The sequence below is a fragment of the Meriones unguiculatus genome, chromosome X (genome assembly GCF_030254825.1).
Source record: "Meriones unguiculatus strain TT.TT164.6M chromosome X, Bangor_MerUng_6.1, whole genome shotgun sequence".
In the NCBI taxonomy this organism is placed as follows: domain Eukaryota; kingdom Metazoa; phylum Chordata; class Mammalia; order Rodentia; family Muridae; genus Meriones; species Meriones unguiculatus.
This window is the reverse complement of record NC_083369.1, coordinates 42,641,750-42,713,838: the sequence shown is the minus strand read 5'-3', so window position 1 is coordinate 42,713,838 and position 72,089 is coordinate 42,641,750.

Genomic DNA, 72,089 nt, shown 5'->3' with positions numbered 1-72,089 from the left:
AACACTTTTCAGTTTTCCTGTATTCCAAATTGAGCGAGCGACACACACGTGATTCAGTTTACAAAGTAGTGCTTTGCTTTTCTGTTCTTTCGTTGGAAACTTGTTCCTGTGCAGTTCAGTGCGATATATCCCTTTTCAGTTTTCCTGTTATACTAATTGAACGGGCGACACGTATGTGAATTAGTTTACAAAGTTGGGCTTTGCGTTTCTGTTATTTCGATGGAAACTTATTTCTGTGCCAATCAGTGCGAGATTACACTTTTCAGTTTTCCTGTAATAATAATTGAACAGGCGACACGTATGTGAATTAGTTTACAAAGTTGTGCTTTGCGTTTCTGTTCTTTCGATGGAAACTAGTTTCTGTGCCGTACAGTGCGAGATAACACTTTTCAGTTTTCCTGTATTCCAAATTGAGCGAGCGACACACACGTGATTCAGTTTACTAAGTAGTGCTTTGCTTTTCTGTTCTTTCTTTGGAAACTTGTTCCTCTGCAGTTCATTGCGATATATCACTTTTCAGTTTTCTTGTTATAATAATTGAACGGGCGACACGTATGTAAATTAGTTTACAAAGTTGGGCTTTGCGTTTCTGTTATTTCGATGGAAGCTTATTTCTGTGCCATACAGTGCGAGATTACACTTTTCAGTTTTCCTGTTATAATAATCGAACGGGCGACACGTATGTGAATTAGTTTACAAAGTTGTGCTTTGCGTTTCTGTTCTTTCGATGGAAACTTGTTTCTGTGCCGTACAGTGCGAGATAACACTTTTCAGGTTTCCTGTATTCCAAATTGAGCGAGCGACACACACGTGATTCAGTTTACAAAGTAGTGCTTTGCTTTTCTGTTCTTTGGTTGGAAACTTGTTCCTGTGCAGTTCAGTGCGATATATCACTTTTCAGTTTTCCTGTTATAATAATTGAACGGGCGACACGTATGTGAATTAGTTTACAAAGTTGTGCTTTGCGTTTCTGTTCTTTCGATGGAAACTTGTTTCTGTGCCGTACAGTGCGAGATAACACTTTTCAGTTTTCCTGTATTCCAAATTGAGCGAGCGACACACACGTGATTCAGTTTACAAAGTAGTGCTTTGCTTTTCTGTTCTTTCGTTGGAAACTTATTCCTGTGCAGTTCAGTGCAATATATCAGTTTTCAGTTTTCCTGTTATACTAATTGAACGGGCAACACGTATGTGAATTATTTTACAAAGTTGGGCTTTGCGTTTCTGTTATTTCGATGGAAACTTGTTTCTGTGCCATACAGTGCGAGATTACACTTTTCAGTTTTCCTGTTATAATAATTGAACGGGCGACACGTATGTGAATTAGTTTACAAAGTTGTGCTTTGCGTTTCTGTTCTTTCGATGGAAACTTGTTTCTGTGCGGTACAGTGCGAGATAACACTTTTCAGTTTTCCTGTATTCCAAATTGAGCGAGCGACACACACGTGATTCAGTTTACAAAGTAGTGCTTTGCTTTTCTGTTCTTGCTTTGGAAACTTATTCTTGTACAGTTCAGTGCCATATATCACTTTTCAGTTTTCCTGTTATAATAATTGAACGGGCGACACGTATGTGAATTAGTTTACAAAGTTGTGCTTTGCGTTTCTGTTTTTTCGATGGAAACTTGTTTCTGTGCCGTACAGTGCGAGATAACACTTTTCAGTGTTCCTGTATTCCTAATTGAGCGAGCGACACACACGTGATTCAGTTTACAAAGTAGTGCTTTGCTTTTCTGTTCTACCTTTGGAAACTTATTCTTCTGCAGTTCAGTGCCATTTATCACTTTTCAGTTTTCCTGTTATAATAATTGAACGGGCGACACATATGTGAATTAGTTTACAATGTTGTGCTTTGCGTTTCTGTTCTTTCGATGGAAACTTGTTTCTGTGCCGTACAGTGCGAGATAACACTTTTCAGGTTTCCTGTATTCCAAATTGAGCGAGCGACACACACGTGATTCAGTTTACAAAGTAGTGCTTTGCATTTCTGTTCTTTCGTTGGAAACTTGTTCCTGTGCAGTTCAGTGCGATATATCACTTTTCAGTTTTCCTGTTATAATAATTGAACGGGCGACACGTATGTGAATTAGTTTTCAAAGTTGTGCTTTGCGTTTCTGTTCTTTCGATGGAAACTTATTTCTGTGCCGTACAGTGCGAGATAACACTTTTCAGTTTTCCTGTATTCCAAATTGAGCGAGCGACACACACGTGATTCAGTTTACAAAGTAGTGCTTTGCTTTTCTGTTCTTTCGTTGGAAACTTATTCCTGTGCAGTTCAGTGCGATATATCAGTTTTCAGTTTTCCTGTTATACTAATTGAACGGGCAACACGTATGTGAATTTTTTTACAAAGTTGGGCTTTGCGTTTCTGTTATTTCGATGGAAACTTGTTTCTGTGCCATACAGTGTGAGATTACACTTTTCAGTTTTCCTGTTATAATAATTGAACGGGCGACACGTATGTGAATTAGTTTACAAAGTTGGGGTTTGCGTTTCTGTTCTTTCGATGGAAACTTGTTTCTGTGCCGTACAGTGCGAGATAACACTTTTCAGTTTTCCTGTATTCCTAATTGAGCGAGTGACACAGACGTGATTCAGTTTACAAAGTAGTGCTTTGCTTTTCTGTTCTTGCTTTGGAAACTTATTCTTGTGCAGTTCAGTGCCATATATCACTTTTCAGTTTTCCTGTTATAATAATTGAACGGGCGACACGTATGTGAATTAGTTTACAAAGTTGTGCTTTGCGTTTCTGTTTTTTCGATGGAAACTTGTTTATGTGCCGTACAGTGCGAGATAACACTTTTCAGTGTTCCTGTATTCCTAATTGAGCGAGCGACACACACGTGATTCAGTTTACAAAGTAGTGCTTTGCTTTTCTGTTCTTTCGTTGGAAACTTGTTCCTGTGCAGTTCAGTGCGATATATCCCTTTTCAGTTTTCCTGTTATACTAATTGAACGGGCAACACGTATGTGAATTAGTTTACAAAGTTGGGCTTTGCGTTTCTGTTATTTCGATGGAAACTTATTTCTGTGCCAATCAGTGCGAGATTACACTTTTCAGTTTTCCTGTAATAATAATTGAACAGGCGACACGTATGTGAATTAGTTTACAAAGTTGTGCTTTGCGTTTCTGTTCTTTCGATGGAAACTAGTTTCTGTGCCGTACAGTGCGAGATAACACTTTTCAGTTTTCCTGTATTCCAAATTGAGCGAGCGACACACACGTGATTCAGTTTACTAAGTAGTGCTTTGCTTTTCTGTTCTTTCGTTGGAAACTTGTTCCTCTGCAGTTCATTGCGATATATCACTTTTCAGTTTTCTTGTTATAATAATTGAACGGGCGACACGTATGTAAATTAGTTTACAAAGTTGGGCTTTGCGCTTCTGTTATTTCGATGGAAGCTTATTTCTGTGCCATACAGTGCGAGATTACACTTTTCAGTTTTCCTGTTATAATAATTGAACGGGCGACACGTATGTGAATTAGTTTACAAAGTTGTGCTTTGCGTTTCTGTTCTTTCGATGGAAACTTGTTTCTGTGCCGTACAGTGCGAGATAACACTTTTCAGGTTTCCTGTATTCCAAATTGAGCGAGCGACACACACGTGATTCAGTTTACAAAGTAGTGCTTTGCTTTTCTGTTCTTTGGTTGGAAACTTGTTCCTGTGCAGTTCAGTGCGATATATCACTTTTCAGTTTTCCTGTTATAATAATTGAACGGGCGACACGTATGTGAATTAGTTTACAAAGTTGTGCTTTGCGTTTCTGTTCTTTCGTTGGAAACTTATTCCTGTGCAGTTCAGTGCGATATATCAGTTTTCAGTTTTCCTGTTATACTAATTGAACGGGCAACACGTATGTGAATTATTTTACAAAGTTGGGCTTTGCGTTTCTGTTATTTCGATGGAAACTTGTTTCTGTGCCATACAGTGCGAGATTACACTTTTCAGTTTTCCTGTTATAATAATTGAACGGGCGACACGTATGTGAATTAGTTTACAAAGTTGTGCTTTGCGTTTCTGTTCTTTCGATGGAAACTTGTTTCTGTGCGGTACAGTGCGAGATAACACTTTTCAGTTTTCCTGTATTCCAAATTGAGCGAGCGACACACACGTGATTCAGTTTACAAAGTAGTGCTTTGCTTTTCTGTTCTTGCTTTGGAAACTTATTCTTGTGCAGTTCAGTGCCATATATCACTTTTCAGTTTTCCTGTTATAATAATTGAACGGGCGACACGTATGTGAATTAGTTTACAAAGTTGTGCTTTGCGTTTCTGTTTTTTCGATGGAAACTTGTTTCTGTGCCGTACAGTGCGAGATAACACTTTTCAGTGTTCCTGTATTCCTAATTGAGCGAGCGACACACACGTGATTCAGTTTACAAAGTAGTGCTTTGCTTTTCTGTTCTACCTTTGGAAACTTATTCTTCTGCAGTTCAGTGCCATTTATCACTTTTCAGTTTTCCTGTTATAATAATTGAACGGGCGACACATATGTGAATTAGTTTACAATGTTGTGCTTTGCGTTTCTGTTCTTTCGATGGAAACTTGTTTCTGTGCCGTACAGTCCGAGATAACACTTTTCAGTTTTCCTGTATTCCAAATTGAGCGAGCGACACACACGTGATTCAGTTTACAAAGTAGTGCTTTGCTTTTCTGTTCTTTCGTTGGAAACTTGTTCCTGTGCAGTTCAGTGCGATATATCCCTTTTCAGTTTTCCTGTTATAATAATTGAACGGGCGATACGTATGTGAATTATTTTACAAAGTTGGGCTTTGCGTTTCTGTAATTTCGATGGAAACTTGTTTCTGTGCCATACAGTGCGAGATTACACTTTTCAGTTTTCCTGTTATAATAATTGAACGGGCGACACGTATGTGAATTAGTTTACAAAGTTGTGCTTTGCGTTTCTGTTCTTTCGATGGAAACTTGTTTCTGTGCGGTACAGTGCGAGATAACACTTTTCAGTTTTCCTGTATTCCAAATTGAGCGAGCGACACACACGTGATTCAGTTTACAAAGTAGTGCTTTGCTTTTCTGTTCTTTCGTTGGATACTTGTTCCTGTGCAGTTCAGTGCGATATATCCCTTTTCAGTTTTCCTGTTATAATAATTGAACGGGCGACACGTATGTGAATTAGTTTACAAAGTTGGGCTTTGCGTTTCTGTTATTTCGATGGAAACTTATTTCTGTGCCAATCAGTGCGAGATTACACTTTTCAGTTTTCCTGTAATAATAATTGAACAGGCGACACGTATGTGAATTAGTTTACAAAGTTGTGCTTTGCGTTTCTGTTCTTTCGATGGAAACTTGTTTCTGTGCGGTACAGTGCGAGATAACACTTTTCAGTTTTCCTGTATTCCAAAATGAGCGAGCGACACACACGTGATTCAGTTTACAAAGTAGTGCTTTGCTTTTCTGTTCTTTCGTTGGAAACTTGTTCCTGTGCAGTTCAGTGCCATATATCACTTTTCAGTTTTCCTGCTATAATAATTGAACGGGCGACACGTATGTGAATTAGTTTACAAAGTTGTGCTTTGCGTTTCTGTTCTTTCGATGGAAACTTGTTTCTGTGCCGTACAGTGCGAGATAACACTTTTCAGTTCTCCTGTATTCCAAATTGAGCGAGCGACACACACGTGATTCAGTTTACAAAGTAGTGCTTTGCTTTTCTGTTCTTTGGTTGGAAACTTGTTCCTGTGCAGTTCAGTGCGATATATCCCTTTTCAGTTTTCCTGTTATAATAATTGAACGGGCGACACGGATGTGAATTAGTTTACAAAGTTGGGCTTTGCGTTTCTATTATTTAGATGGAAACTTATTTCTGTGCCATACAGTGCGAGATTACACTTTTCAGTTTTCCTGTATTCCAAATTGAGCGAGCGACACACACGTGATTCAGTTTACAAAGTAGTGCTTTGCTTTTCTGTTCTTTCGTTGGAAACTTATTCCTGTGCAGTTCAGTGCGATATATCAGTTTTCAGTTTTCCTGTTATAATAATTGAACGGGCGACACGTATGTGAATTATTTTACAAAGTTGGGCTTTGCGTTTCTGTTATTTCGATGGATACTTGTTTCTGTGCCATACAGTGCGAGATTACACTTTTCAGTTTTCCTGTTATAATAATTGAACGGGCGACACGTATGTGAATTAGTTTACAAAGTTGTGCTTTGCGTTTCTGTTCTTTCGATGGAAACTTGTTTCTGTGCGGTACAGTGCGAGATAACACTTTTCAGTTTTCCTGTATTTCAAATTGAGCGAACGACACACACGTGATTCAGTTTAAAAAGTCGTGCTTTGCTTTTCTGTTCTTTCGTTGGAAACTTGTTCCTGTGCAGTTCAGTGTGATATATCACTTTTCAGTTTTCCTGTTATAATAATTGAACGGGCGACATGTATGTGAATTAGTTTACAAAGTTGTGCTTTGCGTTTCTGTTCTTTCGATGGAAACTTGTTTCTGTGCCGTACAGTGCGAAATAACACTTTTCAGTTTTCCTGTATTCCTAATTGAGCGAGTGACACAGACGTGATTCAGTTTACAAAGTAGTGCTTTGCTTTTCTGTTCTTGCTTTGGAAACTTATTCTTGTGCAGTTCAGTGCCATATATCACTTTTCAGTTTTCCTGTTATACTAATTGAACGGGCAACACGTATGTGAATTAGTTTACAAAGTTGGGCTTTGCGTTTCTGTTCTTTCGATGGAAACTTGTTTCTGTGCCGTACAGTGCGAGATAACACTTTTCAGTGTTCCTGTATTCCTAATTGAGCGAGCGACACACACGTGATTCAGTTTACAAAGTAGTTCTTTGCTTTTCTGTTCTTCCTTTGGAAACTTATTCTTGTGCAGTTCAGTGCCATATATCACTTTTCAGTTTTCCTGTTATAATAATTGAACGGGCGACACGTATGTGAATTAGTTTACAAAGTTGTGCTTTGCGTTTCTGTTTTTTCGATGGAAACTTGTTTCTGTGCCGTACAGTGCGAGATAACACTTTTCAGTTTTCCTATTATAATAATTAAACGGACGACACGGATGTGAATTAGTTTACAAAGTTGGGCTTTGCGTTTCTATTATTTAGATGGAAACTTATTTCTGTGCCATACAGTGCGAGATTACACTTTTCAGTTTTCCTGTTATAATAATTGAACGGGCGACACGTATGTGAATTAGTTTACAAAGTTGTGCTTTGCGTTTCTGTTCTTTCGATGGAAACTTGTTTCTGTGCCATACAGTGCGAGATAACACTTTTCAGTTTTCCTGTATTCCAAATTGAGCGAGCGACACACACGTGATTCAGTTTACAAAGTAGTGCTTTGCTTTTCTGTTCTTTCGTTGGAAACTTGTTCCTGTGCAGTTCAGTGGGATATATCACTATTCAGTTTTCTTGTTATAATAATTGAACGGGCGACACGTATGTGAATTAGTTTACAAAGTTGGGCTTTGCGTTTCTGTTATTTCGATGGAAGCTTATTTCTGTGCCATACAGTGCGAGATTATACTTTTCAGTTTTCCTATTATAATAATTAAACGGACGACACGTATGTGAATTAGTTTACAAAGTTGTGGTTTGCTTTTCTGTTCTTTCGATGGAAACTTGTTTCTGTGCCGTACAGTGCGAGATAACACTTTTCAGGTTTCCTGTATTCCAAATTGAGCGAGCGACACACACGTGATTCAGTTTACAAAGTAGTGCTTTGCTTTTCTGTTCTTTCATTGGAAACTTGTTCCTGTGCAGTTCAGGGCGATATATCACTTTTCAGTTTTCCTGTTATAATAATTGAACGGGCGACACGTATGTGAATTAGTTTACAAAGTTGTGCTTTGCGTTTCTGTTCTTTCGATGGAAACTTGTTTCTGTGCCGTACAGTGCGAGATAACACTTTTCAGGTTTCCTGTATTCCAAATTGAGCGAGCGACACACACGTGATTCAGTTTACAAATTAGTGCTTTGCTTTTCTGTTCTTTCATTGGAAACTTGTTCCTGTGCAGTTCAGGGCGATATATCAGTTTTCAGTTTTCCTGTTATAATAATTGAACGGGCGACACGTATGTGAATTAGTTTACAAAGTTGGGCTTTGCGTTTCTGTTATTTCGATGGAAACTTATTTCTGTGCCAATCAGTGCGAGATTACACTTTTCAGTTTTCCTGTAATAATAATTGAACAGGCGACACGTATGTGAATTAGTTTACAAAGTTGTGCTTTGCGTTTCTGTTCTTTCGATGGAAACTTGTTTCTGTGCGGTACAGTGCGAGATAACACTTTTCAGTTTTCCTGTATTCCAAATTGAGCGAGCGACACACACGTGATTCAGTTTACAAAGTAGTGCTTTGCTTTTCTGTTCTTCCTTTGGAAACTTATTCTTCTGCAGTTCAGTGCCATTTATCACTTTTCAGTTTTCCTGTTATAATAATTGAACGGGCGACACATATGTGAATTAGTTTACAATGTTGTGCTTTGCGTTTCTGTTCTTTCGATGGAAACTTGTTTCTGTGCCGTACAGTCCGAGATAACACTTTTCAGTTTTCCTGTATTCCAAATTGAGCGAGCGACACACACGTGATTCAGTTTACAAAGTAGTGCTTTGCTTTTCTGTTCTTTCGTTGGAAACTTGTTCCTGTGCAGTTCAGTGCGATATATCCCTTTTCAGTTTTCCTGTTATAATAATTGAAGGGGCGACACGTATGTGAATTAGTTTACAAAGTTGGGCTTTGCGTTTCTATTATTTCGATGGAAACTTATTTCTGTGCCATACAGTGCGAGATTACACTTTTCAGTTTTCCTGTTATAATAATTGAACGGGCGACACGTATGTGAATTAGTTTACAAAGTTGTGCTTTGCGTCTCTGTTCTTTCGATGGAAACTTGTTTCTGTGCCATACAGTGCGAGATAACACTTTTCAGTTTTCCTGTATTCCAAATTGAGCGAGCGACACACACGTGATTCAGTTTACAAAGTAGTGCTTTGCTTTTCTGTTCTTTCGTTGGAAACTTATTCCTGTGCAGTTCAGTGCCGTATATCACTTTTCAGTTTTCCTGTTATAATAATTGAACGGGCGACACGTATGTGAATTAGTTTACAAAGTTGTGCTTTGCGTTTCTGTTCTTTCGATGGAAACTTGTTTCTGTGCCATACAGTGCGAGATAACACTTTTCAGTTTTCCTGTTATAATAATTGAACGGACGACACGTATGTGAATTAGTTTACAAAGTTGTGCTTTGCTTTTCTGTTCTTTCGATGGAAACTTGTTTTTGTGCCGTACAGTGCGAGATAACACTTTTCAGGTTTCCTGTATTCCAAATTGAGCGAGCGACACACACGTGATTCAGTTTACAAAGTAGTGCTTTGCTTTTCTGTTTTTCCTTTGGAAACTTATTCTTCTGCAGTTCAGTGCCATTTATCACTTTCCAGTTTTCCTGTTATAATAATTGAACGGGCGACACATATGTGAATTAGTTTACAATGTTGTGCTTTGCGTTTCTGTTCTTTCGATGGAAACTTGTTTCTGTGCCGTACAGTGCGAGATAACACTTTTCAGTTTTCCTGTATTCCAAATTGAGCGAGCGACACACACGTGATTCAGTTTACAAAGTAGTGCTTTGCTTTTCTGTTCTTTCGTTGGAAACTTGTTCCTGTGCAGTTCAGTGTGATATATCACTTTTCAGTTTTCCTGTTATAATAATTGAACGGGCGACACGTATGTGAATTAGTTTACAAAGTTGGGGTTTGCGTTTCTGTTCTTTCGATGGAAACTTGTTTCTGTGCCGTACAGTGCGAGATAACACTTTTCAGTTTTCCTGTATTCCTAATTGAGCGAGTGACACAGACGTGATTCAGTTTACAAAGTAGTGCTTTGCTTTTCTGTTCTTGCTTTGGAAACTTATTCTTGTGCAGTTCAGTGCCATATATCACTTTTCAGTTTTCCTGTTATAATAATTGAACGGGCGACACGTATGTGAATTAGTTTACAAAGTTGTGCTTTGCGTTTCTGTTCTTTCGATGGAAACTTGTTTATGTGCCGTACAGTGCGAGATAACACTTTTCAGTGTTCCTGTATTCCTAATTGAGCGAGCGACACACACGTGATTCAGTTTACAAAGTAGTGCTTTGCTTTTCTGTTCTACCTTTGGAAACTTATTCTTCTGCAGTTCAGTGCCATTTATCACTTTTCAGTTTTCCTGTTATAATAATTGAACGGGCGACACATATATGAATTAGTTTACAATGTTGTGCTTTGCGTTTCTGTTCTTTCGATGGAAACTTGTTTCTGTGCCGTACAGTCCGAGATAACACTTTTCAGTTTTCCTGTATTCCAAATTGAGCGAGCGACACACACGTGATTCAGTTTACAAAGTAGTGCTTTGCTTTTCTGTTCTTTCGTTGGAAACTTGTTCCTGTGCAGTTCAGTGCGATATATCCCTTTTCAGTTTTCCTGTTATAATAATTGAACGGGCGACACGTATGTGAATTAGTTTACAAAGTTGGGCTTTGCGTTTCTGTTATTTCGATGGAAACTTATTTCTGTGCCATACAGTGCGAGATTACACTTTTCAGTTTTCCTGTAATAATAATTGAACAGGCGACACGTATGTGAATTAGTTTACAAAGTTGTGCTTTGCGTTTCTGTTCTTTCGATGGAAACTTGTTTCTGTGCGGTACAGTGCGAGATAACACTTTTCAGTTTTCCTGTATTCCAAATTGAGCGAGCGACACACACGTGATTCAGTTTACAAAGTAGTGCTTTGCTTTTCTGTTCTTTCATTGGAAACTTGTTCCTGTGCAGTTCAGGGCGATATATCACTTTTCAGTTTTCCTGTTATAATAATTGAACGGGCGACACGTATGTGAATTAGTTTTCAAAGTTGTGCTTTGCGTTTCTGTTCTTTCGATGGAAACTTGTTTCTGTGCCGTACAGTGCGAGATAACACTTTTCAGTTTTCCTGTATTCCAAATTGAGCGAGCGACACACACGTGATTCAGTTTACAAAGTAGTGCTTTGCTTTTCTGTTCTTTCGTTGGAAACTTGTTCCTGTGCAGTTCAGTGCGATATATCCCTTTTCAGTTTTCCTGTTATACTAATTGAACGGGCGACACGTATGTGAATTAGTTTACAAAGTTGGGCTTTGCGTTTCTGTTATTTCGATGGAAACTTATTTCTGTGCCAATCAGTGCGAGATTACACTTTTCAGTTTTCCTGTAATAATAATTGAACAGGCGACACGTATGTGAATTAGTTTACAAAGTTGTGCTTTGCGTTTCTGTTCTTTCGATGGAAACTAGTTTCTGTGCCGTACAGTGCGAGATAACACTTTTCAGTTTTCCTGTATTCCAAATTGAGCGAGCGACACACACGTGATTCAGTTTACTAAGTAGTGCTTTGCTTTTCTGTTCTTTCTTTGGAAACTTGTTCCTCTGCAGTTCATTGCGATATATCACTTTTCAGTTTTCTTGTTATAATAATTGAACGGGCGACACGTATGTAAATTAGTTTACAAAGTTGGGCTTTGCGTTTCTGTTATTTCGATGGAAGCTTATTTCTGTGCCATACAGTGCGAGATTACACTTTTCAGTTTTCCTGTTATAATAATCGAACGGGCGACACGTATGTGAATTAGTTTACAAAGTTGTGCTTTGCGTTTCTGTTCTTTCGATGGAAACTTGTTTCTGTGCCGTACAGTGCGAGATAACACTTTTCAGGTTTCCTGTATTCCAAATTGAGCGAGCGACACACACGTGATTCAGTTTACAAAGTAGTGCTTTGCTTTTCTGTTCTTTGGTTGGAAACTTGTTCCTGTGCAGTTCAGTGCGATATATCACTTTTCAGTTTTCCTGTTATAATAATTGAACGGGCGACACGTATGTGAATTAGTTTACAAAGTTGTGCTTTGCGTTTCTGTTCTTTCGATGGAAACTTGTTTCTGTGCCGTACAGTGCGAGATAACACTTTTCAGTTTTCCTGTATTCCAAATTGAGCGAGCGACACACACGTGATTCAGTTTACAAAGTAGTGCTTTGCTTTTCTGTTCTTTCGTTGGAAACTTATTCCTGTGCAGTTCAGTGCAATATATCAGTTTTCAGTTTTCCTGTTATACTAATTGAACGGGCAACACGTATGTGAATTATTTTACAAAGTTGGGCTTTGCGTTTCTGTTATTTCGATGGAAACTTGTTTCTGTGCCATACAGTGCGAGATTACACTTTTCAGTTTTCCTGTTATAATAATTGAACGGGCGACACGTATGTGAATTAGTTTACAAAGTTGTGCTTTGCGTTTCTGTTCTTTCGATGGAAACTTGTTTCTGTGCGGTACAGTGCGAGATAACACTTTTCAGTTTTCCTGTATTCCAAATTGAGCGAGCGACACACACGTGATTCAGTTTACAAAGTAGTGCTTTGCTTTTCTGTTCTTGCTTTGGAAACTTATTCTTGTACAGTTCAGTGCCATATATCACTTTTCAGTTTTCCTGTTATAATAATTGAACGGGCGACACGTATGTGAATTAGTTTACAAAGTTGTGCTTTGCGTTTCTGTTTTTTCGATGGAAACTTGTTTCTGTGCCGTACAGTGCGAGATAACACTTTTCAGTGTTCCTGTATTCCTAATTGAGCGAGCGACACACACGTGATTCAGTTTACAAAGTAGTGCTTTGCTTTTCTGTTCTACCTTTGGAAACTTATTCTTCTGCAGTTCAGTGCCATTTATCACTTTTCAGTTTTCCTGTTATAATAATTGAACGGGCGACACATATGTGAATTAGTTTACAATGTTGTGCTTTGCGTTTCTGTTCTTTCGATGGAAACTTGTTTCTGTGCCGTACAGTGCGAGATAACACTTTTCAGGTTTCCTGTATTCCAAATTGAGCGAGCGACACACACGTGATTCAGTTTACAAAGTAGTGCTTTGCATTTCTGTTCTTTCGTTGGAAACTTGTTCCTGTGCAGTTCAGTGCGATATATCACTTTTCAGTTTTCCTGTTATAATAATTGAACGGGCGACACGTATGTGAATTAGTTTTCAAAGTTGTGCTTTGCGTTTCTGTTCTTTCGATGGAAACTTATTTCTGTGCCGTACAGTGCGAGATAACACTTTTCAGTTTTCCTGTATTCCAAATTGAGCGAGCGACACACACGTGATTCAGTTTACAAAGTAGTGCTTTGCTTTTCTGTTCTTTCGTTGGAAACTTATTCCTGTGCAGTTCAGTGCGATATATCAGTTTTCAGTTTTCCTGTTATACTAATTGAACGGGCAACACGTATGTGAATTTTTTTACAAAGTTGGGCTTTGCGTTTCTGTTATTTCGATGGAAACTTGTTTCTGTGCCATACAGTGTGAGATTACACTTTTCAGTTTTCCTGTTATAATAATTGAACGGGCGACACGTATGTGAATTAGTTTACAAAGTTGGGGTTTGCGTTTCTGTTCTTTCGATGGAAACTTGTTTCTGTGCCGTACAGTGCGAGATAACACTTTTCAGTTTTCCTGTATTCCTAATTGAGCGAGTGACACAGACGTGATTCAGTTTACAAAGTAGTGCTTTGCTTTTCTGTTCTTGCTTTGGAAACTTATTCTTGTGCAGTTCAGTGCCATATATCACTTTTCAGTTTTCCTGTTATAATAATTGAACGGGCGACACGTATGTGAATTAGTTTACAAAGTTGTGCTTTGCGTTTCTGTTTTTTCGATGGAAACTTGTTTATGTGCCGTACAGTGCGAGATAACACTTTTCAGTGTTCCTGTATTCCTAATTGAGCGAGCGACACACACGTGATTCAGTTTACAAAGTAGTGCTTTGCTTTTCTGTTCTTTCGTTGGAAACTTGTTCCTGTGCAGTTCAGTGCGATATATCCCTTTTCAGTTTTCCTGTTATACTAATTGAACGGGCAACACGTATGTGAATTAGTTTACAAAGTTGGGCTTTGCGTTTCTGTTATTTCGATGGAAACTTATTTCTGTGCCAATCAGTGCGAGATTACACTTTTCAGTTTTCCTGTAATAATAATTGAACAGGCGACACGTATGTGAATTAGTTTACAAAGTTGTGCTTTGCGTTTCTGTTCTTTCGATGGAAACTAGTTTCTGTGCCGTACAGTGCGAGATAACACTTTTCAGTTTTCCTGTATTCCAAATTGAGCGAGCGACACACACGTGATTCAGTTTACTAAGTAGTGCTTTGCTTTTCTGTTCTTTCGTTGGAAACTTGTTCCTCTGCAGTTCATTGCGATATATCACTTTTCAGTTTTCTTGTTATAATAATTGAACGGGCGACACGTATGTAAATTAGTTTACAAAGTTGGGCTTTGCGCTTCTGTTATTTCGATGGAAGCTTATTTCTGTGCCATACAGTGCGAGATTACACTTTTCAGTTTTCCTGTTATAATAATTGAACGGGCGACACGTATGTGAATTAGTTTACAAAGTTGTGCTTTGCGTTTCTGTTCTTTCGATGGAAACTTGTTTCTGTGCCGTACAGTGCGAGATAACACTTTTCAGGTTTCCTGTATTCCAAATTGAGCGAGCGACACACACGTGATTCAGTTTACAAAGTAGTGCTTTGCTTTTCTGTTCTTTGGTTGGAAACTTGTTCCTGTGCAGTTCAGTGCGATATATCACTTTTCAGTTTTCCTGTTATAATAATTGAACGGGCGACACGTATGTGAATTAGTTTACAAAGTTGTGCTTTGCGTTTCTGTTCTTTCGTTGGAAACTTATTCCTGTGCAGTTCAGTGCGATATATCAGTTTTCAGTTTTCCTGTTATACTAATTGAACGGGCAACACGTATGTGAATTATTTTACAAAGTTGGGCTTTGCGTTTCTGTTATTTCGATGGAAACTTGTTTCTGTGCCATACAGTGCGAGATTACACTTTTCAGTTTTCCTGTTATAATAATTGAACGGGCGACACGTATGTGAATTAGTTTACAAAGTTGTGCTTTGCGTTTCTGTTCTTTCGATGGAAACTTGTTTCTGTGCGGTACAGTGCGAGATAACACTTTTCAGTTTTCCTGTATTCCAAATTGAGCGAGCGACACACACGTGATTCAGTTTACAAAGTAGTGCTTTGCTTTTCTGTTCTTGCTTTGGAAACTTATTCTTGTGCAGTTCAGTGCCATATATCACTTTTCAGTTTTCCTGTTATAATAATTGAACGGGCGACACGTATGTGAATTAGTTTACAAAGTTGTGCTTTGCGTTTCTGTTTTTTCGATGGAAACTTGTTTCTGTGCCGTACAGTGCGAGATAACACTTTTCAGTGTTCCTGTATTCCTAATTGAGCGAGCGACACACACGTGATTCAGTTTACAAAGTAGTGCTTTGCTTTTCTGTTCTACCTTTGGAAACTTATTCTTCTGCAGTTCAGTGCCATTTATCACTTTTCAGTTTTCCTGTTATAATAATTGAACGGGCGACACATATGTGAATTAGTTTACAATGTTGTGCTTTGCGTTTCTGTTCTTTCGATGGAAACTTGTTTCTGTGCCGTACAGTCCGAGATAACACTTTTCAGTTTTCCTGTATTCCAAATTGAGCGAGCGACACACACGTGATTCAGTTTACAAAGTAGTGCTTTGCTTTTCTGTTCTTTCGTTGGAAACTTGTTCCTGTGCAGTTCAGTGCGATATATCCCTTTTCAGTTTTCCTGTTATAATAATTGAACGGGCGATACGTATGTGAATTATTTTACAAAGTTGGGCTTTGCGTTTCTGTAATTTCGATGGAAACTTGTTTCTGTGCCATACAGTGCGAGATTACACTTTTCAGTTTTCCTGTTATAATAATTGAACGGGCGACACGTATGTGAATTAGTTTACAAAGTTGTGCTTTGCGTTTCTGTTCTTTCGATGGAAACTTGTTTCTGTGCGGTACAGTGCGAGATAACACTTTTCAGTTTTCCTGTATTCCAAATTGAGCGAGCGACACACACGTGATTCAGTTTACAAAGTAGTGCTTTGCTTTTCTGTTCTTTCGTTGGATACTTGTTCCTGTGCAGTTCAGTGCGATATATCCCTTTTCAGTTTTCCTGTTATAATAATTGAACGGGCGACACGTATGTGAATTAGTTTACAAAGTTGGGCTTTGCGTTTCTGTTATTTCGATGGAAACTTATTTCTGTGCCAATCAGTGCGAGATTACACTTTTCAGTTTTCCTGTAATAATAATTGAACAGGCGACACGTATGTGAATTAGTTTACAAAGTTGTGCTTTGCGTTTCTGTTCTTTCGATGGAAACTTGTTTCTGTGCGGTACAGTGCGAGATAACACTTTTCAGTTTTCCTGTATTCCAAAATGAGCGAGCGACACACACGTGATTCAGTTTACAAAGTAGTGCTTTGCTTTTCTGTTCTTTCGTTGGAAACTTGTTCCTGTGCAGTTCAGTGCCATATATCACTTTTCAGTTTTCCTGCTATAATAATTGAACGGGCGACACGTATGTGAATTAGTTTACAAAGTTGTGCTTTGCGTTTCTGTTCTTTCGATGGAAACTTGTTTCTGTGCCGTACAGTGCGAGATAACACTTTTCAGTTCTCCTGTATTCCAAATTGAGCGAGCGACACACACGTGATTCAGTTTACAAAGTAGTGCTTTGCTTTTCTGTTCTTTGGTTGGAAACTTGTTCCTGTGCAGTTCAGTGCGATATATCCCTTTTCAGTTTTCCTGTTATAATAATTGAACGGGCGACACGGATGTGAATTAGTTTACAAAGTTGGGCTTTGCGTTTCTATTATTTAGATGGAAACTTATTTCTGTGCCATACAGTGCGAGATTACACTTTTCAGTTTTCCTGTATTCCAAATTGAGCGAGCGACACACACGTGATTCAGTTTACAAAGTAGTGCTTTGCTTTTCTGTTCTTTCGTTGGAAACTTATTCCTGTGCAGTTCAGTGCGATATATCAGTTTTCAGTTTTCCTGTTATAATAATTGAACGGGCGACACGTATGTGAATTATTTTACAAAGTTGGGCTTTGCGTTTCTGTTATTTCGATGGATACTTGTTTCTGTGCCATACAGTGCGAGATTACACTTTTCAGTTTTCCTGTTATAATAATTGAACGGGCGACACGTATGTGAATTAGTTTACAAAGTTGTGCTTTGCGTTTCTGTTCTTTCGATGGAAACTTGTTTCTGTGCGGTACAGTGCGAGATAACACTTTTCAGTTTTCCTGTATTTCAAATTGAGCGAACGACACACACGTGATTCAGTTTAAAAAGTCGTGCTTTGCTTTTCTGTTCTTTCGTTGGAAACTTGTTCCTGTGCAGTTCAGTGTGATATATCACTTTTCAGTTTTCCTGTTATAATAATTGAACGGGCGACATGTATGTGAATTAGTTTACAAAGTTGTGCTTTGCGTTTCTGTTCTTTCGATGGAAACTTGTTTCTGTGCCGTACAGTGCGAAATAACACTTTTCAGTTTTCCTGTATTCCTAATTGAGCGAGTGACACAGACGTGATTCAGTTTACAAAGTAGTGCTTTGCTTTTCTGTTCTTGCTTTGGAAACTTATTCTTGTGCAGTTCAGTGCCATATATCACTTTTCAGTTTTCCTGTTATACTAATTGAACGGGCAACACGTATGTGAATTAGTTTACAAAGTTGGGCTTTGCGTTTCTGTTCTTTCGATGGAAACTTGTTTCTGTGCCGTACAGTGCGAGATAACACTTTTCAGTGTTCCTGTATTCCTAATTGAGCGAGCGACACACACGTGATTCAGTTTACAAAGTAGTTCTTTGCTTTTCTGTTCTTCCTTTGGAAACTTATTCTTGTGCAGTTCAGTGCCATATATCACTTTTCAGTTTTCCTGTTATAATAATTGAACGGGCGACACGTATGTGAATTAGTTTACAAAGTTGTGCTTTGCGTTTCTGTTTTTTCGATGGAAACTTGTTTCTGTGCCGTACAGTGCGAGATAACACTTTTCAGTTTTCCTATTATAATAATTAAACGGACGACACGGATGTGAATTAGTTTACAAAGTTGGGCTTTGCGTTTCTATTATTTAGATGGAAACTTATTTCTGTGCCATACAGTGCGAGATTACACTTTTCAGTTTTCCTGTTATAATAATTGAACGGGCGACACGTATGTGAATTAGTTTACAAAGTTGTGCTTTGCGTTTCTGTTCTTTCGATGGAAACTTGTTTCTGTGCCATACAGTGCGAGATAACACTTTTCAGTTTTCCTGTATTCCAAATTGAGCGAGCGACACACACGTGATTCAGTTTACAAAGTAGTGCTTTGCTTTTCTGTTCTTTCGTTGGAAACTTGTTCCTGTGCAGTTCAGTGGGATATATCACTATTCAGTTTTCTTGTTATAATAATTGAACGGGCGACACGTATGTGAATTAGTTTACAAAGTTGGGCTTTGCGTTTCTGTTATTTCGATGGAAGCTTATTTCTGTGCCATACAGTGCGAGATTATACTTTTCAGTTTTCCTATTATAATAATTAAACGGACGACACGTATGTGAATTAGTTTACAAAGTTGTGGTTTGCTTTTCTGTTCTTTCGATGGAAACTTGTTTCTGTGCCGTACAGTGCGAGATAACACTTTTCAGGTTTCCTGTATTCCAAATTGAGCGAGCGACACACACGTGATTCAGTTTACAAAGTAGTGCTTTGCTTTTCTGTTCTTTCATTGGAAACTTGTTCCTGTGCAGTTCAGGGCGATATATCACTTTTCAGTTTTCCTGTTATAATAATTGAACGGGCGACACGTATGTGAATTAGTTTACAAAGTTGTGCTTTGCGTTTCTGTTCTTTCGATGGAAACTTGTTTCTGTGCCGTACAGTGCGAGATAACACTTTTCAGGTTTCCTGTATTCCAAATTGAGCGAGCGACACACACGTGATTCAGTTTACAAATTAGTGCTTTGCTTTTCTGTTCTTTCATTGGAAACTTGTTCCTGTGCAGTTCAGGGCGATATATCAGTTTTCAGTTTTCCTGTTATAATAATTGAACGGGCGACACGTATGTGAATTAGTTTACAAAGTTGGGCTTTGCGTTTCTGTTATTTCGATGGAAACTTATTTCTGTGCCAATCAGTGCGAGATTACACTTTTCAGTTTTCCTGTAATAATAATTGAACAGGCGACACGTATGTGAATTAGTTTACAAAGTTGTGCTTTGCGTTTCTGTTCTTTCGATGGAAACTTGTTTCTGTGCGGTACAGTGCGAGATAACACTTTTCAGTTTTCCTGTATTCCAAATTGAGCGAGCGACACACACGTGATTCAGTTTACAAAGTAGTGCTTTGCTTTTCTGTTCTTCCTTTGGAAACTTATTCTTCTGCAGTTCAGTGCCATTTATCACTTTTCAGTTTTCCTGTTATAATAATTGAACGGGCGACACATATGTGAATTAGTTTACAATGTTGTGCTTTGCGTTTCTGTTCTTTCGATGGAAACTTGTTTCTGTGCCGTACAGTCCGAGATAACACTTTTCAGTTTTCCTGTATTCCAAATTGAGCGAGCGACACACACGTGATTCAGTTTACAAAGTAGTGCTTTGCTTTTCTGTTCTTTCGTTGGAAACTTGTTCCTGTGCAGTTCAGTGCGATATATCCCTTTTCAGTTTTCCTGTTATAATAATTGAAGGGGCGACACGTATGTGAATTAGTTTACAAAGTTGGGCTTTGCGTTTCTATTATTTCGATGGAAACTTATTTCTGTGCCATACAGTGCGAGATTACACTTTTCAGTTTTCCTGTTATAATAATTGAACGGGCGACACGTATGTGAATTAGTTTACAAAGTTGTGCTTTGCGTCTCTGTTCTTTCGATGGAAACTTGTTTCTGTGCCATACAGTGCGAGATAACACTTTTCAGTTTTCCTGTATTCCAAATTGAGCGAGCGACACACACGTGATTCAGTTTACAAAGTAGTGCTTTGCTTTTCTGTTCTTTCGTTGGAAACTTATTCCTGTGCAGTTCAGTGCCGTATATCACTTTTCAGTTTTCCTGTTATAATAATTGAACGGGCGACACGTATGTGAATTAGTTTACAAAGTTGTGCTTTGCGTTTCTGTTCTTTCGATGGAAACTTGTTTCTGTGCCGTACAGTGCGAGATAACACTTTTCAGTTTTCCTGTATTCCAAATTGAGCGAGCGACACACACGTGATTCAGTTTACACAGTAGTGCTTTGCTTTTCTGTTCTTTCGTTGGAAACTTGTTCCTCTGCAGTTCAGTGGGATATATCACTTTTCAGTTTTCTTGTTATAATAATTGAACGGGCGACACGTATGTGAATTAGTTTACAAAGTTGGGCTTTGCCTTTCTGTTATTTCGATGGAAGCTTATTTCTGTGCCATACAGTGCGAGATTACACTTTTCAGTTTTCCTGTTATGATAATTGAACGGGCGACACGTATGTGAATTAGTTTACAAAGTTGTGCTTTGCGTTTCTGTTCTTTCGTTGGAAACTTATTCCTGTGCAGTTCAGTGCCGTATATCACTTTTCAGTTTTCCTGTTATAATAATTGAATGGGCGACACGTATGTGAATTAGTTTACAAACTTGTGCTTTGCGTTTCTGTTCTTTCGATGGAAACTTGTTTCTGTGCCGTACAGTGCGAGATAACACTTTTCAGTTTTCCTGTATTCCAAATTGAGCGAGCGACACACACGTGATTCAGTTTACAAAGTAGTGCTTTGCTTTTCTGTTCTTTCGTTGGAAACTTGTTCCTGTGCAGTTCAGTGGGATATATCACTTTTCAGTTTTCTTGTTATAATAATTGAACGGGCGACACGTATGTGAATTAGTTTACAAAGTTGGGCTTTGCGTTTGTGTTATTTCGATGGAAGCTTATTTCTGTGCCATACAGTGCGAGATTACACTTTTCACTTTTCCTGTTATAATAATTGAACGGGCGACACGTATGTGAATTAGTTTACAAAGTTGTGCTTTGCGTTTCTGTTCTTTCGATGGAAACTTGTTTCTGTGCCGTACAGTGCGAGATAACACTTTTCAGTTTTCCTGTATTCCAAATTGAGCGAGCGACACACACGTGATTCCGTTTACAAAGTAGTGCTTTGCTTTTCTGTTCTGTCGTTGGAAACTTGTTCCTGTGCAGTTCAGAGCGAGATTACACTTTTCAGTTTTCCTGTTATAATAATTGAACGGGCGACACATATGTGAATTAGTTTACAGAGTGCTGCTTTGCGTTTCTGTTCTTTCGATGGAAACTTGTTTCTGTGCCGTACAGTGCGAGATAACACTTTTCAGTTTTCCTGTATTCCAAATTGAGCGAGCGACACACACGTGATTCAGTTTACAAAGTAGTGCTTTGCTTTTCTGTTCTTTCGTTGGAAACTTGTTCCTGTGCAGTTCAGTGCGATATATCACTTTTCAGTTTTCCTGTTATAATAATTGAACGGGCGACACGTATGTGAATTAGTTTACAAAGTTGTGCTTTTTGTTTCTGTTCTTTCGATGGAAACTTGTTTCTGTGCCGTACAGTGCAAGATAACACTTTTCAGTTTTCCTGTATTCCAAATTGAGCGAGCGACACACACGTGATTCCGTTTACAAAGTAGTGCTTTGCTTTTCTGTTCTTTCGTTGGAAACTTGTTCCTGTGCAGTTCAGGGCGATATATCACTTTTCAGTTTTCCTGTTATAATAATTGAACGGGCGACACGTATGTGAATTAGTTTACAAAGTTGTGCTTTGCGTTTCTGTTCTTTTGATGGAAACTTGTTTCTGTGCCGTACAGTGTGAGATAACACTTTTCAGTTTTCCTGTATTCCAAATTGAGCGAGCAACACACAGGTGATTCAGTTTACAAAGTAGTGCTTTGCTTTTCTGTTCTTTCGTTGGAAACTTATTCCTGTGCAGTTCAGTGCGAGATTACACTTTTCAGTTTTCCTGTTATAGTAATTGAACGGGCGACACATGTGTGAATTAGTTTTCAAAGTTGTGCTTTGCGTTTCTGTTCTTTCGATGGAAACTTGTTTCTGTGCCGTACAGTGCGAGATAACACTTTTCAGTTTTCCTGTATTCCAAATTGAGCGAGCGACACACACGTGATTCAGTATACAAAGTAGTGCTTTGCTTTTCTGTTCTGTCGTTGGAAACTTGTTCCTGTGCAGTTCAGTGCGAGATTACACTTTTCAGTTTTCCTGTTATAATAATTGAACGGGCGACACGTATGTGAATTAGTTTACAAACTTGTGCTTTGTGTTTCTGTTCTTTCGATGGAAACTTGTTTCTGTGCCATACAGTGCGAGATAACACTTTTCAGTTTTCCTGTATTCCAAATTGAGCGAGCGACACACACGTGATTCAGTTTACAAAGTAGTGCTTTGCTTTTCTGTTCTTTCATTGGAAACTTGTTCCTGTGCAGTTCAGGGCGATATATCACTTTTCAGTTTTCTTGTTATAATAATTGAACGGGCGACACGTATGTGAATTAGTTTACAAAGTTGTGCTTTGCGTTTCTGTTCTTTTGATGGAAACTTGTTTCTGTGCCGTACAGTGCGAGATAACACTTTTCAGTTTTCCTGTATTCCAAATTGAGCGAGCAACACACAGGTGATTCAGTTTACAAAGTAGTGCTTTGCTTTTCTGTTCTTTCGTTGGAAACTTGTTCCTGTGCAGTTCAGTGCGAGATTACACTTTTCAGTTTTCCTGTTATAGTAATTGAACGGGCGACACATGTGTGAATTAGTTTACAAAGTTGTGCTTTGCGTTTCTGTTCTTTCGATGGAAACTTGTTTCTGTGCCGTACAGTGCGAGATAACACTTTTCAGTTTTCCTGTATTCCAAATTGAGCGAGCGACACACACGTGATTCAGTTTACAAAGTAGTGCTTTGCTTTTCTGTTCTGTCGTTGGAAAGTTGTTCCTGTGCAGTTCAGTGTGAGATTACACTTTTCAGTTTTCCTGTTATAATAATTGAACGGGCAACACGTATGTGAATGAGTTTACAAAGTTGGGCTTTGCGTTTCTGTTATTTCGATGGAAACTTAATTCTGTGCTATACAGTGCGAGATTACACTTTTCAGTTTTCCTGTTATAATAATTGAACGGGCGACACGTATGTGAATTAGTTCACAAACTTGTGCTTTGCGTTTCTGTTCTTTCGATGGAAACTTGTTTCTGTGCCGTACAGTGCGAGATAACACTTTTCAGGTTTCCTGTATTCCAAATTGAGCGAGCGACACACAGGTGATTCAGTTTACAAAGTAGTGCTTTGCTTTTCTGTTCTTTCGTTGGAAACTTGTTCCTGTGCAGTTCAGTGGGATATATCACTTTTCAGTTTTCTTGTTATAATAATTGAACGGGCAACACGTATGTGAATTAGTTTACAAAGTTGGGCTTTGCGTTTCTGTTATTTCGATGGAAGCTTATTTCTGTGCCATACAGTGCGAGATTACACTTTTCACTTTTCCTGTTATAATAATTGAACGGGCGCCACGTATGTGAATTAGTTTACAAAGTTGTGCTTTGCGTTTCTGTTCTTTCGATGGAAACTTGTTTCTGTGCCGTACAGTGCGAGATAACACTTTTCAGGTTTCCTGTATTTCAAATTGAGCGAGCGACACACACGTGATTTAGTTTACAAAGTAGTGCTTTGCTTTTCTGTTCTTTCATTGGAAACTTGTTCCTGTGCAGTTCAGGGCGATATATCACTTTTCAGTTTTCCTGTTATAATAATTGAACGGGCGACACGTATGTGAATTAGTTTACAAAGTTGTGCTTTGCGTTTCTGTTCTTTTGATGGAAACTTGTTTCTGTGCCGTACAGTGCGAGATAACACTTTTCAGTTTTCCTGTATTCCAAATTGAGCAAGCAACACACAGGTGATTCAGTTTACAAAGTAGTGCTTTGCTTTTCTGTTCTTTCGTTGGAAACTTGTTCCTGTGCAGTTCAGTGCGAGATTACACTTTTCAGTTTTCCTGTTATAGTAATTGAACGGGCGACACATGTGTGAATTAGTTTACAAAGTTGTGCTTTGTGTTTCTGTTCTTTCGATGGAAACTTGTTTCTGTGCCGTACAGTGCGAGATAACACTTTTCAGTTTTCCTGTATTCCAAATTGAGCGAGCGACACACACGTGATTCAGTTTACAAAGTAGTGCTTTGCTTTTCTGTTCTGTCGTTGGAAACTTGTTCCTGTGCAGTTCAGTGCGAGATTACACTTTTCAGTTTTCCTGTTATAATAATTGAATGGGCGACACATATGTGAATTAGTTTACTAAGTTGTGCTTTGCGTTTACGTTCTTTCAATGGAAACTTGTTTCTGTGCCGTACAGTGCGAGATTACACTTTTCAGTTTTCCTCTTATAATAATTGAACGGGCGACACCTATGTGAATTAGTTTACAAAGTTGTGCTTTGCGTTTCTGTTATTTCGATGGAAACTTATTTCTGTGCCATACAGTGCGAGATTACACTTTTCAGTTTTCCTGTTATAATAATTGAACGGGCGACACGTATGTGAATTAGTTTACAAAGTTGTGCTTTGCGTTTCTGTTCTTTTGATGGAAACTTGTTTCTGTGCCGTAAAGTGCGAGATAACACTTTTCAGTTTTCCTGTATTCCTAATTGAGCGAGCGAAATACACGTGATTCAGTTTACAAAGTAGTGCTTTGCTTTTCTGTTCTTCCTTTGGAAACTTATTCTTCTGCAGTTCAGTGCCATTTATCACTTTTCAGTTTTCCTGTTATAATAATTGAACGGGCGACACATATGTGAATTAGTTTACAATGTTGTGCTTTGCGTTTCTGTTCTTTCGATGGAAACTTGTTTCTGTGCCGTACAGTGCGAGATAACACTTTTCAGGTTTCCTGTATTCCAAATTGAGCGAGCAACACACACGTGATTCAGTTTACAAAGTAGTGCTTTCCTTTTCTGTTCTTTCATTGGAAACTTGTTCCTGTGCAGTTCAGGGCGATATATCACTTTTCAGTTTTCCTGTTATAATAATTGAACGGGCGACACGTATGTGAATTAGTTTACAAAGTTGTGCTTTGCGTTTCTGTTCTTTCGATGGAAACTTGTTTCTGGGCAGTACAGTGCGAGATAACACTTTTCAGTTTTCCTGTATTCCAAATTGAGCGAGCGACACACACGTGATTCACTTTACAAAGTAGTGCTTTGCTTTTCTGTTCTGTCGTTGGAAACTTGTTCCTCTGCAGTTCAGAGCGAGATTACTCTTTTCAGTTTTCCTGTTATAATAATTGAACGGGCGACACATATGTGAATTAGTTTACTAAGTGGTGCTTTGCGTTTCTGTTCTTTCGATGGAAACTTGTTTCTGTGCTGTACAGTGCGAGATAACACTTTTCAGTTTTCCTGTATTCCCAATTGAGCGAGCGACACACATGTGATTCAGTTTACAAAGTAGTGCTTTGCTTTTCTGTTCTTTCGTTGGAAACTTGTTCCTGTGCAGTTCAGTGCGATATATCACTTTTCAGTTTTCCTGTTATAATAATTGAACGGGCGACATGTATGTGAATTAGTTTACAAAGTTGGGCTTTGCGTTTCTGTTATTTTGATGGAAGCTTATTTCTGTGCCATACAGTGCGAGATTACACTTTTCAGTTTTCCTCTTATAATAATTGAACGGGCGACACATATGTGAATTAGTTTACAAAGTTGTGCTTTGCGTTTCTGTTCTTTCGATGGAAACTTGTTTCTCTGCCGTACAGTGCGAGATAACACTTTTCAGTTTTCCTGTATTCCAAATTGAGCGAGCGACACACACGTGATTCAGTTTACAATGTAGTGCTTTGCTTTTCTGTTCTTTCGTTGGAAACTTGTTCCTGTGCAGTTCAGTGTGAGATTACACTTTTCAGTTTTCCTGTTATAATAATTGAACGGGCGACACATATGTGAATTAGTTTACAAAGTGCTGCTTTGCGTTTCTGTTCTTTCGATGGAAACTTGTTTCTGTGCCTTACAGTGCGAGATAACACTTTTCAGTTTTCCTGTATTCCAAATTGAGCGAGCGACACACACGTGATTCAGTTTACAAAGTAGTGCTTTGCTTTTCTGTTCTGTCGTCGGAAACTTGTTCCTGTGCAGTTCAGTGTGAGATTACACTTTTCAGTTTTCCTGTTATAATAATTGAACGGGCAACACGTATGTGAATGAGTTTACAAAGTTGGGCTTTGCGTTTCTGTTATTTCGATGGAAACTTAATTCTGTGCTATACAGTGCGAGATTACACTTTTCAGTTTTCCTGTTATAATAATTGAACGGGCGACACGTATGTGAATTAGTTCACAAACTTGTGCTTTGCGTTTCTGTTCTTTCGATGGAAACTTGTTTCTGTGCCGTACAGTGCGAGATAACACTTTTCAGGTTTCCTGTATTCCAAATTGAGCGAGCGACACACAGGTGATTCAGTTTACAAAGTAGTGGTTTGCTTTTCTGTTCTTTCGTTGGAAACTTGTTCCTGTGCAGTTCAGTGGGATATATCACTTTTCAGTTTTCTTGTTATAATAATTGAACGGGCGACACGTATGTGAATTAGTTTACAAAGTTGGGCTTTGCGTTTCTGTTATTTCGATGGAAGCTTATTTCTGTGCCATACAGTGCGAGATTACACTTTTCACTTTTCCTGTTATAATAATTGAACGGGTGACACGTATGTGAATTAGTTTACAAAGTTGTGCTTTGCGTTTCTGTTCTTTCGATGGAAACTTGTTTCTGTGCCGTAAAGTGCGAGATAACACTTTTCAGTTTTCCTGTATTCCTAATTGAGCGAGCGAAATACACGTGATTCAGTTTACAAAGTAGTGCTTTGCTTTTCTGTTCTTCCTTTGGAAACTTATTCTTCTGCAGTTCAGTGCCATTTATCACTTTTCAGTTTTCCTGTTATAATAATTGAACGGGCGACACATATGTGAATTAGTTTACAATGTTGTGCTTTGCGTTTCTGTTCTTTCGATGGAAACTTGTTTCTGTGCCGTACAGTGCGAGATAACACTTTTCAGGTTTCCTGTATTCCAAATTGAGCGAGCAACACACACGTGATTCAGTTTACAAGGTAGTGCTTTCCTTTTCTGTTCTTTCATTGGAAACTTGTTCCTGTGCAGTTCAGGGCGATATATCACTTTTCAGTTTTCCTGTTATAATAATTGAACGGGCGACACGTATGTGAATTAGTTTACAAAGTTGTGCTTTGCGTTTCTGTTCTTTCGATGGAAACTTGTTTCTGGGCCGTTCAGTGCGAGATAACACTTTTCAGTTTTCCTGTATTCCAAATTGAGCGAGCGACACACACGTGATTCACTTTACAAAGTAGTGCTTTGCTTTTCTGTTCTGTCGTTGGAAACTTGTTCCTCTGCAGTTCAGTGCGAGATTACTCTTTTCAGTTTTCCTGTTATAATAATTGAACGGGCGACACATATGTGAATTAGTTTACTAAGTTGTGCTTTGCGTTTCTGTTCTTTCGATGGAAACTTGTTTCTGTGCTGTACAGTGCGAGATAACACTTTTCAGTTTTCCTGTATTCCAAATTGAGCGAGCTACACACACGTGATTCAGTTTACAAAGTAGTGCTTTGCTTTTCTGTTCTTTCGTTGGAAACTTGTTCCTGTGCAGTTCAGGGCGATATATCACTTTTCAGTTTTCCTGTTATAATAATTGAACGGGCGACATGTATGTGAATTAGTTTACAAAGTTGGGCTTTGCGTTTCTGTTATTTTGATGGAAGCTTATTTCTGTGCCATACAGTGCGAGATTACACTTTTCAGTTTTCCTCTTATAATAATTGAACGGGCGACACATATGTGAATTAGTTTACAAAGTTGTGCTTTGCGTTTCTGTTCTTTCGATGGAAACTTGTTTCTCTGCCGTACAGTGCGAGATAACACTTTTCAGTTTTCCTGTATTCCAAATTGAGCGAGCGACACACACGTGATTCAGTTTACAATGTAGTGCTTTGCTTTTCTGTTCTTTCGTTGGAAACTTGTTCCTGTGCAGTTCAGTGTGAGATTACACTTTTCAGTTTTCCTGTTATAATAATTGAACGGGCGACACATATGTGAATTAGTTTACAAAGTGCTGCTTTGCGTTTCTGTTCTTTCGATGGAAACTTGTTTCTGTGCCGTACAGTGCGAGATAACACTTTTCAGTTTTCCTGTATTCCAAATTGAGCGAGCGACACACACGTGATTCAGTTTACAAAGTAGTGCTTTGCTTTTCTGTTCTGTCGTCGGAAACTTGTTCCTGTGCAGTTCAGTGTGAGATTACACTTTTCAGTTTTCCTGTTATAATAATTGAACGGGCAACACGTATGTGAATGAGTTTACAAAGTTGGGCTTTGCGTTTCTGTTATTTCGATGGAAACTTAATTCTGTGCTATACAGTGCGAGATTACACTTTTCAGTTTTCCTGTTATAATAATTGAACGGGCGACACGTATGTGAATTAGTTCACAAACTTGTGCTTTGCGTTTCTGTTCTTTCGATGGAAACTTGTTTCTGTGCCGTACAGTGCGAGATAACACTTTTCAGGTTTCCTGTATTCCAAATTGAGCGAGCGACACACAGGTGATTCAGTTTACAAAGTAGTGGTTTGCTTTTCTGTTCTTTCGTTGGAAACTTGTTCCTGTGCAGTTCAGTGGGATATATCACTTTTCAGTTTTCTTGTTATAATAATTGAACGGGCGACACGTATGTGAATTAGTTTACAAAGTTGGGCTTTGCGTTTCTGTTATTTCGATGGAAGCTTATTTCTGTGCCATACAGTGCGAGATTACACTTTTCACTTTTCCTGTTATAATAATTGAACGGGCGACACGTATGTGAATTAGTTTACAAAGTTGTGCTTTGCGTTTCTGTTCTTTCGATGGAAACTTGTTTCTGTGCCGTAAAGTGCGAGATAACACTTTTCAGTTTTCCTGTATTCCTAATTGAGCGAGCGAAATACACGTGATTCAGTTTACAAAGTAGTGCTTTGCTTTTCTGTTCTTCCTTTGGAAACTTATTCTTCTGCAGTTCAGTGCCATTTATCACTTTTCAGTTTTCCTGTTATAATAATTGAACGGGTGACACATATGTGAATTAGTTTACAATGTTGTGCTTTGCGTTTCTGTTCTTTCGATGGAAACTTGTTTCTGTGCCGTACAGTGCGAGATAACACTTTTCAGGTTTCCTGTATTCCAAATTGAGCGAGCAACACACACGTGATTCAGTTTACAAGGTAGTGCTTTCCTTTTCTGTTCTTTCATTGGAAACTTGTTCCTGTGCAGTTCAGGGCGATATATCACTTTTCAGTTTTCCTGTTATAATAATTGAACGGGCGACACGTATGTGAATTAGTTTACAAAGTTGTGCTTTGCGTTTCTGTTCTTTCGATGGAAACTTGTTTCTGGGCCGTTCAGTGCGAGATAACACTTTTCAGTTTTCCTGTATTCCAAATTGAGCGAGCGACACACACGTGATTCACTTTACAAAGTAGTGCTTTGCTTTTCTGTTCTGTCGTTGGAAACTTGTTCCTCTGCAGTTCAGTGCGAGATTACTCTTTTCAGTTTTCCTGTTATAATAATTGAACGGGCGACACATATGTGAATTAGTTTACTAAGTTGTGCTTTGCGTTTCTGTTCTTTCGATGGAAACTTGTTTCTGTGCTGTACAGTGCGAGATAACACTTTTCAGTTTTCCTGTATTCCAAATTGAGCGAGCTACACACACGTGATTCAGTTTACAAAGTAGTGCTTTGCTTTTCTGTTCTTTCGTTGGAAACTTGTTCCTGTGCAGTTCAGGGCGATATATCACTTTTCAGTTTTCCTGTTATAATAATTGAACGGGCGACATGTATGTGAATTAGTTTACAAAGTTGGGCTTTGCGTTTCTGTTATTTTGATGGAAGCTTATTTCTGTGCCATACAGTGCGAGATTACACTTTTCAGTTTTCCTCTTATAATAATTGAACGGGCGACACATATGTGAATTAGTTTACAAAGTTGTGCTTTGCGTTTCTGTTCTTTCGATGGAAACTTGTTTCTCTGCCGTACAGTGCGAGATAACACTTTTCAGTTTTCCTGTATTCCAAATTGAGCGAGCGACACACACGTGATTCAGTTTACAATGTAGTGCTTTGCTTTTCTGTTCTTTCGTTGGAAACTTGTTCCTGTGCAGTTCAGTGTGAGATTACACTTTTCAGTTTTCCTGTTATAATAATTGAACGGGCGACACATATGTGAATTAGTTTACAAAGTGCTGCTTTGCGTTTTTGTTCTTTCGATGGAAACTTGTTTCTGTGCCGTACAGTGCGAGATAACACTTTTCAGTTTTCCTATATTCCAAATTGAGCGAGCGACACACACGTGATTCAGTTTACAAAGTAGTGCTTTGCTTTTCTGTTCTGTCGTTGGAAACTTGTTCCTGTGCAGTTCAGTGTGAGATTACACTTTTCAGTTTTCCTGTTATAATAATTGAACGGGCAACACGTATGTGAATGAGTTTACAAAGTTGGGCTTTGCGTTTCTGTTATTTCGATGGAAACTTAATTCTGTGCTATACAGTGCGAGATTACACTTTTCAGTTTTCCTGTTATAATAATTGAACGGGCGACACGTATGTGAATTAGTTCACAAACTTGTGCTTTGCGTTTCTGTTCTTTCGATGGAAACTTGTTTCTGTGCCGTACAGTGCGAGATAACACTTTTCAGGTTTCCTGTATTCCAAATTGAGCGAGCGACACACAGGTGATTCAGTTTACAAAGTAGTGGTTTGCTTTTCTGTTCTTTCGTTGGAAACTTGTTCCTGTGCAGTTCAGTGGGATATATCACTTTTCAGTTTTCATGTTATAATAATTGAACGGGCGACACGTATGTGAATTAGTTTACAAAGTTGGGCTTTGCGTTTCTGTTATTTCGATGGAAGCTTATTTCTGTGCCATACAGTGCGAGATTACACTTTTCACTTTTCCTGTTATAATAATTGAACGGGCGACACGTATGTGAATTAGTTTACACTGTTGTGCTTTGCGTTTCTGTTCTTTCGATGGAAACTTGTTTCTGTGCCGTACAGTGCGAGATAACACTTTTCAGGTTTCCTGTATTCCAAATTGAGCGAGCGACACACACGTGATTCAGTTTACAAAGTAGTGCTTTGCTTTTCTGTTCTTTCATTGGAAACTTGTTCCTGTGCAGTTCAGGGCGATATATCACTTTTCAGTTTTCCTGTTATAATAATTGAACGGGCGACACGTATGTGAATTAGTTTACAAAGTTGTGCTTTGCGTTTCTGTTCTTTTGATGGAAACTTGTTTCTGTGCCGTACAGTGCGAGATAACACTTTTCAGTTTTCCTGTATTCCAAATTGAGCGAGCAACACACAGGTGATTCAGTTTACAAAGTAGTGCTTTGCTTTTCTGTTCTTTCGTTGGAAACTTGTTCCTGTGCAGTTCAGTGCGAGATTACACTTTTCAGTTTTCCTGTTATAGTAATTGAACGGGCGACACATGTGTGAATTAGTTTACAAAGTTGTGCTTTGCGTTTCTGTTCTTTTGATGGAAACTTGTTTCTGTGCCGTAAAGTGCGAGATAACACTTTTCAGTTTTCCTGTATTCCTAATTGAGCGAGCGAAATACAAGTGATTCAGTTTACAAAGTAGTGCTTTGCTTTTCTGTTCTTCCTTTGGAAACTTATTCTTCTGCAGTTCAGTGCCATTTATCACTTTTCAGTTTTCCTGTTATAATAATTGAACGGGCGACACATATGTGAATTAGTTTACAATGTTGTGCTTTGCGTTTCTGTTCTTTCGATGGAAACTTGTTTCTGTGCCGTACAGTGCGAGATAACACTTTTCAGGTTTCCTGTATTCCAAATTGAGCGAGCAACACACACGTCATTCAGTTTACAAAGTAGTGCTTTGCTTTTCTGTTCTTTCATTGGAAACTTGTTCCTGTGCAGTTCAGGGCGATATATCACTTTTCAGTTTTCCTGTTATAATAATTGAACGGGCGACACGTATGTGAATTAGTTTACAAAGTTGTGCTTTGCATTTCTGTTCTTTCGATGGAAACTTGTTTCTGGGCCGTACAGTGCGAGATAACACTTTTCAGTTTTCCTGTATTCCAAATTGAGCGAGCGACACACACGTGATTCACTTTACAAAGTAGTGCTTTGCTTTTCTGTTCTGTCGTTGGAAACTTGTTCCTCTGCAGTTCAGTGCGAGATTACTCTTTTCAGTTTTCCTGTTATAATAATTGAACGGGCGACACATATGTGAATTAGTTTACAAAGTGCTGCTTTGCGTTTCTGTTCTTTCGATGGAAACTTGTTTCTGTGCTGTACAGTGCGAGATAACACTTTTCAGTTTTCCTGTATTCCAAATTGAGCGAGCTACACACACGTGATTCAGTTTACAAAGTAGTGCTTTGCTTTTCTGTTCTTTCGTTGGAAACTTGTTCCTGTGCAGTTCAGTGCGATATATCACTTTTCAGTTTTCCTGTTATAATAATTGAACGGGCGACATGTATGTGAATTAGTTTACAAAGTTGGGCTTTGCGTTTCTGTTATTTCGATGGAAGCTTATTTCTGTGCCATACAGTGCGAGATTACACTTTTCAGTTTTCCTCTTATAATAATTGAACGGGCGACACATATGTGAATTAGTTTACAAAGTTGTGCTTTGCGTTTCTGTTCTTTCGATGGAAACTTGTTTCTCTGCCGTACAGTGCGAGATAACACTTTTCAGTTTTCCTGTATTCCAAATTGAGCGAGCGACACACACGTGATTCAGTTTACAAAGTTGTGCTTTGCGTTTCTGTTCTTTCGTTGGAAACTTGTTCCTGTGCAGTTCAGTGCGATATATCACTTTTCAGTTTTCCTGTTATAATAATTGAACGGGCGACACGTATGTGAATTAGTTTACAAAGTTGTGCTTTGCGTTTCTGTTCTTTCGATGGAAACTTGTTTCTGTGCCGTACAGTGTGAGATAACACTTTTCAGTTTTCCTGTATTCCAAATTGAGCGAGCGACACACACGTGATTCAGTTTACAAAGTAGTGCTTTGCTTTTCTGTTCTTTCGTTGGAAACTTGTTCCTGTGCAGTTCAGTGCGAGATTACACTTTTCAGTTTTCCTGTTATAATAATTGAACGGGCGACACATATGTGAATTAGTTTACAAAGTGCTGCTTTGCGTTTCTGTTCTTTCGATGGAAACTTGTTTCTGTGCCGTACAGTGCGAGATAACACTTTTCAGTTTTCCTGTATTCCAAATTGAGCGAGCGACACACACGTGATTCAGTTTACAATGTAGTGCTTTGCTTTTCTGTTCTTTCGTTGGAAACTTGTTCCTGTGCAGTTCAGTGCGATATATCACTTCTCAGTTTTCCTGTTATAATAATTGAACGGGCGACAGGTATGTGAATTAGTTTACAAAGTTGTGCTTTTCGTTTCTGTTCTTTCGATGGAAACTTGTTTCTGTGCCGTACAGTGCAAGATAACACTTTTCAGTTTTCCTGTATTCCAAATTGAGCAAGCGAAACACACGTGATTCAGTTTACAAAGTAGTGCTTTGCTTTTCTGTTCTTTTGCTTGAAACTTGTTCCTGTGCAGTTCAGGGCGATATATCACTTTTCAGTTTTCCTGTTATAATAATTGAACGGGCGACACGTATGTGAATTAGTTTACAGAGTGCTGCTTTTCGTTTCTGTTCATTCGATGGAAACTTGTTTCTGTGCCGTACAGTGCGAGATAACACTTTTCAGTTTTCCTGTATTCCAAATTGAGCGAGCGACACACACGTGATTCAGTTTACAATGTAGTGCTTTGCTTTTCTGTTCTTTCGATGGAAACTTGTTTCTGTGCCGTACAGTGCGAGATAACACTTTTCAGGTTTCCTGAATTCCAAATTGAGCGAGCGAAACACACGTGATTCAGTTTACAAAGTAGTGCTTTGCTTTTCTGTTCTTTCGTTTGAAACTTGTTCCTGTGCAGTTCAGGGCGATATATCACTTTTCAGTTTTCCTGTTATAATAATTGAACGGGCGACACGTATGTGAATTAGTTTACAGAGTGCTGCTTTTCGTTTCTGTTCTTTCGATGGAAACTTGTTTCTCTGCCGTACAGTGCGAGATAACACTTTTCAGTTTTCCTGTATTCCAAATTGAGCGAGCGACACACACGTGATTCAGTTTACAATGTAGTGCTTTGCTTTTCTGTTCTTTCGTTGGAAACTTGTTCCTGTGCAGTTCAGTGTGAGATTACACTTTTCAGTTTTCCTGTTATAATAATTGAACGGGCGACACATATGTGAATTAGTTTACAAAGTGCTGCTTTGCGTTTCTGTTCTTTCGATGGAAACTTGTTTCTGTGCCGTACAGTGCGAGATAACACTTTTCAGTTTTCCTGTATTCCAAATTGAGCGAGCGACACACACGTGATTCAGTTTACAAAGTAGTGCTTTGCTTTTCTGTTCTGTCGTTGGAAACTTGTTCCTGTGCAGTTCAGTGTGAGATTACACTTTTCAATTTTCCTGTTATAATAATTGAACGGGCAACACGTATGTGAATGAGTTTACAAAGTTGGGCTTTGCGTTTCTGTTATTTCGATGGAAACTTAATTCTGTGCTATACAGTGCGAGATTACACTTTTCAGTTTTCCTGTTATAATAATTGAACGGGCGACACATATGTGAATTAGTTCACAAACTTGTGCTTTGCGTTTCTGTCCTTTCGATGGAAACTTGTTTCTGTGCCGTACAGTGCGAGATAACACTTTTCAGGTTTCCTGTATTCCAAATTGAGCGAGCGACACACAGGTGATTCAGTTTACAAAGTAGTGGTTTGCTTTTCTGTTCTTTCGTTGGAAACTTGTTCCTGTGCAGTTCAGTGGGATATATCACTTTTCAGTTTTCTTGTTATAATAATTGAACGGGCGACACGTATGTGAATTAGTTTACAAAGTTGGGCTTTGCGTTTCTGTTATTTCGATGGAAGCTTATTTCTGTGCCATACAGTGCGAGATTACACTTTTCACTTTTCCTGTTATAATAATTGAACGGGCGACACGTATGTGAATTAGTTTACAAAGTTGTGCTTTGCGTTTCTGTTCTTTCGATGGAAACTTGTTTCTGTGCCGTACAGTGCGAGATAACACTTTTCAGGTTTCCTGTATTCCAAATTGAGCGAGCGACACACACGTGATTCAGTTTACAAAGTAGTGCTTTGCTTTTCTGTTCTTTCATTGGAAACTTGTTCCTGTGCAGTTCAGGGCGATATATCACTTTTCAGTTTTCCTGTTATAATAATTGAACGGGCGACACGTATGTGAATTAGTTTACAAAGTTGTGCTTTGCGTTTCTGTTCTTTTGATGGAAACTTGTTTCTGTGCCGTACAGTGCGAGATAACACTTTTCAGTTTTCCTGTATTCCAAATTGAGCGAGCAACACACAGGTGATTCAGTTTACAAAGTAGTGCTTTGCTTTTCTGTTCTTTCGTTGGAAACTTGTTCCTGTGCAGTTCAGTGCGAGATTACACTTTTCAGTTTTCCTGTTATAGTAATTGAACGGGCGACACATGTGTGAATTAGTTTACAAAGTTGTGCTTTGCGTTTCTGTTCTTTCGATGGAAACTTGTTTCTGTGCCGTACAGTGCGAGATAACACTTTTCAGTTTTCCTGTATTCCAAATTGAGCAAGCGACACACACGTGATTCAGTTTACAAAGTAGTGATTTCCTTTTCTGTTCTTGCTTTGGAAACTTATTCTTGTGCAGTTCAGTGCCATTTATCACTTTTCAGTTTTCCTGTTATAATAATTGAACGGGCGACACATATGTGAATTAGTTTACAACGTTGTGCTTTGCGTTTCTGTTCTTTCGATGGAAACTTGTTTCTGTGCCGTACAGTGCGAGATAACACTTTTCAGGTTTCCTGTATTCCAAATTGAGCGAGCGACACACACGTGATTCAGTTTACAAAGTAGTGCTTTGCTTTTCTGTTCTGTCGTTGGAAACTTGTTCCTGTGCAGTTCAGTGCGAGATTACACTTTTCAGTTTTCCTGTTATAATAATTGAATGGGCGACACATATGTGAATTAGTTTACTAAGTTGTGCTTTGCGTTTCCGTTCTTTCAATGGAAACTTGTTTCTGTGCCATACAGTGCGAGATAACACTTTTCAGTTTTCCTGTATTCCTAATTGAGCGAGCGAAACACACGTGATTCAGTTTACAAAGTAGTGCTTTGCTTTTTTGTTCTTTCGTTGGAAACTTGTTCCTGTGCAGTTCAGTGCGATATATCACTTTTCAGTTTTCCTGTTTTAATAATTGAACGGGCAACACGTATGTGAATGAGTTTGCAAAGTTGGGCTTTGCGTTTCTGTTATTTCGATGGAAACTTATTTCTGTGCCATACAGTGCGAGATTACACTTTTCAGTTTTCCTGTTATAATAATTGAACGGGCGACACGTATGTGAATTAGTTTACAAAGTTGTGCTTTGCGTTTCTGTTCTTTTGATGGAAACTTGTTTCTGTGCCGTAAAGTGCGAGATAACACTTTTCAGTTTTCCTGTATTCCTAATTGAGCGAGCGAAATACACGTGATTCAGTTTACAAAGTAGTGCTTTGCTTTTCTGTTCTTCCTTTGGAAACTTATTCTTCTGCAGTTCAGTGCCATTTATCACTTTTCAGTTTTCCTGTTATAATAATTGAACGGGCGACACATATGTGAATTAGTTTACAATGTTGTGCTTTGCGTTTCTGTTCTTTCGATGGAAACTTGTTTCTGTGCCGTACAGTGCGAGATAACACTTTTCAGGTTTCCTGTATTCCAAATTGAGCGAGCAACACACACGTGATTCAGTTTACAAAGTAGTGCTTTCCTTTTCTGTTCTTTCATTGGAAACTTGTTCCTGTGCAGTTCAGGGCGATATATCACTTTTCAGTTTTCCTGTTATAATAATTGAACGGGCGACACGTATGTGAATTAGTTTACAAAGTTGTGCTTTGCGTTTCTGTTCTTTCGATGGAAACTTGTTTCTGGGCCGTACAGTGCGAGATAACACTTTTCAGTTTTCCTGTATTCCAAATTGAGCGAGCGACACACACGTGATTCACTTTACAAAGTAGTGCTTTGCTTTTCTGTTCTGTCGTTGGAAACTTGTTCCTCTGCAGTTCAGTGCGAGATTACTCTTTTCAGTTTTCCTGTTATAATAATTGAACGGGCGACACATATGTGAATTAGTTTACTAAGTTGTGCTTTGCGTTTCTGTTCTTTCGAAGGAAACTTGTTTCTGTGCTGTACAGTGCGAGATAACACTTTTCAGTTTTCCTGTATTCCAAATTGAGCGAGCTACACACACGTGATTCAGTTGACAAAGTAGTGCTTTGCTTTTCTGTTCTTTCGTTGGAAACTTGTTCCTGTGCAGTTCAGTGCGATATATCACTTTTCAGTTTTCCTGTTATAATAATTGAACGGGCGACATGTATGTGAATTAATTTACAAAGTTGGGCTTTGCGTTTCTGTTATTTCGATGGAAGCTTATTTCTGTGCCATACAGTGCGAGATTACACTTTTCAGTTTTCCTCTTATAATAATTGAACGGGCGACACATATGTGAATTAGTTTACAAAGTTGTGCTTTGCGTTTCTGTTCTTTCGATGGAAACTTGTTTCTCTGCCGTACAGTGCGAGATAACACTTTTCAGTTTTCCTGTATTCCAAATTGAGCGAGCGAAACACACGTGATTCAGTTTACAATGTAGTGCTTTGCTTTTCTGTTCTTTCGTTGGAAACTTGTTCCTGTGCAGTTCAGTGCGATATATCACTTTTCAGTTTTCCTGTTATAATAATTGAACGGGCGACACGTATGTGAATTAGTTTACAAAGTTGTGCTTTGCGTTTCTGTTCTTTCGATTGAAACTTGTTTCTGTGCCGTACAGTGCGAGATAACACTTTTCAGTTTTCCTGTATTCCAAATTGAGCGAGCAACACACAGGTGATTCAGTTTACAAAGTAGTGCTTTGCTTTTCTGTTCTTTCGTTGGAAACTTGTTCCTGTGCAGTTCAGTGCGAGATTACACTTTTCAGTTTTCCTGTTATAGTAATTGAACGGGCGACACATGTGTGAATTAGTTTACAAAGTTGTGCTTTGCGTTTCTGTTCTTTCGATGGAAACTTGTTTCTGTGCCGTACAGTGCGAGATAACACTTTTCAGTTTTCCTGTATTCCAAATTGAGCAAGCGACACACACGTGATTCAGTTTACAAAGTAGTGATTTCCTTTTCTGTTCTTGCTTTGGAAACTTATTCTTGTGCAGTTCAGTGCCATTTATCACTTTTCAGTTTTCCTGTTATAATAATTGAACGGGCGACACATATGTGAATTAGTTTACAACGTTGTGCTTTGCGTTTCTGTTCTTTCGATGGAAACTTGTTTCTGTGCCGTACAGTGCGAGATAACACTTTTCAGGTTTCCTGTATTCCAAATTGAGCGAGCGACACACACGTGATTCAGTTTACAAAGTAGTGCTTTGCTTTTCTGTTCTGTCGTTGGAAACTTGTTCCTGTGCAGTTCAGTGCGAGATTACACTTTTCAGTTTTCCTGTTATAATAATTGAATGGGCGACACATATGTGAATTAGTTTACTAAGTTGTGCTTTGCGTTTCCGTTCTTTCAATGGAAACTTGTTTCTGTGCCATACAGTGCGAGATAACACTTTTCAGTTTTCCTGTATTCCTAATTGAGCGAGCGAAACACACGTGATTCAGTTTACAAAGTAGTGCTTTGCTTTTTTGTTCTTTCGTTGGAAACTTGTTCCTGTGCAGTTCAGTGCGATATATCACTTTTCAGTTTTCCTGTTTTAATAATTGAACGGGCAACACGTATGTGAATGAGTTTGCAAAGTTGGGCTTTGCGTTTCTGTTATTTCGATGGAAACTTATTTCTGTGCCATACAGTGCGAGATTACACTTTTCAGTTTTCCTGTTATAATAATTGAACGGGCGACACGTATGTGAATTAGTTTACAAAGTTGTGCTTTGCGTTTCTGTTCTTTTGATGGAAACTTGTTTCTGTGCCGTAAAGTGCGAGATAACACTTTTCAGTTTTCCTGTATTCCTAATTGAGCGAGCGAAATACACGTGATTCAGTTTACAAAGTAGTGCTTTGCTTTTCTGTTCTTCCTTTGGAAACTTATTCTTCTGCAGTTCAGTGCCATTTATCACTTTTCAGTTTTCCTGTTATAATAATTGAACGGGCGACACATATGTGAATTAGTTTACAATGTTGTGCTTTGCGTTTCTGTTCTTTCGATGGAAACTTGTTTCTGTGCCGTACAGTGCGAGATAACACTTTTCAGGTTTCCTGTATTCCAAATTGAGCGAGCAACACACACGTGATTCAGTTTACAAAGTAGTGCTTTCCTTTTCTGTTCTTTCATTGGAAACTTGTTCCTGTGCAGTTCAGGGCGATATATCACTTTTCAGTTTTCCTGTTATAATAATTGAACGGGCGACACGTATGTGAATTAGTTTACAAAGTTGTGCTTTGCGTTTCTGTTCTTTCGATGGAAACATGTTTCTGGGCCGTACAGTGCGAGATAACACTTTTCAGTTTTCCTGTATTCCAAATTGAGCGAGCGACACACACGTGATTCACTTTACAAAGTAGTGCTTTGCTTTTCTGTTCTGTCGTTGGAAACTTGTTCCTCTGCAGTTCAGTGCGAGATTACTCTTTTCAGTTTTCCTGTTATAATAATTGAACGGGCGACACATATGTGAATTAGTTTACTAAGTTGTGCTTTGCGTTTCTGTTCTTTCGATGGAAACTTGTTTCTGTGCTGTACAGTGCGAGATAACACTTTTCAGTTTTCCTGTATTCCAAATTGAGCGAGCTACACACACGTGATTCAGTTGACAAAGTAATGCTTTGCTTTTCTGTTCTTTCGTTGGAAACTTGTTCCTGTGCAGTTCAGTGCGATATATCACTTTTCAGTTTTCCTGTTATAATAATTGAACGGGCGACATGTATGTGAATTAATTTACAAAGTTGGGCTTTGCGTTTCTGTTATTTCGATGGAAGCTTATTTCTGTGCCATACAGTGTGAGATTACACTTTTCAGTTTTCCTCTTATAATAATTGAACGGGCGACACATATGTGAATTAGTTTACAAAGTTGTGCTTTGCGTTTCTGTTCTTTCGATGGAAACTTGTTTCTCTGCCGTACAGTGCGAGATAACACTTTTCAGTTTTCCTGTATTCCAAATTGAGCGAGCGACACACACGTGATTCAGTTTACAATGTAGTGCTTTGCTTTTCTGTTCTTTCGTTGGAAACTTGTTCCTGTGCAGTTCAGTGCGATATATCACTTTTCAGTTTTCCTGTTATAATAATTGAACGGGCGACACGTATGTGAATTAGTTTACAAAGTTGTGCTTTGCGTTTCTGTTCTTTCGATGGAAACTTGTTTCTGTGCCGTACAGTGTGAGATAACACTTTTCAGTTTTCCTGTATTCCAAATTGAGCGAGCGACACACACGTGATTCAGTTTACAAAGTAGTGCTTTGCTTTTCTGTTCTTTCGTTGGAAACTTGTTCCTGTGCAGTTCAGTGCGAGATTACACTTTTCAGTTTTCCTGTTATAATAATTGAACGGGCGACACATATGTGAATTAGTTTACAAAGTGCTGCTTTGCGTTTCTGTTCTTTCGATGGAAACTTGTTTCTGTGCCGTACAGTGCGAGATAACACTTTTCAGTTTTCCTGTATTCCAAATTGAGCGAGCGACACACACGTGATTCAGTTTACAATGTAGTGCTTTGCTTTTCTGTTCTTTCGTTGGAAACTTGTTCCTGTGCAGTTCAGTGCGATATATCACTTCTCAGTTTTCCTGTTATAATAATTGAACGGGCGACAGGTATGTGAATTAGTTTACAAAGTTGTGCTTTTCGTTTCTGTTCTTTCGATGGAAACTTGTTTCTGTGCCGTACAGTGCAAGATAACACTTTTCAGTTTTCCTGTATTCCAAATTGAGCGAGCGACACACACGTGATTCAGTTTACAAAGTAGTGCTTTGCTTTTCTGTTCTTTCGTTTGAAACTTGTTCCTGTGCAGTTCAGGGCGATATATCACTTTTCAGTTTTCCTGTTATAATAATTGAACGGGCGACACGTATGTGAATTAGTTTACAAAGTTGTGCTTTGCGTTTCTGTTCTTTTGATGGAAACTTGTTTCTGTGCCGTACAGTCCGAGATAACACTTTTCAGTTTTCCTGTATTCCAAATTGAGCGAGCGACACACACGTGATTCAGTTTACAAAGTAGTGCTTTGCTTTTCTGTTCTTTCGTTGGAAACTTGTTCCTGTGCAGTTCAGTGCGAGATTACACTTTTCAGTTTTCCTGTTATAGTAATTGAACGGGCGACACATGTGTGAATTAGTTTACAAAGTTGTGCTTTGCGTTTCTGTTCTTTCGATGGAAACTTGTTTTTGTGCCGTACAGTGCGAGATAACACTTTTCAGTTTTCCTGTATTCCAAATTGAGCGAGCGACACACACGTGATTCAGTTTACAAAGTAGTGATTTCCTTTTATGTTCTTGCTTTGGAAACTTATTCTTGTGCAGTTCAGTGCCATTTATCACTTTTCAGTTTTCCTGTTATAATAATTGAACGGGCGACACATATGTGAATTAGTTTACAACGTTGTGCTTTGCGTTTCTGTTCTTTCGATGGAAACTTGTTTCTGTGCCGTACAGTGCGAAATAACACTTTTCAGTTTTCCTGTATTCCAAATTGAGCGAGCGACACACACGTGATTCAGTTTACAAAGTAGTGCTTTGCTTTTCTGTTCTGTCGTTGGAAACTTGTTCCTGTGCAGTTCAGTGCGAGATTACACTTTTCAGTTTTCCTGTTATAATAATTGAACGGGCGACACATATGTGAATTAGTTTACTAAGTTGTGCTTTGCGTTTCTGTTCTTTCGATGGAAACTTGTTTCTGTGCCGTACAGTGCGAGATAACACTTTTCAGTTTTCCTGTATTCCAAATTGAGCGAGCTACACATACGTGATTCAGTTTACAAAGTAGTGCTTTGCTTTTCTGTTCTTTCGTTGGAAACTTGTTCCTGTGCAGTTCAGTGCGATATATCACTTTTCAGTTTTCCTGTTATAATAATTGAACGGGCGACACGTATGTGAATTAGTTTACAAAGTTGGGCTTTGCGTTTCTGTTATTTCGATGGAAGCTTATTTCTGTGCCATACAGTGCGAGATTACACTTTTCAGTTTTCCTGTTATAATAATTGAACGGGCGACACATATGTGAATTAGTTTACAAAGTTGTGCTTTGCGTTTCTGTTCTTTCGATGGAAACTTGTTTCTCTGCCGTACAGTGCGAGATAACACTTTTCAGTTTTCCTGTATTCCAAATTGAGCGAGCGACACACACGTGATTCAGTTTACAATGTAGTGCTTTGCTTTTCTGTTCTTTCGTTGGAAACTTGTTCCTGTGCAGTTCAGTGCGATATATCATTTTTCAGTTTTCCTGTTATAATAATTGAACGGGCGAAACGTATGTGAATTAGTTTACAAAGTTGTGCTTTGCGTTTCTGTTCTTTCGATGGAAACTTGTTTCTGTGCCGTACAGTGTGAGATAACACTTTTCAGTTTTCCTGTATTCCAAATTGAGCGAGCGACACACACGTGATTCAGTTTACAAAGTAGTGCTTTGCTTTTCTCTTCTTTCGTTGGAAACTTGTTCCTGTGCAGTTCAGTGTGAGTTTACACTTTTCAGTTTTCCTGTTATAATAATTGAACGGGCGACACATATATGAATTAGTTTACAGAGTGCTGCTTTGCGTTTCTGTTCTTTCGATGGAAACATGTTTCTGTGCCGTACAGTGCGAGATAACACTTTTCAGTTTTCCTGTATTCCAAATTGAGCGAGCGACACACACGTGATTCAGTTTACAAAGTAGTGCTTTGCTTTTCTGTTCTTTCGTTGGAAACTTGTTCCTGTGCAGTTCAGTGCGATATATCACTTTTCAGTTTTCCTGTTATAATAATTGAACGGGTGACACGTATGTGAATTAGTTTACAAAGTTGTGCTTTTCGTTTCTGTTCTTTCGATGGAAACTTGTTTCTGTGCCGTACAGTGCAAGATAACACTTTTCAGTTTTCCTGTATTCCAAATTGAGCGAGCGACACACACGTGATTCAGTTTACAAAGTAGTGCTTTGCTTTTCTGTTCTTTCGTTGGAAACTTGTTCCTGTGCAGTTCAGGGCGAGATTACACTTTTCAGTTTTCCTGTTATAGTAATTGAACGGGCGAAACATGTGTGAATTAGTTTACAAAGTTGTGCTTTGCGTTTCTGTTCTTTCGATGTAAACTTGTTTCTGTGCCGTACAGTGCGAGATAACACTTTTCAGTTTTCCTGTATTCCAAATTGAGCGAGCGACACACATGTGATTCAGTTTACAAAGTAGTGCTTTCCTTTTCTGTTCTTGCTTTGGAAACTTATTCTTGTGCAGTTCAGTGCCATTTATCACTTTTCAGTTTTCCTGTTATAATAATTGAACGGGCGACACATGTGTGAATTAGTTTACAAAGTTGTGCTTTGCGTTTCTGTTCTTTCGATGGAAACTTGTTTCTGTGCCGTACAGTGCGAGATAACACTTTTCAGTTCTCCTGTATTCCAAATTGAGCGAGCGACACACACGTGATTCAGTTTACAATGTAGTGCTTTGCTTTTCTGTTCTTTCGTTAGAAACTTGTTCCTGTGCAGTTCAGTGCGATATATCACTTCTCAGTTTTCCTGTTATAATAATTGAACGGGCGACAGGTATGTGAATTAGTTTACAAAGTTGTGCTTTGCGTTTCTGTTCTTTCGATGGAAACTTGTTTCTGTGCCGTACAGTGTGAGATAACACTTTTCAGTTTTCCTGTATTCCAAATTGAGCGAGCGACACACACGTGATTCAGTTTACAAAGTAGTGCTTTGCTTTTCTGTTCTTTCGTTGGAAACTTGTTCCTGTGCAGTTCAGTGTGAGTTTACACTTTTCAGTTATCCTGTTATAATAATTGAACGGGCGACACATATGTGAATTAGTTTACAGAGTGCTGCTTTGCGTTTCTGTTCTTTCGATGGAAACTTGTTTCTGTGCCGTACAGTGCGAGATAACACTTTTCAGTTTTCCTGTATTCCAAATTGAGCGAGCGACACACACGTGATTCAGTTTACAAAGTAGTGCTTTGCTTTTCTGTTCTGTCGTTGGAAACTTGTTCCTGTGCAGTTCAGTGTGAGATTACACTTTTCAGTTTTCCTGTTATAATAATTGAACGGGCGACACATATGTGAATTAGTTTACTAAGTTGTGCTTTGCGTTTCCGTTCTTTCAATGGAAACTTGTTTCTGTGCCGTACAGTGCGAGATAACACTTTTCAGTTTTCCTGTATTCCTAATTGAGCGAGCGAAACACACGTGATTCAGTTTACAAAGTAGTGCTTTGCTTTTCTGTTCTTTCGTTGGAAACTTGTTCCTGTGCAGTTCAGTGCGATGTATCACTTTTCAGTTTTCCTGTTATAATAATTGAACGGGCGACACGTATGTGAATTAGTTTACAAAGTTGGGCTTTTCGTTTCTGTTCTTTCGATGGAAACTTGTTTCTGTGCCGTACAGTGCGAGATAACACTTTTCAGTTTTCCTGTATTCCAAATTGAGCGAGCGAAACACACGTGATTCAGTTCACAAAGTAGTGCTTTGCTTTTCTGTTCTTTCGTTTGAAACTTGTTCCTGTGCAGTTCAGGGCGATATATCACTTTTCAGTTTTCCTGTTATAATAATTGAACGGGCGACACGTATGTGAATTAGTTTACAAAGTTGGGCTTTGCGTTTCTGTTCTTTTGATGGAAACTTGTTTCTGTGCCGTACAGTGCGAGATAACACTTTTCAGTTTTCCTGTATTCCTAATTGAGCGAGCGAAACACACGTGATTCAGTTTACAAAGTAGTGCTTTGCTTTTCTGTTCTTCCTTTGGAAACTTATTTTTCTGCAGTTCAGTGCCATTTATCACTTTTCAGTTTTCCTGTTATAATAATTGAACGGGCGACACATATGTGAATTAGTTTACAATGTTGTGCTTTGCGTTTCTGTTCTTTCGATGGAAACTTGTTTCTGTGCCGTACAGTCCGAGATAACACTTTTCAGTTTTCCAGTATTCCAAATTGAGCGAGCGACACACACGTGATTCAGTTTACAAAGTAGTGCTTTGCTTTTCTGTTCTTTCGTTGGAAACTTGTTCCTGTGCAGTTCAGTGCGAGATTACACTTTTCAGTTTTCCTGTTATAGTAATTGAACGGGCGACACATGTGTGAATTAGTTTACAAAGTTGTGCTTTGCGTTTCTCTTCTTTCGATGGAAACTTGTTTCTGTGCCGTACAGTGCGAGATAACACTTTTCAGTTTTCCTGTATTCCAAATTGAGCGAGCGACACACACGTGATTCAGTTTACAAAGTAGTGATTTCCTTTTCTGTTCTTGCTTTGGAAACTTATTCTTGTGCAGTTCAGTGCCATTTATCACTTTTCAGTTTTCCTGTTATAATAATTGAACGGGCGACACATATGTGAATTAGTTTACAAAGTTGTGCTTTGCGTTTCTGTTCTTTCGATGGAAACTTGTTTCTCTGCCGTACAGTGCGAGATAACACTTTTCAGTTTTCCTGTATTCCAAATTGAGCGAGCGACACACACGTGATTCAGTTTACAATGTAGTGCTTTGCTTTTCTGTTCTTTCGTTGGAAACTTGTTCCTGTGCAGTTCAGTGCGATATATCATTTTTCAGTTTTCCTGTTATAATAATTGAACGGGCGAAACGTATGTGAATTAGTTTACAAAGTTGTGCTTTGCGTTTCTGTTCTTTCGATGGAAACTTGTTTCTGTGCCGTACAGTGTGAGATAACACTTTTCAGTTTTCCTGTATTCCAAATTGAGCGAGCGACACACACGTGATTCAGTTTACAAAGTAGTGCTTTGCTTTTCTCTTCTTTCGTTGGAAACTTGTTCCTGTGCAGTTCAGTGTGAGTTTACACTTTTCAGTTTTCCTGTTATAATAATTGAACGGGCGACACATATATGAATTAGTTTACAGAGTGCTGCTTTGCGTTTCTGTTCTTTCGATGGAAACATGTTTCTGTGCCGTACAGTGCGAGATAACACTTTTCAGTTTTCCTGTATTCCAAATTGAGCGAGCGACACACACGTGATTCAGTTTACAAAGTAGTGCTTTGCTTTTCTGTTCTTTCGTTGGAAACTTGTTCCTGTGCAGTTCAGTGCGATATATCACTTTTCAGTTTTCCTGTTATAATAATTGAACGGGTGACACGTATGTGAATTAGTTTACAAAGTTGTGCTTTTCGTTTCTGTTCTTTCGATGGAAACTTGTTTCTGTGCCGTACAGTGCAAGATAACACTTTTCAGTTTTCCTGTATTCCAAATTGAGCGAGCGACACACACGTGATTCAGTTTACAAAGTAGTGCTTTGCTTTTCTGTTCTTTCGTTGGAAACTTGTTCCTGTGCAGTTCAGGGCGAGATTACACTTTTCAGTTTTCCTGTTATAGTAATTGAACGGGCGAAACATGTGTGAATTAGTTTACAAAGTTGTGCTTTGCGTTTCTGTTCTTTCGATGTAAACTTGTTTCTGTGCCGTACAGTGCGAGATAACACTTTTCAGTTTTCCTGTATTCCAAATTGAGCGAGCGACACACATGTGATTCAGTTTACAAAGTAGTGCTTTCCTTTTCTGTTCTTGCTTTGGAAACTTATTCTTGTGCAGTTCAGTGCCATTTATCACTTTTCAGTTTTCCTGTTATAATAATTGAACGGGCGACACATGTGTGAATTAGTTTACAAAGTTGTGCTTTGCGTTTCTGTTCTTTCGATGGAAACTTGTTTCTGTGCCGTACAGTGCGAGATAACACTTTTCAGTTCTCCTGTATTCCAAATTGAGCGAGCGACACACACGTGATTCAGTTTACAATGTAGTGCTTTGCTTTTCTGTTCTTTCGTTAGAAACTTGTTCCTGTGCAGTTCAGTGCGATATATCACTTCTCAGTTTTCCTGTTATAATAATTGAACGGGCGACAGGTATGTGAATTAGTTTACAAAGTTGTGCTTTGCGTTTCTGTTCTTTCGATGGAAACTTGTTTCTGTGCCGTACAGTGTGAGATAACACTTTTCAGTTTTCCTGTATTCCAAATTGAGCGAGCGACACACACGTGATTCAGTTTACAAAGTAGTGCTTTGCTTTTCTGTTCTTTCGTTGGAAACTTGTTCCTGTGCAGTTCAGTGTGAGTTTACACTTTTCAGTTATCCTGTTATAATAATTGAACGGGCGACACATATGTGAATTAGTTTACAGAGTGCTGCTTTGCGTTTCTGTTCTTTCGATGGAAACTTGTTTCTGTGCCGTACAGTGCGAGATAACACTTTTCAGTTTTCCTGTATTCCAAATTGAGCGAGCGACACACACGTGATTCAGTTTACAAAGTAGTGCTTTGCTTTTCTGTTCTGTCGTTGGAAACTTGTTCCTGTGCAGTTCAGTGTGAGATTACACTTTTCAGTTTTCCTGTTATAATAATTGAACGGGCGACACATATGTGAATTAGTTTACTAAGTTGTGCTTTGCGTTTCCGTTCTTTCAATGGAAACTTGTTTCTGTGCCGTACAGTGCGAGATAACACTTTTCAGTTTTCCTGTATTCCTAATTGAGCGAGCGAAACACACGTGATTCAGTTTACAAAGTAGTGCTTTGCTTTTCTGTTCTTTCGTTGGAAACTTGTTCCTGTGCAGTTCAGTGCGATGTATCACTTTTCAGTTTTCCTGTTATAATAATTGAACGGGCGACACGTATGTGAATTAGTTTACAAAGTTGGGCTTTTCGTTTCTGTTCTTTCGATGGAAACTTGTTTCTGTGCCGTACAGTGCGAGATAACACTTTTCAGTTTTCCTGTATTCCAAATTGAGCGAGCGAAACACACGTGATTCAGTTCACAAAGTAGTGCTTTGCTTTTCTGTTCTTTCGTTTGAAACTTGTTCCTGTGCAGTTCAGGGCGATATATCACTTTTCAGTTTTCCTGTTATAATAATTGAACGGGCGACACGTATGTGAATTAGTTTACAAAGTTGGGCTTTGCGTTTCTGTTCTTTTGATGGAAACTTGTTTCTGTGCCGTACAGTGCGAGATAACACTTTTCAGTTTTCCTGTATTCCTAATTGAGCGAGCGAAACACACGTGATTCAGTTTACAAAGTAGTGCTTTGCTTTTCTGTTCTTCCTTTGGAAACTTATTTTTCTGCAGTTCAGTGCCATTTATCACTTTTCAGTTTTCCTGTTATAATAATTGAACGGGCGACACATATGTGAATTAGTTTACAATGTTGTGCTTTGCGTTTCTGTTCTTTCGATGGAAACTTGTTTCTGTGCCGTACAGTCCGAGATAACACTTTTCAGTTTTCCAGTATTCCAAATTGAGCGAGCGACACACACGTGATTCAGTTTACAAAGTAGTGCTTTGCTTTTCTGTTCTTTCGTTGGAAACTTGTTCCTGTGCAGTTCAGTGCGAGATTACACTTTTCAGTTTTCCTGTTATAGTAATTGAACGGGCGACACATGTGTGAATTAGTTTACAAAGTTGTGCTTTGCGTTTCTCTTCTTTCGATGGAAACTTGTTTCTGTGCCGTACAGTGCGAGATAACACTTTTCAGTTTTCCTGTATTCCAAATTGAGCGAGCGACACACACGTGATTCAGTTTACAAAGTAGTGATTTCCTTTTCTGTTCTTGCTTTGGAAACTTATTCTTGTGCAGTTCAGTGCCATTTATCACTTTTCAGTTTTCCTGTTATAATAATTGAACGGGCGACACATATGTGAATTAGTTTACAACGTTGTGCTTTGCGTTTCTGTTCTTTCGATGGAAACTTGTTTCTGTGCCGTACAGTGCGAGATAACACTTTTCAGTTTTCCTGTATTCCAAATTGAGCGAGCGACACACACGTGATTCAGTTTACAAAGTAGTGCTTTGCTTTTCTGTTCTGTCGTTGGAAACTTGTTCCTGTGCAGTTCAGTGCGAGATTACACTTTTCAGTTTTCCTGTTATAATAATTGAGCGGGCGACACATATGTGAATTAGTTTACTAAGTTGTGCTTTGCGTTTCTGTTCTTTCGATGGAAACTTGTTTCTGTGCCGTACAGTGCGAGATAACACTTTTCAGTTTTCCTGTATTCCAAATTGAGCGAGCTACACATACGTGATTCAGTTTACAAAGTAGTGCTTTGCTTTTCTGTTCTTTCGTTGGAAACTTGTTCCTGTGCAGTTCAGTGCGATATATCACTTTTCAGTTTTCCTGTTATAATAATTGAACGGGCGACACGTATGTGAATTAGTTTACAAAGTTGGGCTTTGCGTTTCTGTTATTTCGATGGAAGCTTATTTCTGTGCCATACAGTGCGAGATTACACTTTTCAGTTTTCCTGTTATAATAATTGAACGGGCGACACATATGTGAATTAGTTTACAAAGTTGTGCTTTGCGTTTCTGTTCTTTCGATGGAAACTTGTTTCTGTGCCGTACAGTGCGAGATAAAACTTTTCAGTTTTCCTGTATTCCAAATTGAGCGAGCGACACACACGTGATTCAGTTTACAAAGTAGTGCTTTGCTTTTCTGTTCTTTCGTTGGAAACTTGTTCCTGTGCAGTTCAGTGCGATATATCACTTTTCAGTTTTCCTGTTAAAATAATTGAACTGGCGACACGTATGTGAATTAGTTTACAAAGTTGTGCTTTGCGTTTCTGTTCTTTCGATGGAAACTTGTTTCTGTGCCGTACAGTGCGAGATAACACTTTTCAGTTTTCCTGTATTCCAAATTGAGCGAGCGACACACATGTGATTCAGTTTACAAAGTAGTGCTTTCCTTTTCTGTTCTTGCTTTGGAAACTTATTCTTGTGCAGTTCAGTGCCATTTATCACTTTTCAGTTTTCCTGTTATAATAATTGAATGGGCGACACATGTGTGAATTATTTTACAAAGTTGTGCTTTGCGTTTCTGTTCTTTCGATGGAAACTTGTTTCTGTGCCGTACAGTGCGAGATAACACTTTTCAGTTTTCCTGTATTCCAAATTGAGCGAGCGACACACACGTGATTCAGTTTACAATGTAGTGCTTTGCTTTTCTGTTCTTTCGTTGGAAACTTGTTCCTGTGCAGTTCAGTGCGATATATCACTTCTCAGTTTTCCTGTTATAATAATTGAACGGGCGACACGTATGTGAATTAGTTTACAAAGTTGTGCTTTGCGTTTCTGTTCTTTCGATGGAAACTTGTTTCTGTGCCGTACAGTGCGAGATAACACTTTTCAGTTTTCCTGTATTCCAAATTGAGCGAGCGACACACACGTGATTCAGTTTACAAAGTAGTGCTTTGCTTTTCTGTTCTTTCCTTGGAAACTTGTTCCTGTGCAGTTCAGTGCGATATATCACTTTTCAGTTTTCCTGTTAAAATAATTGAACTGGTGACACGTATGTGAATTAGTTTACAAAGTTGTGCTTTGCGTTTCTGTTCTTTCGATGGAAACTTGTTTCTCTGCCGTACAGTGCGAGATAACACTTTTCAGTTTTCCTGTATTCCAAATTGAGCGAGCGACACACACGTGATTCAGTTTACAATGTAGTGCTTTGCTTTTCTGTTCTTTCGTTGGAAACTTGTTCCTGTGCAGTTCAGTGCGATATATCACTTTTCAGTTTTCCTGTTATAATAATTGAACGGGCGACACGTATGTGAATTAGTTCACAAAGTTGTGCTTTGCGTTTCTGTTCTTTCGATGGAAACTTGTTTCTGTGCCGTACAGTGTGAGATAACACTTTTCAGTTTTCCTGTATTCCAAATTGAGCGAGCGACACACACGTGATTCAGTTTACAAAGTAGTGCTTTGCTTTTCTGTTCTTTCGTTGGAAACTTGTTCCTGTGCAGTTCAGTGTGAGTTTACACTTTTCAGTTTTCCTGTTATAATAATTGAACGGGCGACACATATATGAATTAGTTTACAGAGTGCTGCTTTGCGTTTCTGTTCTTTCGATGGAAACATGTTTCTGTGCCGTACAGTGCGAGATAACACTTTTCAGTTTTCCTGTATTCCAAATTGAGCGAGCGACACACACGTGATTCAGTTTACAAAGTAGTGCTTTGCTTTTCTGTTCTTTCGTTGGAAACTTGTTCCTGTGCAGTTCAGTGCGATATATCACTTTTCAGTTTTCCTGTTATAATAATTGAACGGGTGACACGTATGTGAATTAGTTTACAAAGTTGTGCTTTTCGTTTCTGTTCTTTCGATGGAAACTTGTTTCTGTGCCGTACAGTGCAAGATAACACTTTTCAGTTTTCCTGTATTCCAAATTGAGCGAGCGACACACACGTGATTCAGTTTACAAAGTAGTGCTTTGCTTTTCTGTTCTTTCGTTGGAAACTTGTTCCTGTGCAGTTCAGGGCAAGATTACACTTTTCAGTTTTCCTGTTATAGTAATTGAACGGGCGACACATGTGTGAATTAGTTTACAAAGTTGTGCTTTGCGTTTCTGTTCTTTCGATGGAAACTTGTTTCTGTGCCGTACAGTGCGAGATAACACTTTTCAGTTTTCCTGTATTCCAAATTGAGCGAGCGACACACATGTGATTCAGTTTACAAAGTAGTGCTTTCCTTTTCTGTTCTTGCTTTGGAAATTTATTCTTGTGCAGTTCAGTGCCATTTATCACTTTTCAGTTTTCCTGTTATAATAATTGAACGGGCGACACATATGTGAATTAGTTTACAACGTTGTGCTTTGAGTTTCTGTTCTTTCGATGGAAACTTGTTTCTGTGCCGTACAGTGCGAGATAACACTTTTCAGTTTTCCTGTATTCCAAATTGAGCGAGCGACACACACGTGATTCAGTTTAAAAAGTAGTGCTTTGCTTTTCTGTTCTGTCGTTGGAAACTTGTTCCTGTGCAGTTCAGTGCGAGATTACACTTTTCAGTTTTCCTGTTATAATAATTGAACGGGCAACACGTATGTGAATGAGTTTACAAAGTTGGGCTTTGCGTTTCTGTTATTTCGATGGAAACTTATTTCTGTGCCATACAGTGCGAGATTACACTTTTCAGTTTTCCTGTTATAATAATTGAACGGGCGACACGTATGTGAATTAGTTTACAAACTTGTGCTTTGCGTTTCTGTTCTTTCGATGGAAACTTGTTTCTGTGCCGTACAGTGCGAGATAACACTTTTCAGTTTTCCTGTATTCCAAATTGAGCGAGCGACACACACGTGATTCAGTTTACAAAGTAGTGCTTTGCTTTTCTGTTCTTTCGTTGGAAACTTGTTCCTGTGCAGTTCAGTGGGATATATCACTTTTCAGTTTTCTTGTTATAATAATTGAACGGGCGACACCTATGTGAATTAGTTTACAAAGTTGGGCTTTGCGTTTCTGTTATTTCGATGGAAGCTTATTTCTGTGCCATACAGTGCGAGATTACACTTTTCAGTTTTCCTGTTATAATAATTGAACGGGCGACACGTATGTGAATTAGTTTACACTGTTGTGCTTTGCGTTTCTGTTCTTTCGATGGAAACTTGTTTCTGTGCCGTACAGTGCGAGATAACACTTTTCAGTTTTCCTGTATTCCAAATTGAGCGAGCGAAACACACGTGATTCAGTTTACAAAGTAGTGCTTTGCTTTTCTGTTCTTTCGTTTGAAACTTGTTCCTGTGCAGTTCAGGGCGATATATCACTTTTCAGTTTTCCTGTTATAATAATTGAACGGGCGACACGTATGTGAATTAGTTTACAAAGTTGTGCTTTGCGTTTCTGTTCTTTTGATGGAAACTTGTTTCTGTGCCGTACAGTGCGAGATAACACTTTTCAGTTTTCCTGTATTCCTAATTGAGCGAGCGAAACACACGTGATTCAGTTTACAAAGTAGTGCTTTGCTTTTCTGTTCTTCCTTTGGAAACTTATTTTTCTGCAGTTCAGTGCCATTTATCACTTTTCAGTTTTCCTGTTATAATAATTGAACGGGCGACACATATGTGAATTAGTTAACAATGTTGTGCTTTGCGTTTCTGTTCTTTCGATGGAAACTTGTTTCTGTGCCGTACAGTCCGAGATAACACTTTTCAGTTTTCCTGTATTCCAAATTGAGCGAGCGACACACACGTGATTCAGTTTACAAAGTAGTGCTTTGCTTTTCTGTTCTGTCATTGGAAACTTGTTCCTGTGCAGTTCAGTGCGAGATTACACTTTTCAGTTTTCCTGTTATAATAATTGAACGGGCGACACATATGTTTATTAGTTTACTAAGTTGTGCTTTGCGTTTCTGTTCTTTCGATGGAAACTTGTTTCTGTGCCGTACAGTGCGAGATAACACTTTTCAGTTTTCCTGTATTCCAAATTGAGCGAGCTACACATACGTGATTCAGTTTACAAAGTAGTGCTTTGCTTTTCTGTTCTTTCGTTGGAAACTTGTTCCTGTGCAGTTCAGTGCGATATATCACTTTTCAGTTTTCCTGTTATAATAATTGAACGGGCGACACGTATGTGAATTAGTTTACAAAGTTGGGCTTTGCGTTTCTGTTATTTCGATGGAAGCTTATTTCTGTGCCATACAGTGCGAGATTACACTTTTCAGTTTTCCTGTTATAATAATTGAACGGGCGACACATATGTGAATTAGTTTACAAAGTTGTGCTTTGCGTTTCTGTTCTTTCGATGGAAACTTGTTTCTGTGCCGTACAGTGCGAGATAACACTTTTCAGTTTTCCTGTATTCCAAATTGAGCGAGCGACACACACGTGATTCAGTTTACAAAGTAGTGCTTTGCTTTTCTGTTCTTTCCTTGGAAACTTGTTCCTGTGCAGTTCAGTGCGATATATCACTTTTCAGTTTTCCTGTTAAAATAATTGAACTGGTGACAGGTATGTGAATTAGTTTACAAAGTTGTGCTTTGCGTTTCTGTTCTTTCGATGGAAACTTGTTTCTGTGCCGTACAGTCCGAGATAACACTTTTCAGTTTTCCTGTATTCCAAATTGAGCGAGCGACACACACGTGATTCAGTTTACAAAGTAGTGCTTTGCTTTTCTGTTCTTTCGTTGGAAACTTGTTCCTGTGCAGTTCAGTGCCATTTATCACTTTTCAGTTTTCCTGTTATAATAATTGAACGGGCGACACATATGTGAATTAGTTAACAATGTTGTGCTTTGCGTTTCTGTTCTTTCGATGGAAACTTGTTTCTGTGCCGTACAGTCCGAGATAACACTTTTCAGTTTTCCTGTATTCCAAATTGAGCGAGCGACACACACGTGATTCAGTTTACAAAGTAGTGCTTTGCTTTTCTGTTCTTTCGTTGGAAACTTGTTCCTGTGCATTTCAGTGCGAGATTACACTTTTCAGTTTTCCTGTTATAGTAATTGAACGGGCGACACATGTGTGAATTAGTTTACAAAGTTGTGCTTTGCGTTTCTGTTCTTTCGATGGAAACTTGTTTCTGTGCCGTACAGTGCGAGATAACACTTTTCAGTTTTCCTGTATTCCAAATTGAGCGAGCGACACACACGTGATTCAGTTTACAAAGTAGTGATTTCCTTTTCTGTTCTTACTTTGGAAACTTATTCTTGTGCAGTTCAGTGCCATTTATCACTTTTCAGTTTTCCTGTTATAATAATTGAACGGGCGACACATATGTGAATTAGTTTACAACGTTGTGCTTTGCGTTTCTGTTCTTTCGATGGAAACTTGTTTCTGTGCCGTACAGTGCGAGATAACACTTTTCAGTTTTCCTGTATTCCAAATTGAGCGAGCGACACACACGTGATTCAGTTTACAAAGTAGTGCTTTGCTTTTCTGTTCTGTCGTTGGAAACTTGTTCCTGTGCAGTTCAGTGCGAGATTACACTTTTCAGTTTTCCTGTTATAATAATTGAACGGGCGACACATATGTGAATTAGTTTACTAAGTTGTGCTTTGCGTTTCGGTTCTTTCGATGGAAACTTGTTTCTGTGCCGTACAGTGCGAGATAACACTTTTCAGTTTTCCTGTATTCCAAATTGAGCGAGCTACACATACGTGATTCAGTTTACAAAGTAGTGCTTTGCTTTTCTGTTCTTTCGTTGGAAACTTGTTCCTGTGCAGTTCAGTGCGATATATCACTTTTCAGTTTTCCTGTTATAATAATTGAACGGGCGACACGTATGTGAATTAGTTTACAAAGTTGGGCTTTGCGTTTCTGTTATTTCGATGGAAGCTTATTTCTGTGCCATACAGTGCGAGATTACACTTTTCAGTTTTCCTGTTATAATAATTGAACGGGCGACACATATGTGAATTAGTTTACAAAGTTGTGCTTTGCGTTTCTGTTCTTTCGATGGAAACTTATTTCTGTGCCGTACAGTGCGAGATAACACTTTTCAGTTTTCCTGTATTCCAAATTGAGCGAGCGACACACACGTGATTCAGTTTACAAAATAGTGCTTTGCTTTTCTGTTCTTTCCTTGGAAACTTGTTCCTGTGCAGTTCAGTGCGATATATCACTTTTCAGTTTTCCTGTTAAAATAATTGAACTGGTGACACGTATGTGAATTAGTTTACAAAGTTGTGCTTTGCGTTTCTGTTCTTTCGATGGAAACTTGTTTCTCTGCCGTACAGTGCGAGATAACACTTTTCAGTTTTCCTGTATTCCAAATTGAGCGAGCGACACACACGTGATTCAGTTTACAATGTAGTGCTTTGCTTTTCTGTTCTTTCGTTGGAAACTTGTTCCTGTGCAGTTCAGTGCGATATATCACTTTTCAGTTTTCCTGTTATAATAATTGAACGGGCGACACGTATGTGAATTAGTTTACAAAGTTGGGCTTTGCGTTTCTGTTATTTCGATGGAAGCTTATTTCTGTGCCATACAGTGCGAGATTACACTTTTCAGTTTTCCTGTTATAATAATTGAACGGGCGACACATATGTGAATTAGTTTACAAAGTTGTGCTTTGCGTTTCTGTTCTTTCGATGGAAATTTGTTTCTGTGCCGTACAGTGCGAGATAACACTTTTCAGTTTTCCTGTATTCCAAATTGAGCGAGCGACACACACGTGATTCAGTTTACAAAGTAGTGCTTTGCTTTTCTCTTCTTTCCTTGGAAACTTGATCCTGTGCAGTTCAGTGCGATATATCACTTTTCAGTTTTCCTGTTAAAATAATTGAACTGGTGACACGTATGTGAATTAGTTTACAAAATTGTGCTTTGCCTTTCTGTTCTTTCGATGGAAACTTGTTTCTGTGCCGTACAGTCCGAGATAACACTTTTCAGTTTTCCTGTATTCCAAATTGAGCGAGCGACACACACGTGATTCAGTTTACAAAGTAGTGCTTTGCTTTTCTGTTCTTCCTTTGGAAACTTATTTTTCTGCAGTTCAGTGCCATTTATCACTTTTCAGTTTTCCTGTTATAATAATTGAACGGGCGACACATATGTGAATTAGTTAACAATGTTGTGCTTTGCGTTTCTGTTCTTTCGATGGAAACTTGTTTCTGTGCCGTACAGTCCGAGATAACACTTTTCAGTTTTCCTGTATTCCAAATTGAGCGAGCGACACACACGTGATTCAGTTTACAAAGTAGTGCTTTGCTTTTCTGTTCTTTCGTTGGAAACTTGTTCCTGTGCAGTTCAGTGCGAGATTACACTTTTCAGTTTTCCTGTTATAGTAATTGAACGGGCGACACATGTGTGAATTAGTTTACAAAGTTGTGCTTTGCGTTTCTGTTCTTTCGATGGAAACTTGTTTCTGTGCCGTACAGTGCGAGATAACACTTTTCAGTTTTCCTGTATTCCAAATTGAGCGAGCGACACACACGTGATTCAGTTTACAAAGTAGTGTTTTCCTTTTCTGTTCTTACTTTGGAAACTTATTCTTGTGCAGTTCAGTGCCATTTATCACTTTTCAGTTTTCCTGTTATAATAATTGAACGGGCGACACATATGTGAATTAGTTTACAACGTTGTGCTTTGCGTTTCTGTTCTTTCGATGGAAACTTGTTTCTGTGCCGTACAGTGCGAGATAACACTTTTCAGTTTTCCTGTATTCCAAATTGAGCGAGCGACACACACGTGATTCAGTTTACAAAGTAGTGCTTTGCTTTTCTGTTCTGTCGTTGGAAACTTGTTCCTGTGCAGTTCAGTGCGAGATTACACTTTTCAGTTTTCCTGTTATAATAATTGAACGGGCGACACATATGTGAATTAGTTTACTAAGTTGTGCTTTGCGTTTCTGTTCTTTCGATGGAAACTTGTTTCTGTGCCGTACAGTGCGAGATAACACTTTTCAGTTTTCCTGTATTCCAAATTGAGCGAGCTACACATACGTGATTCAGTTTACAAAGTAGTGCTTTGCTTTTCTGTTCTTTCGTTGGAAACTTGTTCCTGTGCAGTTCAGTGCGATATATCACTTTTCAGTTTTCCTGTTATAATAATTGAACGGGCGACACGTATGTGAATTAGTTTACAAAGTTGGGCTTTGCGTTTCTGTTATTTCGATGGAAGCTTATTTCTGTGCCATACAGTGCGAGATTACACTTTTCAGTTTTCCTGTTATAATAATTGAACGGGCGACACATATGTGAATTAGTTTACAAAGTTGTGCTTTGCGTTTCTGTTCTTTCGATGGAAACTTGTTTCTGTGCCGTACAGTGCGAGATAACACTTTTCAGTTTTCCTGTATTCCAAATTGAGCGAGCGACACACACGTGATTCAGTTTACAAAGTAGTGCTTTGCTTTTCTGTTCTTTCCTTGGAAACTTGTTCCTGTGCAGTTCAGTGCGATATATCACTTTTCAGTTTTCCTGTTAAAATAATTGAACTGGTGACACGTATGTGAATTAGTTTACAAAGTTGTGCTTTGCGTTTCTGTTCTTTCGATGGAAACTTGTTTCTCTGCCGTACAGTGCGAGATAACACTTTTCAGTTTTCCTGTATTCCAAATTGAGCGAGCGACACACACGTGATTCAGTTTACAATGTAGTGCTTTGCTTTTCTGTTCTTTCGTTGGAAACTTGTTCCTGTGCAGTTCAGTGCGATATATCACTTTTCAGTTTTCCTGTTATAATAATTGAACGGGCGACACATATGTGAATTAGTTTACAACGTTGTGCTTTGCGTTTCTGTTCTTTCGATGGAAACTTGTTTCTGTGCCGTACAGTGCGAGATAACACTTTTCAGTTTTCCTGTATTCCAAATTGAGCGAGCGACACACACGTGATTCAGTTTACAAAGTAGTGCTTTGCTTTTCTGTTCTGTCGTTGGAAACTTGTTCCTGTGCAGTTCAGTGCGAGATTACACTTTTCAGTTTTCCTGTTATAATAATTGAACGGGCGACACATATGTGAATTAGTTTACTAAGTTGTGCTTTGCGTTTCTGTTCTTTCGATGGAAACTTGTTTCTGTGCCGTACAGTGCGAGATAACACTTTTCAGTTTTCCTGTATTCCAAATTGAGCGAGCTACACATACGTGATTCAGTTTACAAAGTAGTGCTTTGCTTTTCTGTTCTTTCGTTGGAAACTTGTTCCTGTGCAGTTCAGTGCGATATATCACTTTTCAGTTTTCCTGTTATAATAATTGAACGGGCGACACGTATGTGAATTAGTTTACAAAGTTGGGCTTTGCGTTTCTGTTATTTCGATGGAAGCTTATTTCTGTGCCATACAGTGCGAGATTACACTTTTCAGTTTTCCTGTTATAATAATTGAACGGGCGACACATATGTGAATTAGTTTACAAAGTTGTGCTTTGCGTTTCTGTTCTTTCGATGGAAACTTGTTTCTGTGCCGTACAGTGCGAGATAACACTTTTCAGTTTTCCTGTATTCCAAATTGTGCGAGCGACACACACGTGATTCAGTTTACAAAGTAGTGCTTTGCTTTTCTGTTCTTTCCTTGGAAACTTGTTCCTGTGCAGTTCAGTGCGATATATCACTTTTCAGTTTTCCTGTTAAAATAATTGAACTGGTGACACGTATGTGAATTAGTTTACAAAGTTGTGCTTTGCGTTTCTGTTCTTTCGATGGAAACTTGTTTCTCTGCCGTACAGTGCGAGATAACACTTTTCAGTTTTCCTGTATTCCAAATTGAGCGAGCGACACACACGTGATTCAGTTTACAATGTAGTGCTTTGCTTTTCTGTTCTTTCGTTGGAAACTTGTTCCTGTGCAGTTCAGTGCGATATATCACTTTTCAGTTTTCCTGTTATAATAATTGAACGGGCGACACGTATGTGAATTAGTTTACAAAGTTGGGCTTTGCGTTTCTGTTATTTCGATGGAAGCTTATTTCTGTGCCATACAGTGCGAGATTACACTTTTCAGTTTTCCTGTTATAATAATTGAACGGGCGACACATATGTGAATTAGTTTACAAAGTTGTGCTTTGCGTTTCTGTTCTTTCGATGGAAACTTGTTTCTGTGCCGTACAGTGCGAGATAACACTTTTCAGTTTTCCTGTATTCCAAATTGAGCGAGCGACACACACGTGATTCAGTTTACAAAGTAGTGCTTTGCTTTTCTGTTCTTTCCTTGGAAACTTGTTCCTGTGCAGTTCAGTGCGATATATCACTTTTCAGTTTTCCTGTTAAAATAATTGAACTGGTGACACGTATGTGAATTAGTTTACAAAGTTGTGCTTTGCGTTTCTGTTCTTTCGATGGAAACTTGTTTCTGTGCCGTACAGTCCGAGATAACACTTTTCAGTTTTACTGTATTCCAAATTGAGCGAGCGACACACACGTGATTCAGTTTACAAAGTAGTGCTTTGCTTTTCTGTTCTTCCTTTGGAAACTTATTTTTCTGCAGTTCAGTGCCATTTATCACTTTTCAGTTTTCCTGTTATAATAATTGAACGGGCGACACATATGTGAATTAGTTAACAATGTTGTGCTTTGCGTTTCTGTTCTTTCGATGGAAACTTGTTTCTGTGCCGTACAGTCCGAGATAACACTTTTCAGTTTTCCTGTATTCCAAATTGAGCGAGCGACACACACGTGATTCAGTTTACAAAGTAGTGCTTTGCTTTTCTGTTCTTTCGTTGGAAACTTGTTCCTGTGCAGTTCAGTGCGAGATTACACTTTTCAGTTTTCCTGTTATAGTAATTGAACGGGCGACACATGTGTGAATTAGTTTACAAAGTTGTGCTTTGCGTTTCTGTTCTTTCGATGGAAACTTGTTTCTGTGCCGTACAGTGCGAGATAACACTTTTCAGTTTTCCTGTATTCCAAATTGAGCGAGCGACACACACGTGATTCAGTTTACAAAGTAGTGATTTCCTTTTCTGTTCTTACTTTGGAAACTTATTCTTGTGCAGTTCAGTGCCATTTATCACTTTTCAGTTTTCCTGTTATAATAATTGAACGGGCGACACATATGTGAATTAGTTTACAACGTTGTGCTTTGCGTTTCTGTTCTTTCGATGGAAACTTGTTTCTGTGCCGTACAGTGCAAGATAACACTTTTCAGTTTTCCTGTATTCCAAATTGAGCGAGCGACACACACGTGATTCAGTTTACAAAGTAGTGCTTTGCTTTTCTGTTCTGTCGTTGGAAACTTGTTCCTGTGCAGTTCAGTGCGAGATTACACTTTTCAGTTTTCCTGTTATAATAATTGAACGGGCGACACGTATGTGAATTAGTTTACAAAGTTGTGCTTTGCGTTTCTGTTCTTTTGATGGAAACTTGTTTCTGTGCCGTACAGTGCGAGATAACACTTTTCAGTTTTCCTGTATTCCAAATTGAGCGAGCGACACACACGTGATTCAGTTTACAAAGTAGTGCTTTGCTTTTCTGTTCTTTCGTTGGAAACTTGTTCCTGTGCTGTTCAGTGCGAGATTACACTTTTCAGTTTTCCTATTATAGTAATTGAACGGGCGACACATGTGTGAATTAGTTTACAAAGTTGTGCTTTGCGTTTCTGTTCTTTCGATGGAAACTTGTTTCTGTGCCTTACAGTGCGAGATAACACTTTTCAGTTTTCCTGTATTCCAAATTGAGCGAGCGACACACACGTGATTCAGTTTACAAAGTAGTGCTTTGCTTTTCTGTTCTGTCGTTGGAAACTTGTTCCTGTGCAGTTCAGTGCGAGATTACACTTTTCAGTTTTCCTGTTATAATAATTGAACGGGCGACACATATGTGAATTAGTTTACTAAGTTGTGCTTTGCGTTTCCGTTCTTTCAATGGAAACTTGTTTCTGTGCCGTACAGTGCGAGATAACACTTTTCAGTTTTCCTGTATTCCTAATTGAGCGAGCGAAACACACGTGATTCAGTTTACAAAGTATTGCTTTGCTTTTCTGTTCTTTCGTTGGAAACTTGTTCCTGTGCAGTTCAGTGCGATATATCACTTTTCAGTTTTCCTTTTATAATAATTGAACGGGCAACACGTATGTGAATGAGTTTACAAAGTTGGGCTTTGCGTTTCTGTTATTTCGATGGAAAATTATTTCTGTGCCATACAGTGCGAGATTACACTTTTCAGTTTTCCTGTTATAATAATTGAACGGGCGACACGTATGTGAATTAGTCTACAAAGTTGTGCTTTGCGTTTCTGTTCTTTCAATGGAAACTTGTTTCTGTGCCGTACAGTGCGAGATAACACTTTTCAGTTTTCCTGTATTCCAAATTGAGCGAGCGACACACACGTGATTCAGTTTACAAAGTAGTGCTTTGCTTTTCTATTCTTTCGTTGGAAATTTGTTCCTGTGCAGTTCAGTGTGAGTTTACACTTTTCAGTTTTCCTCTTATAATAATTAAACAGGAGACTCGTATGTGAATTGGTTTACAAAGTTGTGCTTTGCGTTACTGTTCTTACGATGGATACTTCTTTCTGTGCCATACAGTGCGAGATAACACTTTTCAGTTTTCCTGTATTCCAAATTGAGCGAGCGACACACGTGATTCAGTTTACAAAGTCGTGCTTTGCATTTCCGTTCTATCTTTTTAATCTTGTTCCTGTGCAGTTCAGTGCTATATATCACTTTTCAGTTTTCCTGTTATGATAATTGAACGGGAGACACGTATGTGAATTAGTTTATAAAGGTTTGCTTTGGGTTTCTGTTCTTTCGATGGAAACTTGTTTCCGTGCCGTACAGTGCGAGATTACACTTTTCAGTTTTCCTGTTATAATAATTGAACGGGCGACACGTATGTGAATTAGTTTACAAAGTTGTGGTTTGCGTTTCTGTTCTTTCGATGGAAACTTGTTTCTGTGCCGTACAGTGCGAGATAACACTTTTCAGGTTTCCTGTATTCCAAATTGAGCGAGCAACACACACGTGATTCAGTTTACAAAGTAGTGCTTTGCTTTTCTGTTCTTTCATTGGAAACTTGTTCCTGTGCACTTCAGGGCGATATATCACTTTTCAGTTTTCCTGTTATAATAATTGAACGGGCGACACATATGTGAATTAGTTAACAAAGTTGTGCTTTGCGTTTCTGTTCTTTCGATGGAAACTTGTTTCTGTGCCGTACAGTGCGAGATAACACTTTTCAGTTTTCCTGTATTCCAAATTGAGCGAGCGACACACACGTGATTCAGTTTACAAAGTAGTGCTTTGCTTTTCTGTTCTGTCGTTGGAAACTTGTTCCTGTGCAGTTCAGTGGGATATATCACTTTTCAGTTTTCTTGTTATAATAATTGAACGGGCGACACGTATGTGAATTAGTTTACAAAGTTGGGCTTTGCGTTTCTGTTATTTCGATGGAAGCTTATTTCTGTGCCATACAGTGCGAGATTACACTTTTCAGTTTTCCTGTTATAATAATTGAACGGGCGACACGTATGTGAATTAGTTTACAAAGTTGTGCTTTGCGTTTCTGTTCTTTCGATGGAAACTTGTTTCTGTGCTATACAGTGCGAGATAACACTTTTCAGGTTTCCTGTATTCCTAATTGAGCGAGCGACACACATGTGTTTCACTTTACAAAATATTGCTTTGCTTTTCTGTTCTGTTTTTGGAATCTTGTTCCTGTGCAGTTCAGTGTGATATATCACTTTTCAGTTTTCCTGTTATAATAATTGTACGGGCGACACGTATGTGAATTAGTTTACAAATTGTGCTTTGCGTTTCTGTTCTTTCGATGGAAACTTGTTTCTGTGCCATACAGTGCAAGATAACACTTTTCAGTTTTCCTGTATTCCTAATTGATCGAGCGACACACGTGATTCAGTTTACAAAGGAAGGCTTTCTTTTCTCTTCTTTCATTGGAAACTTGTTCCTGTGCCATACAGTGCGAGTTAACACTTTTCAGTTTTCCTGTATTCCTAATTGATCGAGCGACACACATGTGATTCAGTTTACAAAGTAGTGCTTTGCTTTTCTGTTCTTTCGTTGGAAAATTGTTCCTGTTCAGTTCAGTGCAATATATCACTTTTCAGTTTTCCTGTTATAATAATTGAACGGGTGACACGTATGTGAATTAGTTTACAAAGCTGTGCCTTGCTTTTCTGTTCTTTCGTTGGAATCTTGTTCCTGTGCAGTGTAGTGCGATATATCACTTTTCAGTTTTCCTGTTATAGTAATTGAATGTTAGACACGTATGTGAATTAGTTTACAAAGTTGTGCTTTGCGTTTCTTTTCTTTAGATGGAAACTTTTTTCTGTGCCTTACAGTGCGAGATAACAACTTTCAGTTTTCCTGTACTCCTAATTGAGCTGCGACACACATGTGATTCAGTTTACAAAGTAGTGCTTTGCTTTTCTGTTCTTTCGTTGAAAACTTGTTCCTGTGCAGTTCAGTGCGATATATAACTTTTCAGTTTTCCTGGTGAAATAATTGAACGGGCAACACATATGTGAATTAGTTCACAATGGTGTGCTTTGCTTTTCTGTTCCTTCGATGGAAACTTGTTCCTGTGCAGTTCAGTGCGATATATCACTTTTCAGTTTTCCTGTTATAATAATTGAACGGGCGACACGTATGTGAATTAGTTTACAAAGTTGTGCTTTTCGTTTCTGTTCTTTGGATGGAAACTTGTTTCTGTGCCGTACAGTGCAAGATAACACTTTTCAGTTTTCCTGTATTCCAAATTGAGCGAGCGACACACACGTGATTCAGTTTACAAAGTAGTGCTTTGCTTTTCTGTTCTTTCGTTGGAAACTTGTTCCTGTGCAGTTCAGGGCGATATATCACTTTTCAGTTTTCCTGTTATAATAATTGAACGGGCGACACGTATGTGAATTAGTTTACAAAGTTGTGCTTTGCGTTTCTGTTCTTTTGATGGAAACTTGTTTCTGTGCCGTACAGTGCGAGATAACACTTTTCAGTTTTCCTGTATTCCAAATTGAGCGAGCAACACACAGGTGATTCAGTTTACAAAGTAGTGCTTTGCTTTTCTGTTCTTTCGTTGGAAACTTGTTCCTGTGCAGTTCAGTGCGAGATTACACTTTTCAGTTTTCCTATTATAGTAATTGAACGGGCGACACATGTGTGAATTAGTTTACAAAGTTGTGCTTTGCGTTTCTGTTCTTTCGATGGAAACTTGTTTCTGTGCCTTACAGTGCGAGATAACGCTTTTCAGTTTTCCTGTATTCCAAATTGAGCGAGCGACACACACGTGATTCAGTTTACAAAGTAGTGCTTTGCTTTTCTGTTCTGTCGTTGGAAACTTGTTCCTGTGCAGTTCAGTGCGAGATTACACTTTTCAGTTTTCCTGTTATAATAATTGAACGGGCGACACATATGTGAATTAGTTTACTAAGTTGTGCTTTGCGTTTCCGTTCTTTCAATGGAAACTTGTTTCTGTGCCGTACAGTGCGAGATAACACTTTTCAGTTTTCCTGTATTCCTAATTGAGCGAGCGAAACACACGTGATTCAGTTTACAAAGTATTGGTTTGCTTTTCTGTTCTTTCGTTGGAAACTTGTTCCTGTGCAGTTCAGTGCGATATATCACTTTTCAGTTTTCCTGTTATAATAATTGAACGGGCGACACATATGTGAATGAGTTTACAAAGTTGGGCTTTGCGTTTGTTATTTCGATGGAAACTTATTTCTGTGCCATACAGTGCGAGATTACACTTTTCAGTTTTCCTGTTATAATAAATGAACGGGCGACACGTATGTGAATTAGTCTACAAAGTTGTGCTTTGCGTTTCTGTTCTTTCGATGGAAACTTGTTTCTGTGCCGTACAGTGCGAGATAACACTTTTCAGTTTTCCTGTATTCCAAATTGAGCGAGCGACACACACGTGATTCAGTTTACAAAGTAGTGCTTTGCTTTTCTATTCTTTCGTTGGAAACTTGTTCCTGTGCAGTTCAGTGTGAGTTTACACTTTTCAGTTTTCCTCTTATATTAATTAAACAGGAGACTCGTATGTGAATTGGTTTACAAAGTTGTGCTTTGCGTTACTGTTCTTACGATGGATACTTGTTTCTGTGCCATACAGTGCGAGATAACACTTTTCAGTTTTCCTGTATTCCAAATTGAGCGAGCGACACACGTGATTCAGTTTACAAAGTCGTGCTTTGCATTTCCGTTCTATCTTTGGAATCTTGTTCCTGTGCAGTTCAGTGCTATATATCACTTTTCAGTTTTCCTGTTATGATAATTGAACGGGAGACATGTATGTGAATTAGTTTATAAAGGTTTGCTTTGCGTTTCTGTTCTTTCGATGGAAACTTGTTTCCGTGCCGTACAGTGCGAGATTACACTTTTCAGTTTTACTGTTATAATAATTGAACGGGCGACACGTATGTGAATTAGTTTACAAAGTTGTGGTTTGCGTTTCTGTTCTTTCGATGGAAACTTGTTTCTGTGCCGTACAGTGCGAGATAACACTTTTCAGGTTTCCTGTATTCCAAATTGAGCGAGCGACACACACGTGATTCAGTTTACAAAGTAGTGCTTTGCTTTTCTGTTCTTTCGTTGGAAACTTGTTCCTGTGCAGTTCTGGGCGATATATCACTTTTCAGTTTTCCTGTTATAATAATTGAACGGGCGACACGTATGTGAATTAGTTTACAAAGTTGTGCTTTGCGTTTCTGTTCTTTTGATGGAAACTTGTTTCTGTGCCGTACAGTGCGAGATAACACTTTTCAGTTTTCCTGTATTCCAAATTGAGCGAGCAACACACAGGTGATTCAGTTTACAAAGTAGTGCTTTGCTTTTCTGTTCTTTCGTTGGAAACTTGTTCCTGTGCAGTTCAGTGCGAGATTACACTTTTCAGATTTCCTATTATAGTAATTGAACGGGCGACACATGTGTGAATTAGTTTACAAAGTTGTGCTTTGCGTTTCTGTTCTTTCGATGGAAACTTGTTTCTGTGCCTTACAGTGCGAGATAACACTTTTCAGTTTTCCTGTATTCCAAATTGAGCGAGCGACACACATGTGATTCAGTTTACAAAGTAGTGCTTTGCTTTTCTGTTCTGTCGTTGGAAACTTGTTCCTGTGCAGTTCAGTGCGAGATTACACTTTTCAGTTTTCCTGTTATAATAATTGAACGGGCGACACATATGTGAATTAGTTTACTAAGTTGTGCTTTGCGTTTCCGTTCTTTCAATGGAAACTTGTTTCTGTGCCGTACAGTGCGAGATAACACTTTTCAGTTTTCCTGTATTCCTAATTGAGCGAGCGAAACACACGTGATTCAGTTTACAAAGTATTGCTTTGCTTTTCTGTTCTTTCGTTGGAAACTTGTTCCTGTGCAGTTCAGTGCGATATATCACTTTTCAGTTTTCCTGTTATAATAATTGAACGGGCAACACGTATGTGAATGAGTTTACAAAGTTGGGCTTTGCGTTTCTGTTCTTTCGATGGAAACTTGTTTCTGTGCCATACAGTGCGAGATTACACTTTTCAGTTTTCCTGTTATAATAAATGAACGGGCGACACGTATGTGAATTAGTCTACAAAGTTGTGCTTTGCGTTTCTGTTCTTTCGATGGAAACTTGTTTCTGTGCCGTACAGTGCGAGATAACACTTTTCAGTTTTCCTGTATTCCAAATTGAGCGAGCTACACACACGTGATTCAGTTTACAAAGTAGTGCTTTGCTTTTCTATTCTTTCGTTGGAAACTTGTTCCTGTGCAGTTCAGTGCGAGATTACACTTTTCAGTTTTCCTCTTATAATAATTAAACAGGAGACTCGTATGTGAATTGGTTTACAAAGTTGTGCTTTGCGTTACTGTTCTTACGATGGATACTTGTTTCTGTGCCATACAGTGCGAGATAACACTTTTCAGTTTTCCTGTATTCCAAATTGAGCGAGCGACACACGTGATTCAGTTTACAAAGTCGTGCTTTGCATTTCCGTTCTATCTTTGGAATCTTGTTCCTGTGCAGTTCAGTGCTATATATCACTTTTCAGTTTTCCTGTTATGATAATTGAACGGGAGACATGTATGTGAATTAGTTTATAAAGGTTTGCTTTGCGTTTCTGTTCTTTCGATGGAAACTTGTTTCCGTGCCGTACAGTGCGAGATTACACTTTTCAGTTTTACTGTTATAATAATTGAACGGGCGACACGTATGTGAATTAGTTTACAAAGTTGTGGTTTGCGTTTCTGTTCTTTCGATGGAAACTTGTTTCTGTGCCGTACAGTGCGAGATAACACTTTTCAGGTTTCCTGTATTCCAAATTGAGCGAGCGACACACACGTGATTCAGTTTACAAAGTAGTGCTTTGCTTTTCTGTTCTTTCATTGGAAACTTGTTCCTGTGCACTTCAGGGCGATATATCACTTTTCAGTTTTCCTGTTATAATAATTGAACGGGCAACACGTATGTGAATTAGTTAACAAAGTTGTGCTTTGCGTTTCTGTTCTTTCGATGGAAACTTGTTTCTGTGCCGTACAGTGCGAGATAACACTTTTCAGTTTTCCTGTATTCCAAATTGAGCGAGCGACACACACGTGATTCAGTTTACAAAGTAGTGCTTTGCTTTTCTGTTCTGTCGTTGGAAACTTGTTCCTGTGCAGTTCAGTGGGATATATCACTTTTCAGTTTTCTTGTTATAATAATTGAACGGGCGACACGTATGTGAATTAGTTTACAAAGTTGGGCTTTGCGTTTCTGTTATTTCGATGGAAGCTTGTTTCTGTGCTATACAGTGCGAGATAACACTTTTCAGGTTTCCTGTATTCCTAATTGAGCGAGCGACACACATGTGTTTCACTTTACAAAATATTGCTTTGCTTTTCTGTTCTGTTTTTGGAATCTTGTTCCTGTGCAGTTCAGTGCGATATATCACTTTTCAGTTTTCCTGTTATAATAATTGTACGGGCGACACGTATGTGAATTAGTTTACAAATTGTGCTTTGCGTTTCTGTTCTTTCGATGGAAACTTGTTTCTGTGCCATACACTGCGAGATTACACTTTTCAGTTTTCCTGTTATAATAATTGAACGGGCGACACGTATGTGAATTAGTTTACAAAGTTGTGCTTTGCGTTTCTGTTCTTTCGATGGAAACTTGTTTCTGTGCTATACAGTGCGAGATAACACTTTTCAGGTTTCCTGTATTCCTAATTGAGCGAGCGACACACATGTGTTTCACTTTACAAAATATTGCTTTGCTTTTCTGTTCTGTTTTTGGAATCTTGTTCCTGTGCAGTTCAGTGCGATATATCACTTTTCAGTTTTCCTGTTATAATAATTGTACGGGCGACACGTATGTGAATTAGTTTACAAATTGTGCTTTGCGTTTCTGTTCTTTCGATGGAAACTTGTTTCTGTGCCATACAGTGCGAGATAACACTTTTCAGTTTTCCTGTATTCCTAATTGATCGAGCGACACACGCGATTCAGTTTACAAAGGAAGGCTTTCTTTTCTCTTCTTTCATTGGAAACTTGTTCCTGTGCCATACAGTGCGATATATCACTTTTCAGTTTTCCTGTTATAGTAATTGAATGTTAGACACGTATGTGAATTAGTTTACAAAGTTGTGCTTTGCGTTTCTTTTCTTTAGATGGAAACTTTTTTCTGTGCCTTACAGTGCGAGATAACAATTTTCAGTTTTCCTGTACTCCTAATTGAGCTGCGACACACATGTGATTCAGTTTACAAAGTAGATCTTTGCTTTTCTGTTCTTTCGTTGAAAACTTGTTCCTGTGCAGTTCAGTGCGATATATAACTTTTCAGTTTTCCTGGTATAATAATTGAACGGGCAACACATATGTGAATTAGTTCACAATGGTGTGCTTTGCTTTTCTGTTCTTTCGATGGAAACTTGTTTCTGTGCAGTTCAGTGCGATATATCATTCTTCAGTTTTCCTGTATTCCTAATTGATCGAGCGACACACATGTGATTCAGTTTACAAAGGAGTGCTTTCTTTTCTCTTCTTTCGTTGGAAACTTGTTCCTGTGCACTTCAGGGCGATATATCACTTTTCAGTTTTACTGTTATAATAATTGAACGGGCGACCCGTATGTGAATTAGTTTACAACATAGTGCTTTGCTTTTCTGTTGTTTTGTTGGAATCTTGTTCCTTTGCAGTTCAGTGCGATATATCACTTTTCAGTTTTCCTGTTATAATAATTGTACGGGCGAAACGTATGTGACTTAGTTCACAAATTGTGCTTTGCGTTTCTATTCTTTCGATGGAAACTTGTTTCTGTGCCATACAGTGCGAGATAACACTTTTCAGTTTTCCTGTATTCCTAATTGATCGAGCGACACACATGTGATTCAGTTTACAAAGGAAGGCTTTCTTTTCTCTTCTTTCATTGGAAACTTGTTCCTGTGTACTTCAGGGCGATATAACACTTTTCAATTTTACGGTTATAATAATTGAACGGGTGAAATGTATGTGAATTAGTTTACAAAGTATTGCTTTGCTTTTCGATTCTTTCGTTGGAAACTTGTTCCTGTGCACTTCAGTGCGATATATCACTTTTCAGTTTTCCTGTTATAATAATTGAACGGGCGAAATGTATGTGAATTAGTTTACAAAGTAGTGCTTTGCTTTTCGATTCTTTCGTTGGAAACTTGTTCCTGTGCACTTCAGTGCGACAAATCACTTTTCAATTTTCCTGTTATAATAATTGAATGGGAGACACGTATGTGAATTAGTTTACAAAGTTGTGCTTTGCGTTTCTGCTCTTTAGATGGAAACTTGTTTCTGTGCCATACAGTGCGAGATAACAGTTTTCATTTTTCCTGTATTCCTAATTGATCGAGCGACACACAGGTGATTCAGTTTACAAAGTCGTGCTTTGCATTTCTGTTCTATCTTTGGAATCTTGTTCCAGTGCAGTTCAGTGCTATATATCACTTTTCAGTTTTCCTGTTATGATAATTGAATGGGAGACACGTATGTGAATTAGTTTATAGAGGTTTGCTTTGCGTTTCTGTTCATTCGTTGGAAAAATGTTCCTGGTCAGTTCAGTGCGATATATCACTTTTCAGTTTTCCTGTTATAATAATTGAACGGGTGACACGTATGTGAATTAGTTTACAAAGCTGTGCTTTGCTTTTCTGTTCTCTCGTTGGAATCTTGTTCCTGTGCAGTTCAGTGCGATATATCACTTTTCAGTTTTCCTGTTATAGTAATTGAACATTAGACACGTATGTGAATTAGTTTACAAAGTTGTGCTTTGCGTTTCTTTTCTTCAGATGGAAACTTTTTTCTGTGCCTTACAGTGCGAGATAACAATTTTCAGTTTTCCTGTATTCCTAATTCAGCGCGCGACACACATGTGATTCAGTTTACAAAGTAGTGCTTTGCTTTTCTGTTCTTTCGTTGGAAACTTGTTCCTATGCATTTCAGTGCGATATATCACTTTTCAGTTTTCCTGTTATAATAATTGAACGGGCGACACATATGTGAATTATTTTACAAATGTTTGCTTTGCGTTTCTGTTCTTTCGATGGAAACTTGTTTCTGTGTCATACAGTGCGAGATAACACTTTTCAGTTTTCCGGTATTCCTAAATGAGCGAGTGACACACATGAGATTCAGTTTACAAAGTAGTGCTTTGCTTTTCTGTTCTTTTGTAGGAATCTTGTTTCTGTGTAGTTCACTGCGATATATCACTTTTCGGTTTTCCTGATACAATAATTGAACGGGCGACACGCATGTGAATTAGTTTACAAAGGTGTGCTTTGCTTTTCTGTTCTTTTGTTGGAATTTTATTCCTGGGCACTTCAGTCCAATATATCAGTTTTCAATTTTCCTCTTATAATAATTAAACAAGAGACTCGTATGAGAATTGGTTTACAAAGTTGTGCTTTGCGTTACTGTTGTTACGATGGATACTTGTTTCTGTGCCATACAGTGCGAGATAACACTTTTCAGTTTTCCTGTATTCCTAATTGAGCGAGCGACACACATGTGATTCAGGTTACAAAGGAATGCTTTCTTTTCCCTTCTTTCATTGGAAACTTGTTCCTGTGCACTTCAGGGCGATATAACACTTTTCAATTTTACGGTTATAATAATTGAACAGGCGACAAGTATGTGCATTAGTTTACAAAGTAGTGCTTTGCTTTTCTCTTCTTTCATTGGAAACTTGTTCCTGTGCACTTCAGTGCGATATATCACTTTTCAGTTTTCCTGTTATAATAATTGAACGGGCGAAATGTATGTGAATTAGTTTACAAAGTAGTGCTTTGCTTTTCGATTCTTTCGTTGGAAACTTTTTCCTGTCACTTCATTGCGACATATCACTTTTCAATTTTCCTGTTATAATAATTGAATGGGAGACACGTATGTGAATTAGTTTATAAAGGTTTGCTTTGCGTTTCTGTTCTTTCGATGGAAACTTGTTTCCGTGCCGTACAGTGCAAGATAACTTTTCAGTTTTCCTGTATTCCTAATTGAGCGAGCGACACACATGTGATTCAGTTTACAACGTAGTACTCTGCTTTTCTGTTCTTTCGTTGGAAACTTGTTCCTGTGCAGTTCAGTGCGATATATCACTTTTCAGTTTTCCTGTTATAATAATTGAACGGGTGACACGTATGTGAATTAGTTTACAAAGCTGTGCTTTGCTTTTCTGTTCTTTCGTTGGAATCTTGTTCCTGTGCAGTTCAGTGCGATATATCACTTTTCAGTTTTCCTGATATACTAATTGAACCGGCGACACGTATGTGAATTAGTTTACAAAGGTGTCCTTTGCTTTTCTGTTCTTTCGTTGGAATCTTGTTC